This window comes from Coccinella septempunctata, chromosome 8 (genome assembly GCF_907165205.1).
Source record: "Coccinella septempunctata chromosome 8, icCocSept1.1, whole genome shotgun sequence".
NCBI lineage: Eukaryota > Metazoa > Arthropoda > Insecta > Coleoptera > Coccinellidae > Coccinella > Coccinella septempunctata.
In genome coordinates this window covers 2,851,598-2,923,686 of record NC_058196.1, presented here as the reverse complement: position 1 = coordinate 2,923,686, position 72,089 = coordinate 2,851,598, and the positions used below count along the sequence as shown (strand labels likewise).

General features: G+C 35.9%; 4 protein-coding genes and 3 long non-coding RNA genes across 9 annotated transcripts; 3 read left to right on the top strand and 4 right to left on the bottom strand.

Annotated features, from left to right (window-relative positions):
• Nucleotides 1–10,357: 10,357 nt before the first annotated feature.
• LOC123319003 lies at nt 10,358–11,191 on the bottom strand. The gene is made up of 2 exons (XR_006538437.1): nt 10,480–11,191; nt 10,358–10,423 (listed from the first exon to the last, which is right to left on the bottom strand). It is a non-coding gene; the product is annotated as an uncharacterized LOC123319003 (long non-coding RNA).
• Nucleotides 11,192–12,879: 1,688 nt separating this feature from the next.
• On the top strand, nt 12,880–13,055 carry LOC123319420. The gene is made up of 2 exons (XR_006538477.1): nt 12,880–12,933; nt 12,990–13,055. It is a non-coding gene; the product is annotated as an uncharacterized LOC123319420 (long non-coding RNA).
• A 167-nt stretch (nt 13,056–13,222) lies between these two features.
• LOC123319275 lies at nt 13,223–14,650 on the top strand. Its single transcript, XM_044906147.1, has one exon. It carries the CDS (start codon nt 13,223–13,225, stop codon nt 14,648–14,650), a length of 1,428 nt encoding a protein of 475 aa, XP_044762082.1.
• A 1,764-nt stretch (nt 14,651–16,414) lies between these two features.
• Nucleotides 16,415–17,428, bottom strand: LOC123319273. Its single transcript, XM_044906144.1, has one exon. It carries the CDS (start codon nt 17,426–17,428, stop codon nt 16,415–16,417), a length of 1,014 nt encoding a protein of 337 aa, XP_044762079.1.
• Nucleotides 17,429–17,496: 68 nt separating this feature from the next.
• On the bottom strand, nt 17,497–20,810 carry LOC123318979. Its single transcript, XM_044905763.1, has 5 exons — nt 20,694–20,810; nt 20,418–20,600; nt 20,215–20,360; nt 19,787–19,886; nt 17,497–17,724 (listed from the first exon to the last, which is right to left on the bottom strand). The coding sequence occupies exons 2-5, from the start codon at nt 20,492–20,494 to the stop codon at nt 17,553–17,555; spliced, it is 495 nt and encodes a 164-aa protein (XP_044761698.1). The 5' UTR covers nt 20,495–20,600; nt 20,694–20,810; the 3' UTR covers nt 17,497–17,552.
• An 11,528-nt stretch (nt 20,811–32,338) lies between these two features.
• LOC123319136 lies at nt 32,339–38,799 on the bottom strand. 3 transcript variants are annotated; one of them, XM_044905987.1, is made up of 8 exons: nt 38,214–38,799; nt 38,040–38,162; nt 37,774–37,945; nt 36,659–36,907; nt 34,983–35,263; nt 32,810–32,994; nt 32,711–32,746; nt 32,339–32,626 (listed from the first exon to the last, which is right to left on the bottom strand). In XM_044905987.1, the coding sequence occupies exons 5-8, from the start codon at nt 35,036–35,038 to the stop codon at nt 32,478–32,480; spliced, it is 426 nt and encodes a 141-aa protein (XP_044761922.1). In that variant the 5' UTR covers nt 35,039–35,263; nt 36,659–36,907; nt 37,774–37,945; nt 38,040–38,162; nt 38,214–38,799; the 3' UTR covers nt 32,339–32,477. The 3 variants fall into 3 exon arrangements, 2 of the variants coding, with proteins under 2 accessions (XP_044761922.1, XP_044761924.1); XM_044905989.1 differs by lacking the exon at nt 32,711–32,746; XR_006538452.1 differs by lacking the exons at nt 32,339–32,626; nt 32,711–32,746; nt 32,810–32,994 and having other exon boundaries at nt 34,271–35,279; nt 38,214–38,590.
• Nucleotides 38,800–65,571: 26,772 nt separating this feature from the next.
• LOC123319403 lies at nt 65,572–67,141 on the top strand. The gene is made up of 3 exons (XR_006538469.1): nt 65,572–65,973; nt 66,204–66,337; nt 66,675–67,141. It is a non-coding gene; the product is annotated as an uncharacterized LOC123319403 (long non-coding RNA).
• Nucleotides 67,142–72,089: the final 4,948 nt, after the last annotated feature.

Genomic DNA, 72,089 nt, shown 5'->3' with positions numbered 1-72,089 from the left:
TTTCGGTGGCTCAGTATCTGCATTTGGTCTAGCTTCAAGATTGCGGAAGAATTGCTTTTGATTTCTGTAAAAGAGTTGGTTGTTCTTGAATCTTAATACTCTTTCATTGTACCTTCTCAGTCTGCTTCCCAGGGCCTTAATCTTTTGTTTGAGTTTATCCATTAGGCTCTTTAGTTGATCTTTCAAACCCTTGCTATTGACCTTTATATGATATTCAGATGCGGTCTTTTTCATTGATTTTCTGAGTTTTTTTGAAGGGGCTGCCTCACCAAGGTAGCTGTGTAGAACTCCAATCTTTTTCCTCAATTTAGTTATTTTTTCCTCCAGTCGTCTTGTCCACGGTGGTCTCTGAGGTGTTCTCACAGCTTTCCCATAAGTTATTTTATGACCTTGACGTTCACACACCGTAACTGCTCCAGCATATACGTAGTCCATCAGGTCATGAAGGGATGGTCTGCTGCTGCCTATGTGACCTACTATCACCCGATCTATTGACCGCACTTCTTTAAGCAGCTCTGAGGATCCTTTCAGTCTCGGTATATTAGGTCTCTTATCCGGGGCGACACCTCCATACAATATGAGGTTTCTTTTGAATCTTTCGTTGTTCTCGAGATCTACCGGGTTCTCAGGTCGCCAAAGGCTTACACGACGTTTGGTGCCCTCATCCATCGTAAGGTCAGAGTCCTCAACCCACTCAGTTGCGCCCGTTGGTATAAAACTTCTCTCTATCCTATAAAGTTCCTCGCTAGTAAATTTTTGACCGTCCAATATCCATCTCACTCTATTGCACAAGAGATTTGCATATGACTGTCTGCCAGGTGAAACGTCATTCCAAAATTCGGTTAGAAGTTGGCGGTATCTTCTCCTCGTTCTTATTTCCATGTCCTTAGCTATATAGTGAACGCGCATAAGTAAAATATTGTCCTCCTCTGTCCAACGCGTTCGCCTATCCTGTCGAGGGTTCAAAGTGGGACGCTGTGATACCACATCCAAACTCAATTCCCCTTCCTCAGATATCGGCCTTACGGTACCATCTCGAAGGTCTATGCCGCTTGCCCCATAGGATCCTCCACCAGACTGAACCTCTGGACGGTTCCGAAGGAGACCAGCCTGAAGTCTCCCACCGCCCTGATTTTGGCTTCTTGTTACAGGAGCGATTGAAAAAACAGTCCCACAGGCTGCTAACCTAGTGGTCTGGATAACTCGGGTACGCGGGGTCGTCACTCCCCGAAGGCACACGCCCCCCTGCGTATATATATATATATATATATATATATATATATATCGATCAGTATTCTCCCGCTGATAATTTCGGTGAACGGACTGGTGGAGGCGCACTTGATTGAGAACACGGAGAGGTTATGTTTGGATCGATCGGTAATTTCAAGGGCACAGAAGCAGGTCGTTCTGGGGACGATACGAATAGTGAGAAAGGTCTTGCAAGGAATGTAGCATGTTTGTTTGTCTTGGCAAATTTGCCCGACAAGTAAAATGTATCCCCATGGAGGTGAAAAAAAAAAAAAAAAAAAAAAAAAAAAAAAAAAAAAAAAAAAAAAAATATATATATATATATATATATATATATATATATATATATATATATATATATATATATATATATATATATATATATATATATATATGAACCTGTAGTTCGTTGTTACCTCCGTTAAGTTCATTGGGCGACCTGACCTCCGGGTGAAGGAGTTTTTTAATTGGAATAATTTTTGCTTATATATGAAGAGGGGAAGGTAAATAACAGGGGTACCTAAAGAGGGGAAAAGATTTTTATCGAAAAATTATTCTTCAAACCAATCAGACCTTACTACCTCTGCATATATTTCATATTAGTAGTGCGCTCTCACCTCCCGCAACGTTGCCAGATTTTAGGAGGACAGATAGTAAGGCAGGTTGAATTCTACTCATATATAGAATACAGCTGCTTTTCCGATTCATTCACACATATTGAAACCTGTAAATAGTTCGAGAACGATACTAATATTGATAAACTTCATACGCTAATAATTGATTGATAAGGATTCGGAGTAAATGAATTTGGACAGAAATTATTATCTTTTCTTCATGAATATCAACAGTTTTGAATAATTATGCTATGTCTACGATACTTCGTCCGATAGGGGAGTTTAATACCGTATAGGTCCTAAAATGAATGATACATGACAATGAAATTTTTCGTTACATATAAGATTAATTCCAAAGAAAATTTTACCGAATTTGTTCTGGTATGAAATAGTTATCTAAATTTTGGGCATTATATTCACGTTATGAGGAACTCCATTGAAATGTTTTTCCCGAATGAATCAACAAAGATATACGTTTTACTTTCAGCTTCTATACTTCATTCACTTTCATTTTAGCGCAGGATTGGCCATGGAAATTGAATACCTTTCACTCTGTATGGTACAAAAATGTTGGGTTAAGACGCTTGTCAAAACATTTTTGAGTTTTAAATCAGTGCTACGTAGTCCGTTCTACGTGAGACTCTCAGTAATCACGTATTTCATCACAATATCAAATCACTTCGGAAAATATTGCGTCGAAAATATGTAACGAACATAATTGACATTTATACAAACTGATTGAAGACATACCAAATCTTTTTATTTACATGGAAAATAAAAGTAATCAGTAGCTTGAGGAGAGTTACTGTTGTTTATTTTCTTTGGCTGAAGGCTGAAGATGTTGCATCAGTTGTAGAATTCAAAAAAATCAACACGAAGATGAAATGCATTTGATGCAGTGTTAGCATTGATTTGAATACTCATAGGTGGTAGGGAATGGGTATCTCTTGAAGAAATGAACGGATAATTACGAGAATGTTGAATTCCTCAACAAAAATCATCTTGCGTGAATGGTAGTCAAAATAATTAAAAGAAGTTTGAAGCAACAGGAGCTTCACCTTCAAACAAAACAACTGCCTAGTATTCATGTCTGTTTATTTTCAATTTATTGATATAATAATAATAATTATACAGGGTGTGGCGTAATGAATGGATAATATGGAGCCTGCGGGTAGAGTACTCTATGGCGGTTCGAATAAATATATTTTACGTTTGGCAAAAGTGCCTTGGTTTTCGAGATATTGGGGATTTTCGATGAATCACCCCAAATAATAATAATAACTGGATATTGACATTTTTCATCATAGCGGTTCGAAAGAAACTCCTTGGTTTAATGGCATTTCTTAATTGCTCGATGAGTCTTTTGAAATTTTTCAGTACACAGGGTGTTTCACAAGTAAATGGACAAACGAAAACCGTGAATAGAGGGCATTGAGCTTAGTTCAAAAACACCTCATATGTGTGTCTTAGGCATTCCGTTTCCGATATAGAGAGGAGTTTATTCAAATTTCCCCAATTTTTGTTCGGCTATAACTCCAAATATTTTAGTTGGATTCGGCTAAAAATTCATTATCCGCTTAAACTTCTAAGTTTCAATAAAACAGAACATTAAAAGTTGACGAACACAGGACCGGACTCATTGAGGATATATTCAAATTTAAACTCATGCAAAACACTCTGTTTGTAGTTTTTCTCGTCATAATTTTGAATTTTTCAGGTATCTTCATTGATTTTCTCAAAATCAATGAAACTTTGGTATGCCTTTTCAGATTATTTCTAATGAATAATTGTTTGATCGTGAAATGTCTGGAAAAAACAGCGCTGCATATTGACTTTCACTTCACATTAATTAATGGGATGAATATGATCGCCAATCAACTGAGGAAATCTAAAAATGGAATTGGAAATGTTCAACTGAATTTTTTCGTTCTCAATATATGTCTTGCATTTGTTTTTGATATTTATAGCATATCTGGTTATTCAGATAAGTCATTAACAGTGATAATAAGCTTTATTATTGATAATGAACAAAAATAGAAATAAAAAACTACGCTATCATGATCATGAAAATAATAATTATAATTCGATATCTTCCGAATGAATCGCTTTTTATGGACAACGTGGAACTGAAGTAATTTTCCGAACTGATTTTCACCTCATTTGGTCTTTTAGTGAAGGTAATGATTGGCACTCACTGATTCCGTTATAGTCATTATTGGATCTATGGAAATCTATGGATTGTTCTGGTCTTATTACAATTTGTTATTGGAACATTGATGATATTCATGCACCAGCAAAAGTATTTATCAGTATTTCAGGTCATTTTATTAGAAGGGTAGGACCCCAATATTGGACTGCTAGATCTCCAGATCTGACACCCCGCGATTTCTTTCTTTGTTTTTATTCACACAACTAGTTGTCCATAGAAAAATAGATTCATTCTGAATATCAAGTTTTAAATTTTAGTTTCAAGATAGCGTAGTTTTTCCATCCATATTTGGATATTATCAATTTTGAAACATTTTATCCTCGTGAAAGAGTATTTTGAAGACCGAATATGGTATAATTGTTGAACACATTCAACAGAATATTCTTTGAAAAAAATCAATTAAGGATTTCTAAATACATTTTCATGAAGTGCTCTATTCCTTAGAGGCGTCTGACCAAAACAATTATTTCTAGAACATGATCAACAGGTGGGGCAACCCAAAAATCAATTCATTTTGAGACAATAATAATGCAGATAACAAAAAAGTTGAAATTATGATTAAAAAACTACATACATGGTGTTTTTATGAGTTTGAAGTTAAGTAAAGCCTCACTGAGCCCGGTCCAGATTTTTGTCGAATTTTAATGCTCTGTTTCGATGAAATTAACGACTCAAGGCTAAATATAAATTTTCAGTCGACTTGATCAGAATTTCAGGAGTTATAGCCAAACGGAAATTCGAGAAATTTCAAAAAACCCCGAAAAAACCTATATATAGGGTACCCCAAAACTATTGAATCAAACGTCACACCACGATAGAGAGTAGATCAAATACTATCGAATGACACCAACATTAGTTGAGCGAAAATGTACCGTTTCTAAAAAAACCTAACCTAAAGTTGCCGATTTTCGAACTATTTTTTCAGTCACAAGGACAAGGCCAATTTGTTATTAGGGATAGCGTTTTTCTCCCATATTATCACCCCTGTTTATTCTGAGTATTAAAAATCATGTAGAAAAAACAATTGTTTTGATTTACATTTACTTAGGTTATGGTTATCGATTAACTACTTAAAATAATTTCAATTAGGGGAGATGAAACAATAATATTACTTCAATATAATTTAAAATCGATATCCATTTCCACAAACTGGCCCTGTTATAAGGAAAAATAGTTCGAAAATCGGCAACTTTATGTATTTTAATAAAATTCTGATTATTTTGGAAATGGTACATTTTCGTCGAACTAATGTTGGTGTCATTCGATAATATTTGGTTTACTCTATCGTGGTGTGACGTTTGATTCACTAGTTTTGGAACACCCTGTATATGGTATGATTCTGAACTCAGCTCAATGCCCTCTATTCACGGTTTTCATTTGTCTGTTTACTCGTGAAACACCCTGTATACTTCTTGTACTCTGAAAATTTTAAAACAAATGCCCTCACCGTCATATGAAAATTCAAATTCTTCTTGTTGTAAGAACCGTTCATCCTTTCACCCAACGCCGACCCTAGTTACATGGCCCGTTGAAAACGAAATCGGCATCTGTTTACTGCAAAACACGTGTTAACGCTGATATGAAGGGTTCAAAATTTTCTACCTGATTCGGGCTCTTTAGGAACGAATTGCTCAAGATGCCGAGTTCGAATAACATTTCGTTTTGCGTGTTATATTGGATAAAATTGAATTTATTCCATGGATGATTCGAGAATTATTGATGTTCAGAATGCTCCAGAATGATGAAAATTTTCAGATTTCATTGAAATTCTTGCGAAAATTATCTCGTGTATTTTCAAGTTTAGATTTTAATTCATTCAGAACTTTGAAGTTCGGCAAATAATGATGTAAATGATATAGATAACAGTCAATCACATTTCCTTCAGCGCAGTTGTTGTTTTGAAGAAAAAGCAGTAGATTCTCGCAAAATCCGAAACTCTACATGAGTAGGCCCAGTTGTTCAGTTCGGGATTAAAGTTTATCCTAAATTGATTTTGACATTTCAGTTCAGTTCTGTCAGGTTAGTCTAGGATCATCTTAAATCTCGGCCTTATCCTGAACTGAACAACCGGGCCTTATAGTAATAGCAACGTAGCATTAATTAACTCGGTATTTTATTGGAATAATATTAAATTTTTATAGCGGAGAATAGTGGTTTTCAGCCTCGGTATTCACGAAATTCATTTTATTATGTTTTTTTTTCATGTGAATCGGCCCGAAATCTTGGATCCCCCGACCTGATAGTTTCGTATACTTCTATGACAATAGCATAATAACTCAAATTTCAACATTTTTGAACAACAGAAATTTTTGAATTTAAGGGAGAGACACATTAAAAAAAATCGATAGGAAGTTACCGCCTAAACTGCGAGCTTGCCGAAGTTGAAACTGGTACCAATCTACTCAGTGCTTCATAATATGTATAGTTTTATGACTCAGTGTTTTTCAGAACCTGTAAAAAAAAATTAAAAACTGTAGACTCGTCATCGCCTTCCAAGGCTGCATCTTGGAAGAGCTGTCTATTTGGGAAAAAATTTATAGGAACTAGCCCCGCTTATTCTCATTAAGGAATCATCTCCCTTAGTCCTTCGCATTTGTTTACAGATATCCTGTATACCGGGTGTCCCAGAGCTTTTAGGCCAGCAAATATCTCAGTTACCTGCGGAAAAAAAAAATTGAAAAAAATACTTGTCGTAGGAGACCATACGCTCTTTCATGCAGCATAGCAAAATCCACCCCCTGACAAACAACCCCCGAGAAACCACCCCTAACTTTTTGCCCAAATAAAAGGGATGGCCTCAGACAGCCACCTTCATTTGTCAGTCAGTGTCAATTATTGAGTATTACTTTCTAACTCCAATTATCCAAATTTTGAATGAGACGACGAAAAATATTAAATGAAACTGAATTTTTCAATCTTGTCAAATCGAATATTCCTTGTTCCTTTTCACCGAAAAAAAGAAAAACAAAAGAATGCTTGCTTCAGAAGAACGTGATGTAAAGATCGAACAAACCACCATCTGAGAGCAATTATCGTTATCGATAGGGACTCGAGATAGGAATGTCTAGGGTTTGTAAAAATTACCAGATTTTGAAATAGAATCGCGTGGTCGTAAAAACAAAAACGGCTAGGGTTCAATTATGATGCTTCCTACAGTTACTGCATGGGTGTACTTAAAAATGTAAATTGCATTTTTATTGTGTAGATTAGATAACATAAAAATCTGTAGAGAAGATGTCGGAGGGCAGGGACATCATCATCCAAATGGGAGATTATAGATTCTCATTTACAGGGTGTTTTTAAAGTTTGAGTGGAGTGGAAATTAAAACAACTCTATCTCCTGAACGGAATCGCCTATTCATCCGAAATTTGGAATGGAGATAGTTTCCATGAGGTTCCAGAAAACTGCAATCAATATCATTCTATTTGCAGGACAGTAAATTTGGACAGTCGTTGTCGTTAAAATTTCGCGAAATCACCCAATGAATTTCATGATTTCTCGATATCTGCGTAAACTGTAAATTTTATTTATTCAATTTCTTGATAGTGACAATAAGTTTTTTCTCGTGTTGATATTTAACATTCTATTCTTCTCATACCGAAGTGAATTTTGAATCTTTACGAATTTAATCAATTAAATATACATTATTGAATGTTTATTCCAATTTTCATTTGATCCAATACAAAAAAAAATCAAAGGTGCGGTGCGTTCTATAAAATAACATCAAATAAAATCATCTCTGCAACCAAAGATGTAGGAACAATTAATTCTTTAATGCAATTCATTAAGATATAAAATTCACTTCATCATAGGATGAAAACGATCACTTTATATTTTATTTTTACCAATTAAATTACTTAAAAATAAATAATTGTTGAAGAACCATCCTCGAGTTACTCTTCAGAAAACTGATCTAAGTAGTCGATCAAATGAAAACTAAAATTAACATTCAATAGTGATTCAATTGATTAAATCCATAAAAATTCAAAATTCACTTCGTTATGAGATCAATAGGATGTTGAATATCGACACGATAGAAAAAATTATTGTCGCTATCAAGACGAAAAATCAGTTTCTGGAACCTCATAGAAGCTATCTTCATATCAAATTTCGGATGAATATCTCCGTTCAGGAGATAGAGTGGTTTCAATTTCCATTTAAATTTGAAAAACACCCTGTAAATCAGAATCTAGAACTCTTAGATACTACATGTGGGGGTTCTTCGTAATCCTCGAGGTGTTCTCTATCTCACATTAAAATGTTTTTCATCTTATCTGGGACACCGTATATATGTAAAAAAAAAGTATATTTTTTGTCTTTGGAGCGGGCGGAGCGGCACATAAGGCACGCCTTAGGATCGGCCTGTACTTCTGAATATTCTTTTCCAAAAAGTATTCTCCTTTCTCTGAACAGCTCATTTTTTTATATGCAATGTAACATTTCTGATTATTCGTTATTCTAATAGGAAGTATTATCTATATAAATAATTTTCATAGAAAGAATCAATACTATTATGGTTTTATTTCAGGTAGGTAATGAATTATTTCGCCAAATTCAGAATTATAGAGATATATTGAATTGATGTGACTGATACTGGATGAAGATCCATAATTGAACTCAAAATAGATAATACGATTTTACAAAATTAGTTTTGAACCACGACACAATAACATCTTCAGGTGGGTGAAGGTAAGCTCAGTTTACCCAGTAGTGGAATTAATAGTATTCCAAATCTTGCTTATGACCATGAAGGTCTTTCGACTAGGTTCGGCCTTCCAAGTGAAGATTCTTCTGTTCTTCAGTTGCTTGAGGAACCCTCATGTTGAGGAATCATCTCCCATAGATATATCAGTGGTTATTCATTAAAAAATAGGAAAAAGAAATTCAAAAATTTCTCACACTTCATTGAAAATTCGTCAATATTTCCTATCAGTGGTTATCAAACCGGCCGAAACAAGGCAACATTTGGCCCGATAAAATCATGCAGAAACCAGAGACGGAATAACTTGAAATATCTCCAATTGTACAAATTCGTGATTCGTGTTGGCGTAGATTCAGGGTTTTTAGCCCGATATGTATTTTAACAAGTGTTTGAAACAATGAATAATTTTTCTCCTGTTGTGTTATCTTGCAGGTAGTTGTACATTCTTAACAAAAAACTATCTGGTATCATCCATTTAAGCCGTTTCCCTACATAGAGCATTACGCTCTTGTGAGTGATACACTTTTTGTAGTGCTATCGATGTTGATATAAAAGAATATCGAAAGTTCGAGCTGAAAGAAAGTTCTTCATAGTATATATAGATATATTTTACCTCTAGGTGTACCTAGAAAAGCTCCTTCCTGTTATTCTATGTTCTAAGAACATTACTGATTTATTCGTTATTCTAATGAGTGGTATTATCTATATAGATCATTTTCATAGAAAGAATCACTATTATGTACAAGATTCAAATCGATTTGTTTTCAAGTAAGTAATTAAATCGCCAAATTCAGAATTATGGTGTTAGCTTGAGATGAAAGAAGTTCAACGGATGCATAGATACACACGATGAAATGTATACAGTCATAATCCCATTCGAGAGAGCTAAGATTGGTTTTCTTTCTCGTGATTCTTTCCCCTACAAAAGAATGCGATAAAAATTGTTGAGATATGCCGCCTGGATTGCAATTATGGAGGAGATAGCGCGCTGCGCCTCTCCTTACTTAATTCCTCCGTATACTGATATTCCGCCTGTCTACATCTGCTTGTACGGTACAACGTTGCCATTTTCGGAGGTGCTAACCAGCAAAGAGTCCCGCAGAGCAATTCTTCTATATACAGCTCGGCACACTAGCGCCAGTGATATACACTCGAACTAAAAGATTGTTCAGTACATAAACGGGGTGCGTTGTGACCTCAAAACGATTTTTTGATATGTTGATCCCTGAAGCCTCCTGAATCTAACAAGCTAAAAAACAAGGCAAAACGTTGTCACCTCCGATTTCGGAGGTGACATCGATATATATGAGGTGAGAGCGTTAAACGAGTTACTATTTTGGAGGTGGTATTAACACTTTATAACTATATATATATATATATATATATATATATATATATATATATATATATATATATATATATATATATATATATATATATATATATATATATATATATATATATATATATATATATATATATATATATATATATATATATATATATATATATATATATATATATATATATATATATATATATATATATAGATTGGGGGTTATTTGGGATTGCAGTCAAAAACGAATGGATCACTCTTTATTCTTTATACTCGAGCTTTCGGAATGTGTTCATTCCTTCCTCAGGAGCAGCTACAATTAAAAAACACAATAGATTAAATCGTACAATTAAAATAATTTTTTCTTACAATGTGAGGTTTTCTCGTTATGGTTATTCGATTCGATTCTTTTACTATGGTAATCAGGAGTCCTGTGCCAAATCATAAACTTTACTAATGATAACTTTTGTAAAATGATGGTCCAGATAAACATACATAAATGATGGTACAGATAAACAGAAAAAATCCTTTCATGCATTAGTTAACTTTGATTCTTGGTTATGTCGAAAAATTGCTGACATGCCATGTTGACGTTCATTACTTGTAGTCATAGAATCACAAATTACATTCTTCTTTTTTTTTTTTTATTATTTTTATATTATATTTCTTACAATTTATACTTCCAACATTATTAGAGTTAAAACAATATTCATCTAAAGGGAATCGTGATCACAAGTTTTCAAGTCATTTAGTTATTCATTAGTTTTTGGGTCATTTATTAGTTATCACGTTATTTACTATTCATTCAGTTATTTTTTTTTTTTTTTTCTGTTTTTTCTAGGTCTTTTATTCTTTCTTGTTCCACTCTTACACTTCAACAACTCACTAGCCTTTGTAAACTATCAACTGCTACACTGTCACTGTGAACACCCGGTGCGCTTCTTCTTCTTTTCTTCTTATCCCATTCAATTAATAGCGAATAGATGTTGCTTAAATTTTGTATGTCTTTTCTTGCGTTCATACAATGATCTTCTTGTGAAATACGAACCATTTCTAGGAATAACCTCCTGTTAAAATCTTTTTCTCTGTCTAATATTGCGACCTCTTCAAAATTGGGATGGTGATCCTCCTCTATAGTATGTATGGCCAAGGCACAAGTCTTTTTTTTGTTGTTAATATCACTGCGATGACTAGATAGACGTTGTTTTAAGGTGGTCGAAGTTTGACCAACATATACTTCCTCACAATCATTGCAGGAAATTTTGTATACCACTCCATTTTGTTGTAGAGTAGGTGTGGGGTCTTTTAGTTTGGTAAAGATGGATTTAAGTGGTTTCACATTCCTTGTTGCGATTCTAAACTTGTCCTGAGGTATCAGTTTCCTGAGTAGAGGTGTTAATTCCTCAATGTGTGGTAGGGTGATATATTTCTTATTAGGTTCTTCCTCATTTCTTGTCTGTACTGGGTTTTCTAGAGAGTTGGGTGTGCTGTAAATTATCTTGCTTAGGAGTTTATAAGGGTAATCATTCTCTCTCAATATTTCCACTAGTTTTTTCAAGTTTTTGTCTCTAAATCTGGGGTGACATATTTTCGTTATTCTTGTTTTCAAATTCTTTATTATGTTGATTTTCATGCTCATTGGATGATATGATTTGTGGTGTATGTATCTGTCGGACGATATCATCTTTCTGTACCAATCTGTCATCAGTGTGCTTCCTTCATTTGTTTCTTCTCTTATTACTTTCATATCTAAGAACGGTATGGATCTGTCGCTTTCCTCCTCTACGGTGAACTGTAGTGTTTTACTGGTGTCAAATGAATTTAATACTTGTAAGGACTGTTGAACCAGTTCTTTTGGAATGGCTGTTATGATGTCATCCCTATATTTTTTGCAGAAAAATTTTTGGAGTGGTATACAAAATTTCCTGCAATGATTGTGAGGAAGTATATGTTGGTCAAACTTCGACCACCTTAAAACAACGTCTATCTAGTCATCGCAGTGATATTAACAACAAAAAAAAGACTTGTGCCTTGGCCATACATACTATAGAGGAGGATCACCATCCCAATTTTGAAGAGGTCGCAATATTAGACAGAGAAAAAGATTTTAACAGGAGGTTATTCCTAGAAATGGTTCGTATTTCACAAGAAGATCATTGTATGAACGCAAGAAAAGACATACAAAATTTAAGCAACATCTATTCGCTATTAATTGAATGGGATAAGAAGAAAAGAAGAAGAAGCGCACCGGGTGTTCACAGTGACAGTGTAGCAGTTGATAGTTTACAAAGGCTAGTGAGTTGTTGAAGTGTAAGAGTGGAACAAGAAAGAATAAAAGACCTAGAAAAAACAGAAAAAAAAAAAAAAAAAAAAAAATAACTGAATGAATAGTAAATAACGTGATAACTAATAAATGACCCAAAAACTAATGAATAACTAAATGACTTGAAAACTTGTGATCACGATTCCCTTTAGATGAATATTGTTTTAACTCTAATAATGTTGGAAGTATAAATTGTAAGAAATATAATATAAAAATAATAAAAAAAAAAAAAAAAAGAAGAATGTAATTTGTGATTCTATGACTACAAGTAATGAACGTCAACATGGCATGTCAGCAATTTTTCGACATAACCAAGAATCAAAGTTAACTAATGCATGAAAGGATTTTTTCTGTTTATCTGTACCATCATTTATGTATGTTTATCTGGACCATCATTTTACAAAAGTTATCATTAGTAAAGTTTATGATTTGGCACAGGACTCCTTATTACCATAGTAAAAGAATCGAATCGAATAACCATAACGAGAAAACCTCACATTGTAAGAAAAAATTATTTTAATTGTACGATTTAATCTATTGTGTTTTTTAATTGTAGCTGCTCCTGAGGAAGGAATGAACACATTCCGAAAGCTCGAGTATAAAGAATAAAGAGTGATCCATTCGTTTTTGACTGCAATCCCAAATAACCCCCAATCTGAATATAAGCAAACAGTCGATACCTTTTACCTATATATATATATATATATATATATATATATATATATAACCCATCAACTATTTATTGATGATCTCAAGTTATATGCGTCCAATGAAGAACAACTTGAAAAAATGTTAGAGATCGTGGCAACATTTAGTGAGACCATAAAAATGGAGATGGGGCTGGACAAGTGCGCAAGGCTAACAGTCAAGAGGGGAAAAATAATTGAGAATAACTCCAATATCTTGAATCCAAATGCCATTCAGAACCTCGGCCGGGATGAAACCTATAAGTATCTAGGTATACAGCAAGCTCTAGAAATTAAAAACGCTGAAATGAAGGAAGCCTTTAGTAAGAAACTTTTTTATCGGGTGAACCAAGTGCTCAAGTCCAAATTAAATTCAAAATCTTTGTTTCTAGCCTTGAACACATGGGCATTGCCCATAATGACGTACACCTTCGGGATACTTACATGGTCGGCTACAGAACTGCAGGCATTGGACACGAAGATCCGCACCATTTTGACGAAATACGGAGTACATCACCCTCACTCATCCGTGGCAAGACTCTATCTCCAAAGACATCTAGGGGGAAGAGGAATGCTTAACCTAGAAACAACACATGACAAATCCGTATTAAAACTAAGGGAATACTTCATGAAGCAGAACTCACCTTTTGTCAGGACCCTTCGTTCAGTCGATGTAGGATGCTCCCCATTGCGGCTATCGGATTCCGACTTCACACAACCGATTCGCACTCAGCAAAACCTGCAGGAGGAATGGAAAGCTAAGGTATTGCATGGTAGATACCCTAATAATTTAGAAAACAACAATGTGAATAAAAAAGAATCCTTAACTTACCTTAAGGCGGGCTACCTGTTTCCTGAAACCGAAGGCCGGCTGCTTGCAATACAGGATCAGGTGGTTCCTACCAGGTCTTACCTCAAAAACATAGCGGGACAACAACTTACCTCTGATCTATGTAGAAAATGCAAGCAGGGACCTGAACACATCCAACATGTTACGTCTGGTTGCTCAATCCTTGCACCGAGAGAATACACGGATAGACACAACCAAATGGCAAAAGTTTACCATCAGGCCATGGCACTGAAATTAAAATTAATTAAAACAAAGAGAAAAAATCATCTATACTTACCTGAGAATGTCCTCGAGAACGAAGAATTTAAACTGTATTGGGACACCACGATGGTGACAGACAGACCAGTTGCAAATAACCGACCGGATATCGTCTTACTAAATAAAAGAGAAAAAAGCTGTGTGATCATCGATATAACGGTTCCTTCAGACGACAATATTTCAAGGGCCTACACTGAAAAACTGACAAAATACTTCGATCTGTCGTTCGAACTAAAGGAGATGTATAGGCTCAAGAAAATATCTATTATCCCACTGGTGATGTCGGTCAACGGACTCGTAGAGGAACATCTTGTTGATAATACAAAGCTGTTGGAACTTGACAGCTATGTTGTCTCGAGTGCCCAGAAGGAGGTCATACTGGGCACTACACGTATCGTAAGACGCTTCCTTCATAGCTCTTGATTCCACTTTGGCTCCCAGAGCCCGGTGGTATTTCGTAATTCCCTGAAAGGTGATTGACAAAAAAAAAATATATATATATATATATATATATATATATATATATATATATATATATATATATATATATATATATATATATATATATATATATATATATATATATATATATATATATATATATATATATAGTTATAAAGTGTTAATATCACCTCCAAAATAGTGACTCGTTTAACGCTCTCACCTCATATATATCGCTGTCACCTCCGAAATCGGAGGTGACAACGTTTTGCCTTGTTTTTTAGCTTGTTAGATTCAGGAGGCTTCAGGGACCAACATATCAAAAAATCGTTTTGAGTTCACAACGCACCCCGTTTATGTACTGAACAATCTTTTAGTTCGAGTGTATATCACTGGCGCTAGTGTGCTGAGCTGTATATCGAAGAATTGCTGTGGGGGACTCTTTGCTCGTTAGCACCTCCGAAAATGGCAACGTTGTATTTTCAAAGCAGATGTAGACAGGCGGAATATAAGTATACGGATGAATTAACTGTAGAGAGGCGCAGCGCGCTATCTCCTCCATAATTCCAATCCAGGCGGCATATCTCAACGATTTTTTATCGCATTTATCTGTAGGGGAAAGAAACACGTGAAAGAAAACCAATCTTGGCTCTCTCGAATGGAATTATGACTGTTTATATTTCATCGTGTGTATCTATGCAACCGTTGAAGTTCTTTCATCTCAAGCTAAATATTCAGATGTAAATGGTGATGAATATTCAAGGACAATGAGCCATTCCGAAAATTTTCATTTCAGAATCAAGAGAAAAAATGCTACAAATTTTAAAATATCACAGAAATGAACAACGTCGGCTAAACCGAATGTTGGACATTGTTGTGTTATTTCAAATGGAACGCTCTATATATTTTTCTTAAATCGGATTGCTCAATGATTTTGAGGAATCCTTTGCTCAGAAACATCTGTTTTATTATCGATTATGTTTAATTAGATTTTAACATGGACGCCACGAGGCAGAAGGAAAAGAGGTCGACCAAGGAAGAGCTGGAGAGAGGGGATCGAAAAGGAAATGGAGGAAAGAGAGCTCCCCGAAAACCTATGGTTGAATAGAGAGGAATGGCGGTTAGGAGTCGGAAAGCGTCGGAGAACGCTCTAAAACCGATATATATATATATATATATATATATATATATATATATATATATATATATATATATATATATATATATATATATATATATATATGTATGTATATATATATATATATATATATATATATATATATATATATATATATATTTCAGGTGCAATTTTTATAGCACGAGAAATTTTACCTATTGTATATATATATATATATAAATAAATTAGTTTTATCGGGTATGTGGTCTAATTCCAAGTAAAACAGCCAATAAGTTCTGTATTTATCTTTACTTCTCAATATTTCGTTGACAGTTGTCAACTTCTTCAGGAGAAACTGCAAAATAATGAAACGTGAAAAACAAGACAAAAACACAAAACGGCATTACTTACAAGATGTACCAAAACATTAATCAATAATATCGACTGCAATTAACATTAATAATGACAAATTTCTCAGAAATCAGCTTAAAAAACATGAAAAATCCCCAGTCATTATACATTACATAGCTAACGGTGGAACGATACTACGCTGTAGGCACAATACGCCATCTCATGAGAAGACAACAAAATGAAGACACAGAACCATCTATGTTTTAATTTTTAAATTACTATAAAATATTCAAGAGGTCACTATAAATCGCACTCATACGGTCCGTGTCCGATTTAAAGTTCACTGCATTTTGCTGCTTGCCAATCTGTAACATTTCGAGGAATAACCTATTTCTGTAATTCGAATCTGTCTCCATCACTCTGATATCATCAAACCCGAAAGCAAAACTGTGCCCAGTTTCTTGGCAGTGTCTAACTAAAGCACACGAGTTCTTTCCAATACGGCAATCACTTCTATGTTGAGTGATTCTTTGTTTCAACCATTGTTGCGTTTGGCCCACGTAACAACCATCACAATGTTGACATGAGATCTTATATACTGCATTAGTGCATAATTCTATTGGTGTCCTTTCCTTGGTCCTCGAGAACAGGTCACCTACCTTCGTTAAATTATATTTGGCGAGTTTGATGTTTTCAAATTTGTTCAAAACTCCTATAAGGTTGGGTGTCAAATCTTTAACGAATGGAATCCTCATGAATTTAAAACTGTTTGTTTGTTCAGTTGTTGTTGTCAACCTTGATTCCCTATTGTGTATCAATCTGTTGAGGGTATTTTTAGGGTAACCGTTATTCTGAAAAATCTCAAACAACCTACGAAGGTTCTTTTTCAGCAATGATTCATCTGAGATATAGCATACTCTATTTTTTAATTCTTTAATCATGTTTATTTTTTGATTATAAGGGTGCTGGGAGTGAAAATTTATGAATCTGCCCGATGCAGTGGGCTTCTGGTACCAATCCAGAAGAATCCTATTATTTTCACTCCTAATTACTCGAGTATCTAAGAAGGGTAGGCTGTTATCCCTTTCAACTTCCATAGTGAATTTCAAATTTGCGTTAAATCCGTTGAATGTATCCAAAATGAATGCTGTTTTATCCGCTGGGATTGCACAAAACAGATCGTCAACAAACTTGTAAAAGAAGGGTATGTGGAACCAAATTGTTGGTAAAACCATGTCTAATAGATAGTCTAAGATGATGGTTGCCAAAATGGCGCTCAACGGTGACCCCATTGGTGTGCCGAATATTTGCTCATATTTGCGTATATATATATATATATATATATATATACGCAGGGGGGCCTTCGGCCTTCGGGGGGTGACGACCCCGCGTACCTGAGTCGCTGAACCCCCTAGGTTAGCAACCTGGGGGTGATGTTAATTGGATGCTCCTGTTACCAGAAGTCAAACACAGGGCGGCAGGGGGCTGCGGACTGGCCCCCTTCGGAGCCGTCCAGAGGAACAGTCTGTAGGAGGTACCTGCGGGGCGAGCGGCGCAGACCTTCGAGAAGGCACCGTAAGGCCGAGACCTGAAACAACGGGAATTAGTTTGGACGAGGATTTGCCACGTCCCACTTCGAACCCAACACAGGACGGGCGAACGCGATGGTCGGAAGAAGAGAACATTATACTCATGCGCGTTCACTATATTGCTAAGGATATGGAGATGAGAACAACTAAGAGATACCGCCAACTTCTTACCGAAATATGGAACGATGTGTACCCTAGCAGACAGTCTTATGCAAACCTTTTGTCGAACAGAGTGAGGTGGATACTTGAAAATCAAAAATTCACAACTGAAGAACTGTATTGTATAGAAAGAAGCTATAATCCAACAGGGGCAACAGAGTGGGTTGACGACCCAGAGCTGATAATAGACGAGAGAACCACACGTCGTGTGAGCCTCTGGCGACCTCAAAACCCAACCGATCTGGAAACCAACACAGCATTTAAAAAAAATCTTATGCTGTATGGGGGAATAGCACCGGAAAAAAGGCCGAATATACCAAGAATGAAAGGATCCAAGGAGATGCTTATGAAAGTAGAATCGGTAGACCGAGTATTAGCCGGCCATATAGGCTGCAATCAACCATCTCTGCATGAGTTGGTGGACTTCGTTTACGTTGGAGCAGTGACAGTCTGTGAAAGCCTGGGTCGTAAGATAACCTATGGGAAGGCAATGAGAACACCCCAAAGACCACCCTGGACAAGACGCCTGGAGGAAAAGATTAAGAAACTGAGGAAAAAGATAGGAATATTTTACAGCTACCTAAATACCACAGACCCATCCAAAAGGCTAAGAAAATCGATCAAAAAAGCTGCAGCCGAATACCGCATCAAGACCAAGGACAAAAACTTCGTGGAACAAATAACGGTATTGATGGACAAACTCAAACAGAAGATAAAAGCTTTGGGAAATAGACTCAGACGATACAATGAAAGAGTGTCGCGATACCAGAACAACCAGCTGTTCTACAAAAATCAGAGGCAATTCTACCGCAACCTTGAAGCTGGACCGAATGCACACTCAGAACCACCAAAACCCGATGAGATGCACGGCTACTGGAATAACATCTGGGCTGACGATGAGCCTTACAGTGAGGGGTTTGTAACAGAAAGTATCAGATCCAACACGCCGGAGTATAGTATGCAGCCAATCCGAGTCTCTGAACAAGATCTTAGCTATGTACTGAAAAAAATGAGTAATTGGTCGGCCCCAGGAGTGGACAAAATCCACAATTATTGGTGGAAGCATTTCTCTAGCTTGAAACCTGCTCTGAGATCTGCTCTGCAAGAGGCATTGGATGACCCAACCAAGATCCCTGAGTTTTTCACCCTGGGTGCTACTAATATGCTACCAAAAGAGAACTATGCCCAGGACCCCAAAAAATATAGACCAATTACCTGCTTACCTACTATATATAAGATATTAACAGGCACCATAACCCGTCATCTGTGGAAACACGTTAATGCAAACAACATACTTGCAAAAGAGCAAAATGGATGTCGTAGGAATGCAATGGGCTGTAAAGAGCTCCTGGTAATTGATAGCGTTATCACCAAGCAAGCCAGTAGAAAGTTACGCAATTTATCCATGGCATGGATAGACTATAAAAAGGCCTTCGACTCCGTGCCTCATTCCTGGCTGCTTGAGGTCTTGAAACTATATGGTGTACCCGAACAGGTAGTGAATTTGCTTGAACATCTCATGCAAACCTGGCGCACAAATCTAATTGTAAAAACAACGAGTGGGGAGTACAAAACGGCTGAAATTAAAATCAAAAGAGGCATCTTTCAGGGGGATACTCTGAGTCCCTTGTGGTTTTGTCTGGCATTGAACCCGCTCAGTCAAATGCTCAACAACAACAAATATGGGTACATACTGGACAAAGTGCGGAATGTCAGAATCAGCCACAGTTTATATATGGACGATTTGAAACTGTACGCCCGCAACGCGGAAGAGCTCAAGAAGCTGCTCACCATCGTCAAATCCTTCAGTCGAGCAATACGTATGGAAATGGGAGTGGAAAAATGCGCGGTGATTCATGTCAAACGTGGAAAGATCATAGAAGGTGACAGTAATATACTTACCGGCGAGGAGGAGCTGCCCCATCTAGGTCCGCAAGAATCGTATAAATATCTTGGCATACAGCAAGCGCTCGAAATAAGGTCCAAGGACGTGAAGAGCTCCCTGAAAGAAAAATTATTGAAAAGACTGCGGCTTGTATTGAAGGCGAAACTTAACTCTGGGGCGCTGTTCAGTGCAATAAACTCGTGGGTACTACCTAGCGTGGTGTACTCGTTTGGTGTAATAGGATGGTCCCGAACTGAAATCGATGAACTCAGCACAAAAATAAGAACAACGTTAACAAAATTTGGCGTCCACCACCCGCACGCCTCCGTTAACAGATTATACATCCCACGAAAAGAAGGTGGCAGAGGTATGCAACACCTAGCTATAGCCTATGACCGAGTAGTGAGCAGCCTCAGAGAATATTTCTTGAATAACAACAACTCACCTTTCAAAAAGACAATATGCGAAGCGGATGAAAACATTACACCATTGCATTTGTCATCTGCAACCACGCCACTGCTGGGTGTTACTGTGGAGAAACTCCGAGAGGAATGGTACTCTAAGCCATTGCATGGCAGGTACCCAAAAAACCTGAAAAGTAAATCAGTGAATGAAAAGGAATCGACAACTTACCTTACATCTGGGTACCTGTTTCCCGAGACTGAAGGCCGAATTCTAGCAGTGCAGGACCAGGTTGTTGGCACTAGAGCTTTCCTAAAGCGCATCGCGGGGCAGAACTTACCGACCGATCAATGCAGGAGATGCAACCAGGCTACTGAACATATCCAACATATTACCTCCTCTTGCCCCATATTGGCTCCAAGAGAATACCTGGAACGTCACAACGCAGTTTGTAAGATATACCACCAGGCAATCGGAAGATCCATTGGATTAATAAAGGATATAGTTCAAAATCATACTTACCTGCCAAGTGAGGTTCTGGAGAACGATAGATACAAGCTGTACTGGGACACATCAATAATAACCGATAGGCCGGTACAGCACAACAGACCCGATATCGTCCTGTTGGATCGTGAAAAGAGTGAGGTCAAGATCATCGATGTAACAATCCCCGCGGATGATAATATGGAGAGAGCGTACACCGATAAACTTACCAAGTATCATGACCTTGCATTTGAGATGAAGGAGATATATAGGCTAAAAACAACATCTGTCATCCCCCTAATTCTGTCTGTGAATGGGTTGGTCGAATCACATCTACCGGAAAACACCCTAAGGCTAGGACTCGAAGAGAAACTCGTCAGCCTAGCTCAAAAGGAAGTCATCCTGGGAACGGCCAGAACAGTGAGGAAGTTCCTGACAAGCCTGTGAGAGTATCTTGGCATCTGTGCCCGGCACTCTCACTTACCAACCCGTGTAGGCGGTGAAAAAAAAAAAAAAAAAAAAAAAAAAAAAAAAAAAAAAAAAAATATATATATATATATATATATATATATATATATATGTTTAATTATTGGATTTTCCCGAAAATTTGAATAGCTTGTACCATCTCTCTGGTTTAAAATACTGGAACTAACAATCTGCACTCAACTAGTAGAATACCTTGTAAAAGAAAAGATCCTTTTACCCACACAACATGGTTATGTAAGAGGTAGATCAACTCAGACAGCAGTGTTTGAGTTCATTTCAGGAATCCTTAATGCCTTGGAGGATTCTAATATAACAGTGGGTCTAATGCTGGTTCTATCAAAGGCATTCGATACTCTGTCCCACGACCTTATTCTCCATAAACTTTCTGCATATGGCATAAACAAGCTAGACTGGTTTCAATCATATTTAGCAAACCGCAGGCAGAGAGTGGTGATCTCTCAGAACGGAAAAACAACAGTTTCGGAAGAAGAACTCACAGAGTTCCGCAGGGTAGCATATTGGGCCCTATCATTTTCATCATTTTTCTAAATGACCTAAGTACCATATTCGATGAAACCATGGTTAGGACAGTGAATTATGCAGATGACACAAACTTCACTGTATTGGCCAAGCACGATTTAGAGTTGAGTTTACCATTTCACGCTCAACTCTAACTCTAAATCGTGCTAGCCAGTGGTTTGAAGCAAACGGTTTGTGCATGAATTCTGAAAAAACAAGTGCCATCCTATTCAGGACAGCTCATTCCGGTCCCCAAGTGCCTACCAGCATTTCACTGTCTAACTCCACATTAGAACTGACTAAATCTTGTCGCTTCCTAGGCCTCACTATTGAGGTAACCCTTGATTGGGGAGAGCACATTTTCAACCTTTGCAATCAACTGGGTACCATCTGCTACACTTTGGGAGTCCTCAATAAATATCTGGACATAACCTCACTAAGAACAATATACCAGGCAGTGTTTAGGTATGGCATAATGTTCTATGGTAGTTCATACAACCTACATAGAGTGCTGAAAATGAAGAAGAGAGCCTTCAGAATGATCTGGAGGATGAGGAGGACGGAATCATGCAGGGGAGTCTTCAGAAGGAATGGTCTTTTGACTGCTCCTGCTGTACACATCCAAGAAAGCCTGATATTTACATTCAAGAACTAGCACTACTTCGAAGAGAAAACAGTAATTAATTACAATACGAGGACAACTGCACTAAAATATCCAAGACACAGATTAAGCCTCACTGAAAAGGGACCTGAATATAGATATATTCGTTATTACAATAAGATAGCTCACAAACTAAGAGGAGAATGGACTCTACAACAGTTCAAGAAATTCATCTTCAAACTCCTACTTGAAATCGAACCCTACAGTGTGGAAGACTTTATGGAACACAGACTATAAAGCAGAAAATGACCCTGTTTCACTTCAAGTGTTCAATGTCATGTGTACACTTTACCTGAAATAAAGCACATTATTTATTTATTTATTTATTTATTTATTTATTTATTTATTTATTTAAATTTTTTAGTGATGTATCATAAAGAAAATTACAAATTATATCGAAACAAGTAAGATTTCATGAAGAATTATCCAAAACAGATTTGCATTTTTTGAAGGCCTCGAGTCACAATATTTTGAAATTGCAACCATATTTTTGTCAAGACATGATGATCTACAAAATGAAGGTAATAATATAGATACATACTCGGATACATATGATTGATTGGTAATTCCCAAAAGCTATGATGAACAGCGGACACTATGATGGACGCATGATGAAAGGAGAAAGACAAAAGTTAATTTAAGTATTTTCGCATGAAGTTTTATTATTCAAAATAAATGATTATTCTTATAATTAACAAATCAGGTGCAATTAAAATTTTTGTTTTGGTCTTGGAAAATAACACATATTGATTAAACTTCTACTATCCAAAATGAATAGGTACATAGATAAAATGTATCTATACCGGGTGTCCCAGAGCTTTTAGGCCAACAGATATCTCAGTTACCTGCGGAAAAAAAAATTGAAAAAAATACTTGTCGTAGGAGACCATACGCTCTTTCATGCAGCATAGCAAAATCCACCCCCTGACAAACAACCCCTGAGAAACAACCCCTAACTTTTGTTTTTCAAATGGCACCCCCATGTTTGTTTGGCTTCAACTGACAGCTCTTTTTAATTCTCAATCAATGATATATCATAATATGTAGTTGTAAAGATAGTCACTCGATAAAATTGAATTCGTTAGTGGGTACTGTTAATTGGACTGATCGAATTAGTCCACATTGTAGAGACAAGAAAAAGTGGATGTTGAAAAAAAAAGAGTCAATAAAATGTTATAACTTTTTGTGCTTTGTTTTATTCCTACGGTATCGGTATCTTTAGTATAATGTTGCAGTAACAGTACAGCTGAGCGTATAAATTCGTATTTCATTTGTATTTTTATTTTCCATAATTCTGCATGCCATTCTAGCTACCATGATACATCATTGAATGAGAAATGAAAAAAACTGTAAGTTGAAGCACAACAAACATGGGGGTGCCATTTGAAAAACAAAAGTTAGGGGTGGTTTCTCGGGGGTTGTTTGTCAGGGGGTGGATTTTGCTATGCTGCATGAAAGAGCGTATGGTTTCCTACGACAAGTATTTTTTCAATTTTTTTTTTCCGCAGGTAACTGAGATATTTGCTGGCCTAAAAGCTCTGGGACACCCGGTATACAGGATATCTGTAAACAAATGCGAAGGACTAAGGGAGATGATTCCTTAATGAGAATAAGCGGGGCTAGTTCCTATAAATTTTTTTCCAAATAGACAGCTCTTCCAAGATACAGCCTTTGGAAGGCGATGACGAGTCTACAGTTTTTAATTTTTTTTTACAGGTTCTGAAAAACACTGAGTCATAAAACTATACATATTATGAAGCACTGAGTAGATTGGTACCAGTTTCAACTTCGGCAAGCTCGCAGTTTAGGCGGTAACTTGCTATCGATTTTTTTAATGTGTCTCTCCCTTAAATTCAAAAATTTCTGTGAAAATGTTGAAATTTGAGTTATTATGCTATTGTCATAGAAGTATACGAAACTATCAGGTCGGGGGATCCAAGGTTTCGGGCCGATTCACATGAAAAAAAAAACATAATAAAATGAATTTCGTGAATACCGATGCTGAAAACCACTATTCTCCGCTATAAAAATTCAATATTATTCCAATAATATACCGAGTTAATTAATGCTACGTTGCTATTACTATAAGGCCTGGTTGTTCAGTTCAGGATAAGGCCGAGATTTAAGATGATCCTAGATTAACCTGACAGAACTGAACTGAAATGTCAAAATCAATTTAGGATAAACTTTAATCCCGAACTGAACAACTGGGCCTATTCATGTAGAGTTTCGGATTTTGCGAGAATCTACTGCTTTTTCTTCAAAACAACAACTGCGCTGAAGGAAATGTGATTGACTGTTATCTATATCATTTACATCATTATTTGCCGAACTTCAAAGTTCTGAATGAATTAAAATCTAAACTTGAAAATATACGAGATAATTTTCGCAAGAATTTCAATGAAATCTGAAAATTTTCATCATTCTGGAGCATTCTGGACATCAATAATTCTCGAATCATCCATGCAATAAATTCAATTTTATCCAATATAACACGCAAAACGAAATGTTATTCGAACTCGGCATCTTGAGCAATTCGTTCCTAAAAAGCCCGAATCAGGTAGAAAATTTTGAACCCTTCATATCAGCGTTAACACGTGTTTTGCAGTAAACAGATGCCGATTTCGTTTTCAACGGGCCATGTAACTAGGGTCGGCGTTGGGTGAAAGGATGAACGGTTCTTACAACAAGAAGAATTTGAATTTTCATATGACGGTGAGGGCATTCGTTTTAAAATTTTCAGAGTACAAGAAGTATACAGGGTGTTTCACGAGTAAACAGACAAATGAAAACCGTGAATAGAGGTCATTGAGCTGAGTTCAGAATCATACCATATACAAGGTTTTCCAAAACTAGTGAATCAAACGTCACACCACGATAGAGTAAACCAAATATTATCGAATGACACCAACATTACTTCGACGAAAATGTACCGTTTCCAAAATAATCAGAATTTTATTAAAATACATAAAGTTGCCGATTTTCGAACTATTTTTCTCAATAACAGGGCCAGTTTGTGCAAAAGGAAATCGATATTAAATTATATTGAACTAAGATTATTGTTATATCTCCCCTAATTCAAATTATTTTAATTAGTTAATCGATAACCATAACCTGAGTAAAGGTAAATTAAAACAATTGTTTTTTCTACATGATTTTTAATACTCAGAATAAACAGGGGTGATAATATGGGAGAAAAACGCTATCCTTAATAACAAATTGGCCTTGTGACTGAAAAAATAGTTCGAAAATCGGCAACTTTAGGTTAGGTTTTTTTAGAAACGGTACATTTTCGCTCAACTAATGTTGGTGTCATTCGATAGTATTTGATCTACTCTATCGTGGTGTGACGTTTGATTCAATAGTTTTGGGGCACCCTATATATAGGTTTCTTCGGGGTTTTTTGAAATTTCTCGAATTTCCGTTTGGCTATAACTCCTGAAATTCTGATCAAGTCGACTGAAAATTTATATTTAGCCTTGAGTTGTTAATTTCATTGAAACAGAGCATTAAAATTCGACAAAAATCTGGACCGGGCTCAGTGAGGCTTTACTTAACTTCAAACTCATAAAAACACCATGTATGTAGTTTTTTAATCATAATTTCAACTTTTTTGTTATCTGCATTATTATTGTCTCAAAATGAATTGATTTTTGGGTTGCCCCACCTGTTGATCATGTTCTAGAAATAATTGTTTTGGTCAGACGCCTCTAAGGAATAGAGCATCTCATGAAAATGTATTTAGAAATTCTTAATTGATTTTTTTTTCAAAGAATATTCTGTTGAATGTGTTCAACAATTATACCATATTTGGTCTTCAAAATACTCTTTCACAAGGATAAAATGTTTCAAAATTGATAATATCCAAATATGGATGGAAAAACTACGCTATCTTGAAACTAAAATTTAAAACTTGATATTCAGAATGAATCTATTTTTCTATGGACAACTAGTTGTGTGAATAAAAACAAAGAAAGAAATCGCGGGGTGTCAGATCTGGAGATCTAGCAGTCCAATGTTGGGGTCCTACCCTTCTAATAAAATGACCTGAAATACTGATAAATACTTTTTCTGGTGCATGAATATCATCAATGTTTCAATAACAAATTGAAATAAGACCAGAACAATCCATAGATTTCCATAGATCCAATAATGACTATAACGGAATCAGTGAAGAATTCGAAAGTGCATTTATCACACTTATTCGAAGTGCCAATCATTACCTTCACTAAAAGACCAAATGAGGTGAAAATCAGTTCTGAAAATTACTTCAGTTCCACGTTGTCCATAAAAAGCGATTCATTCGGAAGATATCGAATTATAATTATTATTTTCATGATCATGATAGCGTAGTTTTTTCTATTTTTGTTCATTATCAATAATAAAGCTTATTATCACTGTTAATGACTTATCTGAATAACCAGAAATGCTATAAATATCAAAAACAAATGCAAGACATATATTGAGAACGAGAAAATTCAGTTGAACATTTCCAATTCCATTTTTAGATTTCCTCAGTTGATTGGCGATCATATTCATCCCATTAATTAATGTGAAGTAAAAGTCAATATGCAGCGCTGTTTTTTCCAGACATTTCACGATCAAACAATTATTCATTAGAAATAATCTGAAAAGGCATAACAAAGTTTCATTGATTTTGAGAAAATCAATGAAGATACCTGAAAAATTCAAAATTATGACGAGAAAAACTACAAACAGAGTGTTTTGCATGAGTTTAAATTTGAATATATCCTCAATGAGTCCGGTCCTGTGTTCGTCAACTTTTAATGTTCCGTTTTATTGAAACTTAGAATTTTAAGCGGATAATGAATTTTTAGCCGAATCCAACTGAAATATTTGGAGTTATAGCCGAACAAAAATTAGGGAAATTTGAATAAACTCCTCTCTATATCGGAAACGGAATGCCTAAGACACACATATGAGGTGTTTTTGAACTAAGCTCAATGACCTCTATTCACGGTTTTCGTTTGTCCGTTTACTTGTGAAACACCCTGTGTACTGAAAAATTTCAAAAGACTCCTCGAGCAATTAAGAAATGCCATTAAATCAAGGAGTTTCTTTTGAACCGCTATGATGAAAAATGTCAATATCCAGTTATTATTATTATTTGGGGTGATTCATCGAAAATCCCCAATATCTCGAAAACCAAGGCACTTTTGCCAAACGTAAAATATATTTATTTGAACCGCCATAGAGTACTCTACCCGCAGGCTCCATATTATCCATTCATTACGCCACACCCTGTATAATTATTATTATTATATCAATGTATTGAAAATAAACAGACATGAATACTAGGCAGTTGTTTTGTTTGAAGGTGAAGCTCCTGTTTCTTCAAACTTCTTTTAATTATTTTGACTACCATTCACGCAAGATGATTTTTGTTGAGGAATTCAACATTCTCGTAATTATCCGTTCATTTCTTCAAGAGATACCCATTCCCTACCACCTATGAGTATTCAATTCAATGCTAACACTGCATCAAATGCATTTCATCTTCGGGTTGATTTTTTTGAATTCTACAACTGATGTAACGTCTTCAGCCTTCAGCCAAAGAAAATAAACAACAGTAACTCTCCTCAAGCTACTGATTACTTCTATTTTCCATGTTAATAAAATAGATTTGGTATGTCTTCAATCAGTTTGTATAAATGTCAATTATGTTCGTTACATATTTTCGACGCAATATTTTCCGAAGTGATTTGACATTGTGATGAAATACGTAATTACTGAGAGTCTCACGTAGAACGGACTACATAGCACTGATTTAAAACTCAAAAATGTTTTGACAAGCGTCTTAACCCAACATTTTCGTACCATACAGAGTGAAAGGTATTCAATTTTCATGGCCAATCCTGTGCTAAAATGAAAGTGAATGAAGTATAGAAGCTGTAACGCGCGTTTCTCGGAGAATCCTTAATCTCGAGCGCCAGCTATTCTTTTCAATAGGAAGAATAGCAAACCTACCAGAGTAGCTGCTAGCCAGAGACAGAGCTCGGTGTTGTCTAGGGTAGTAGCGACAACGAAGAAGTCAAAATCGAACTATGTAAAAGTTTATTCACAACTTCGGAAACCAACCGCATGTACAAGGGAGATACGTGTGATATAAAATATGAGCGATTCCACCAGTGAAAACACATTCGGGAAATCTTATCCGGTCACGAGCACTTTATGAAATTTGTACCGGGTGTAGTGAAAAATCAACGGTTCAACAAAAATGCGCCAACCAGAACTGACGAATGCTAAGGACTTGTTATACGGTATCGGTGTGTAGTTGTATTTCTCCGGGAATGAAACACAATAAGGGCGGATCTGTTCGAGACTTTTATTCGCTGCCCCAAGGGTTAACACGCCATGACTGACAGCGAAGAAAATGTCTATTTTTAGCGTAACTACGGGATTTCACTGACTACTTGCGGTATCTCTTATTCTCTGCCCCAAGGGTTAACACGCCATGACTGACAGAAAAGAAGAGATTTCGGATTTAACACTTATGACGCGGACAGGGGGGTTGACGGAACTTTCCCTTCAGTACCCCAAGGGTTAACACGCCATGACTGATAGCGAAGGGAAAAGTCAGACTCGCGAAACAGGGTAAAGAACGATAAAATACAACAGGAAACGATACAGTACAGCAGTGTCAAAGTTAAAGCAGTAACGGCGTAGGTCTAACAAAGAAACTGGACGGTACAGACGGGGACCTACCTCCTTTGTTTCAAGCACTGTAACGATACTTGATTGTTTTTCAATAAAAATCAAGCCTCGTTTTAAATATCCGTTTCCCTGAATTTTCCAGTTGAAACAATGCAACACCGTCTGATGGAGATTTCAGTTTCAATATAGTTATTCCGTTTCATTGTGGAAATATTTTTCAGAATCCTGATTAATAAATTCAAATTCCGTATAATTGAAATTTCCATCCTTAATCCGCCGTAAGAATCCAAAATAAAGAAAAAGTGTCTTTCTGCATTCGGCGTTGTTTTTCCGTCCACAAAAACACACCGAATTCAGTATAAAACATCGTGGATTGCAGATAACGACAGTTTCTTTTACCGATAAAGAGATAACCGCCACCGAGAATATTTCTTCTGGGGAGAATATTCGAGAATTCCGAATTTTGAGTGCAATTTTGATCACGTGACCGTCCACATGTTGGAGAGTTAATAAATAGGACCGCACCACCAGACGAGAATTAATTCATTTTTATTCATTCGGTAGTCATTCGTTATTAATTCATGATTATTCATTCGGTAGTCATTCTGCGATTCTGTTTTCAGTCTTGATTCGGTAGTGATTCTTTTCTTGATTTCTTCGTGATTCTTTAATTCATTTCCGCTTTAATTAAGTCTGTCTTCGTATTGTATTAAAGTTTTCCTTTGCTTTTCTTTTTTTTTGCTAAGTGGTGGTGTGACCGTACCGGAACAAACTGTAAGTCTCTTCTTGATACCGCATACTCCGTGATTCAAAGTTGCATTCTTTTATTTGTTAAATTGTGTTGATCCTTGTTGTTAATCCTCCTGTTTAACGCAGGCTTCTGTCGCCTGGTTCTCTGGTGAACCAAGACCAGTCGACGGAAATCTCGAAGTTTTTCTACTGGTAAGGCTTGGCGTGTGACACCCAAGGTTGCCACAGAAAGACCGCAGTAACTTATACCGTACTACCCCTGTTGTGTTCCGTGTAGATTTCCCGTTTACCGCAGACTTCTCTCGCCTGGCTATCTGGTGACAGAAACCAATCGGCAGAAGTCTCGAAGTTTTTCTACTGGTAATGCTTGGCGTGTACACCCAAGGTTGCCACGGAGAGACCACGATAAACTACCCCGTTATCCTGTAAATTGTTGCATTGTGTTTCACCTGTATCAACCCCGTCCCGTTAATTGAATAGTTTCAAATTCTGATTGGCCTGTACACTGAAAATCACTGGAAGTGCTCGGGATCAAACCCATTGCTAAATTAACCGATTACAGAGACTTGGATCTTTCTGAGACACCCGGTTACTGTAAATTTTGTGTAAACCCCGTACATCCGTTATTGTCTCAGAAGGAATCAAAGTGACTGCTATTAATTGTTTGCTTTCTTTAATACCTGATAGTTTGACTGAATATAGTTGATTTGAATATTCTTTAGTTCATTGATTTCACTTTCTGATCACCGTGACAAGTTATTACATTTCTGTTTTCCTTATTTTTGAACTTGGTCATCAGCTGAATATATTTCTTGACTTGAAAATAACTGTATAGTTCACTGTAATTTAGATTGTTGTAATAAATTCGGTTTTAAAGTACTTGTTATCGCTACCACCTTAGATAAACCCAACTCTGTCTCCGACTAGTAGGTACCTGGGTGGGTTTGCTATTTCTCCCTTGATTGAAAGAATAGCTGGCGCTCGAGATTAATCCTTTTCCCGACCAAACCCGTTACAAAATTGGCGCCCGAGCAGGGACTCTTAAAACCGGGTTCAGTTTTGGAATAACTTCTTTTTTTTTATCTAACCGAGGAGAATAGTTTTGAACGGTGAACCATAAAAACCAATTTATTCAGCTGTTGACTTGCAAGAAATATTTTATTCGGCTTATATTTCTGAAATATAATTTATTTAGATCAGTTCAGTGACCGATTTGCTGATTGCGTTGAGTTAACCTATCTTGAGTTATAATAGAACATCACTGGTAACCTATAAACAGAACCGAACAGTTAACCAGCTATTTCTGATAACCGCACAATATTGAATTGACTTATGATTTTCACACGCTTATGATTTTCACTTGAATAATAAAACTGACTGTGTTTTCTTTTCCCTTTCCCCCTTTGATTTATTTGCTGGTTGACAAGTGTTCATTATAACTCTGATAGTTTATTGTGATTATAACCGCATTGGACTTGTTGTTTCTCTGATTACTTTATTTTATTTGAAACCGTTGATACACTGTTGGTGAATTATTCCCTTTGAATTAGGTGAGCTTGAACCGAAAAAAACTTCAGAAAGGTAAAACTGTAAGTGAACTTGAACCGAAATAATTTTCTTGGCTGTTAAAACCGATAGTGGACTTGGTCTGAAATATTTTGTTGACAGGTAACCTATTTCTTCGAACAAGTGTTAGGTTAACAGTGAGCTGTCAAGTGACCGATAAATAGTGAGTGATAGAATAATAGGTGCTTCCTCGATTGGACATTGATTATTGATCCGGGTTTCAGTGAATTTTGTTGAGTTAATTATTCATTCGGGCCTCAGTGAATTTTATTGAGTTAATTATCCATCCCGACTTTAGTATTCATCCGGACTTCAGTGAATTTTATTGAGTTAAGTATTCATCCGGGTCTCAGTGAATTTTATTGAATTAATTATCCATCCGGACTTCAGTAAATTTTTGAATTGATTATTCATCCGGGCTTCAGTGAATTTTATCGAGTTAATTGTTCATCCAGGCCTTGGTGAATTTTGTTGAATTAATTATCCATCCGGACTTTAGTATATTTTTTTTTGAATTGATTATTCATCCGAGCTTCAGTGAATTTTATTGAGTTAGTTGTTCATCCGGGCTTTAGTGACAGTGATATTTAATCGGACTTAGTGATTCTGAAACATTATAACCAGTGTTGAATTATTCCGTGTGTTAGCTTTGAACTTAGACTTTACATTATTTCATACCGGACATTGAACTTATTGAGAGTGTGTTACTGGATCGTGAGTCGGGTGGCAAGATAGTTGAACTATATGTCATTGAACATGGATGTGAACAGGCTGCTCAGTGATGAATTGACTTATGAACTAGAACTGAGAGGACAGTCAATACCAAGCACTGTGATGACAAAGCGGAGTCTACTACGACAAGTGTTACAGTCAGACATACCGCTACAGCCTTGCACATCAATGAACCCCACACTGGATATCGACATTTGCCAAAATAAACTCACCGATCTAGTGGAAGCACTTCAGAATTTCAATCACGCTAATGCGACTAACGAATTTTCGCGAATATTCACAAGATTAACACACATTCAGGGAAGACTGAACTTTATTGTCACTTCCGATGAAGCACAGTTACAACTGATCGAACAACTGAAGGCGACTACAACTAAGGCCTTGGAGACGCTGGAGCAACTGAGTAGTAGCAACACCCGTGGACAGCCATCCAGTCAGCAGGAACGGTCCCTCTTGGATGTGGAGGTTCCCAGTTCACCTGGGATGTCCCTGATCCAACCGGAAAGAGCTGAAACATCCCTGATTGATCTTGGAGATGGGGTCAATCTTCTGACAGCTGCTGATGTCTCACATACTGGTACACCTGTAAGGAATAAAACATTAGAACATGTCATGAACGAGACAAGGCGGACATGTACAGCATTACTGCGGCAGATACCGGCATTACCTGTCACCCAGTCACAGGACTGTGGGACAGCATCACCTGAAGATCGGACACCGAGAAGATGGATTAATTCTACCCGCAGAGTGTCTTTTCCACACTTACCTACATCTTGTGTGAGCTCTGGCAGGACCATGACCAGAGAGAGAGTACCATTAGAGCCGGAACCTCGACCGTCACCGGTGCCAACCATTCCTGTCCACAAATGGAATATTTCATTTGGTGGCACAGGTAGTGTGAGCGGCTTCATCGAGGAGGTGGAGAGATTGGCCGAGTCTCGTAAGGTATCCCTAGAACAAGTGTTCGAGTCAGTTTATGAACTACTGCGGAAGGATGCCAGGGATTGGTTCATCCCCAGGAGGGGTACATTCAGGAATTGGCAGGATTTCAAGGAGCAACTTAAGGAAGCATTTTTACCGGTGAACTATGAGGAGAACCTGTTGGAAGAAATAAAAAGGAGAACGCAGGGCCCTGATGAGAAGCTGCTGATGTACGTCACTCGAATGCAGAATTTGTTCCAGAAGTTAACATACAGTAGACCAACCGAATCGGAACAAATCCGAATCATCAGACAGAGGCTGTTACCGACCCTACAACAGGCCTTAGCATTCCAGGAGACTAACACCTACGATGAGCTCCTGCGAAAAGGAAAGGTTTTCGAGTTAGTACAGTGGCAGATGAGCCAGTACACCAGGCCACCCTCTAAACCAGGTCTTCTTGACGAGCCCCACCTGACGTATCGTCCGTCACAACAGAACCGACAACAGGCCAGTTTCTCCTTAGACACCGAAAACATATCAGGAAACTCAGAGCCACCAGTACCAGTAGGTCACAACAGACCACAAACACCGCCATCACCGTCTAGAAACACCCAGCCAAGACCGGATCGACCAACGGCACGAGTCGACAAGCAAAATACAGGTTCACCCAACCGAGCTTCATCACCTATACCAACACGACGATCAAACCAACAAGGAGACCGACAAGAAACACAGGGAAACCGGACTGATCCACCGACGAGGAAAGTATCTTTCCAAACACAGTGCTTCCGATGTGGTGAATACGGCCACATGCGACGGGAATGTCGAGGACGACCGAGGTTGTTCTGTTCTCGTTGCCAGAGGAAAAACATTCGCTCTCTCCGGGGACGCTGACTCCTATGGCATCGACTGTGTGTAACGACAACCGTCCGCTGGTGGAAGTAAAAGTAGCAGGGAAGCGCTACAATGCACTGATTGACACCGGAGCCACGAGGAGTTTCATCAGTCAGAAGGTGGCAGAACAATGTGAACGCAAAGGAATCACCGGAGAACCCGTTGAGGATGGTTTTGTGGTAGTTGCCAATGGTCAGTATACCGCGACGCCGAAACTTTATACTACCGCCATACACATAGCTGACTACTCTTTGACCGACATAAAGTTTTTGTTGGTGTCTGATTTACCGGTAGACCTCATACTAGGAATGGACGTACTGGGAGTGTACAATTTTTCCCTTAACCTTAGCACCGCCGAGTGCTATCTGGAAGGCCGACTAATCTCCAAACCAACACCTAAAGTGGGAAAACTGTGGAGGTACACGCCACTGGCGAACACTTGCTGGAACTGACCAAGGCACAGAAAAAGAAGTTGGATGCTTTTCTCGCCAGAGAAATGAAGGAGTTCGAGAAGTTGTCCGGCACCACGAAACTGATAGAACACAAAATCAAACTCAAACCTGGGACAGAACCGATTAAACAGCGATACCGGCCACAGAATCCGAAGATGCAGGAAATCTTCAACCAGGAAGTAGATCGAATGCTGGCTGAGGGAGTTATTGAGCCTTCTAAGTCGCCGTGGAGTTCACCTGTTGTGTTAGTCAAAAAGAAGGACGGTAAATACCGGTTTTGTATCGATTTTCGAGCAGTCAACGAAGTGTCCGTTAAAGATGCGTATCCGTTGCCGTATATTTCGGGAATCTTGGACAAATTACGCAGAGCCAAATACATTTCGACGATTGACTTGAAACAGGGATACTGGCAAATACCGTTAGAAAAGGATAGCCGGCCTATTACAGCATTCACGGTCCCGGGAAGAGGACTATTTCAGTTCACCGTCATGCCATTCGGCTTACACGCAAGCCCAGCCACGTTCCAGAGATTCCTGGATACCGTAATCGGTCCCGAAATGGAGCCCAAAGCGTTTGCCTATCTAGACGATATAGTCGTTCTAGGGGAAACCTTTGAAGAACACATGGAGAACTTAAGGGAAGTATTCAGACGACTAAGGGAAGCCAACTTACGTCTCAATCCCGACAAATGTGAGTTTGTCCGGAAGTCTCTGAAGTACCTGGGACATGTCGTCACTTCCGAAGGCATCTGTACGGATCCGGATAAAGTGGCATCCATAGTGTCATTTCCTGCTCCCAAGACCGTCCGAGAGTTACGCCGATTCCTGGGTGTTGCGAGCTGGTACCGTCGATTCATCGAGAATTTCTCCAATGTAGTTTCTCCGCTAACCCTGCTGCTCAAGAAGAAACAGCGGTGGAAATGGGGAGAAGACCAGCAGAAGGCTTTCGATATCCTGAAACACAAGTTGACTGAGTCACCGATATTGGCTTGTCCGGATTTCACCAAACCGTTTGTGGTACAAACAGACGCCAGTGATACAGGCCTAGGTGGAGCTCTAACACAAGTGATAGATGGAGAAGAAAGGGTAATTGCCTATGTTAGTCGCACATTAAACCCAGCCGAGAAAAACTATTCAGTATCCGAGAAAGAATGCCTCGCCATCGTATTTTCCATAGAGAAACTACGTCCGTACCTAGAGGGATTCCATTTCACGGTCATTTCCGATCATATGAGTTTAAAATGGTTAAATTCTATAAAATCACCGTCGGGAAGAATTGCTCGATGGTCCGTTTTTCTTCAACAGTTTGATTTTGAAGTACAGTACCGTAAGGGATCCCTGAATAAACTTGCTGACAGTCTGTCCCGGAATCCCTTACCGTCCGTAGATTCCGTATACCTGGCCGAAGTGGAAATTCACTGCCGATGGTACAACAGGAAACTACAGGAGGTTCAGAAGGACCCAGGAGATTTCCCAGATTATGCCATAATCGATGGGAAACTGTTCCGACATTTTTGGGATGCATCAGACTTCACGGAAATTGGAACTGGACAACCCTGGAAATTATGCGTACCCACCGAACAGCGTTCCGACGTACTGAAGGAGAATCATGATTCGGAACTAGCCGGACATATGGGGATCGCCAAGACAAGTTCCAGGATTGCCCGGAATTACTACTGGCCTGGTATGTTCCGAGACATTGCGAAATATGTTAGAAACTGCACTTCGTGCCAACGTTACAAAGTTTCGCAACAGAAAACTGCTGGGAAGATGCAACCACACAGGATGGCAGATGCACCATTCAGGGAAGTATCTACAGATATCGTCGGACCGTTACCCCGAAGTAAAAAAGGTAATTCTTACATTGTGGTCATGCAAGATCGCTTCACGAAGTGGATCGAGTGCCGCCCGTTGCGAAAAGCTACAGCCAAAACCGTTTATTCTGCGTTATACGAACAAATCATTCTGAAATATGGATGTCCGTCCGTTGTTATCTCCGATAATGGAGTACAGTACGATAGTAAGTTATTTAAAAACAGCCTTCAGGAACTGAATATAGCTCACAGATTTACCCCACCGTACACGCCACAGTGTAATCCGGTAGAAAGAGCGAATCGAACACTAAAAACTATGATTGCCCAATTTTGCGAAACCGATCAGAGAAACTGGGATGAAAAGTTAGGGGAATTAGTTTTTGCTATTAACACCGCTAAACAAGAGTCTACTGGGTTTACTCCGGCTTTTCTGAATTTTGGTAGGGAGCTAAGTGTCCCTAGGGCGATTTATTCGACAAACCCCCAAAATGAGGAAAACAGTAACCCAACCGAAGTAAATAGAGACATGACTCACCGTACAGAACAAATCCGGCACCTACAGGAAGCACATGAGTTTGTGCAAGCTCGCTTGTACAGGGCTTTTGAACAGCAGGCTCATCATTACAACCTACGCCGTAGAGAAGTTCGCTTCCATGTAGGTGACAAAGTTCTCCGTCGCACAAATCCGTTATCATCCGCTGTCGACAGTTTCGCAGCTAAACTGGCTGCAAAATTCGCCGGACCGTATACCGTTATTAAGGTAGTCTCTCCTGTAGTGTATGATCTGAAAGATGAACAGGGTAAGAGGGTTGCCAACATCCGTGTTGAAGATTTGAAACCGTTTCACTCAGGGTAGAGATATTTTTACTGTTCACCCGTTAATCAAACATGATCCCCAGTCATGTGAAATTTCGTTTTATTACCGTTCCGTTAACCATCACACCGGTGATTTGACAAACCCTTTGTCAATATCCTGACAGCAACCGTCACCGTATAAGATTTCATATCCTATTCAGTTCACCGAACAAATCAGTATCTAGCATGTCATCTAACTAGAAACAATACTTTCTTTCTACATTTTGTTCAGTGGATTGAATGGATTCATGATACCGTTCAAGCTTGGCAATTACAATTGGAAAACATTATCAAATGGTCAAATTCATCTAGATATAGCCAATCCGTTCAGCAGCACCGACATGTCAAAACGATGTCATCTGTCTGTGTTTCTGAAAGGTACATCCTGTAGACAGAGCAAAGCACAGCTTGAAATCCGTTACATTAATTATTCTGTGAATTCACAAGGTTCCGAGACAAACCGTTGCTTTAAATATTGTATTCAGAATATTTAAGATGAATAACGTTTAACAAATACTAACCGTACTACCTTAAAAACTGGATAGATAGTCTGAATTGTATCTAGTTCTCTACTACTGTTCTCCTGTGTAACTTTTTCTATGAAATTGTAACACCGATACTGGTGAAAGTGCATATCCGTGATCTGTTCAATTAATTCAACCCAAGAAAACTGGAAAAAGCTCTGTATACTGTCAATGTTCTACTGTTAAAACATTACCTATGTGGCAATTAAGTCTGTTCTAGGATACCAATTACTCCAATAGGGTTTGAATGAAAGTTCAGCTGTTAACCTACCTAGCGGGGACTGTCGGATCAGAGAGCCTCCACCATTCCTCCGTCAGGGATTACGTCCCAACTCCGAACAATATTCTGGCACACAGTGAATGTCCACATCCACCTCCAGTGTTGTGAGAGGGTCCAATTCGCCTCCAACGGCGAGTGATTTCAAGCTTGGGTACATTTCCACCTACAACGAGAACACAAGTTAGTGAATGGTGCTTCCCACTTGAAGTACTAATCGAAAGAACTTTGGTTTGATGAAGGGGATATTCGAAACTCACCTGCTTGACCCATCTTCGTAGTCAATTGATGCACCGAACCAACATCCAAGAAGGAAACAGTGCCAACAAGTGGTCAACGTCAAAGATGCCTCATCAGCCCATTTCATCGTGAATGATAGTTCCCTAAAACCCAACCGTTAATATGAAATGGAACAATCGACATGGAGTACTCACCGTTTTATGTTGCCATCGATTTCATTTCCCAATTCTGGAGTAATTTCATTCCACTAAAAGCACGTTGTTTCTGACAGATACCACCGAACCAACGACAGTCATAGAGTGCCACGGAATAGGTTATGTCAAACGTCTACCGACAATCGGATCAAAGATCACACGCACTTCGGTCCATAGCTAGGGACGACACCGATCACGGAGCGTAACGCAGAGCGCAGAGTATGGATCATGGATCATGGATCGGAGAGAACCGCTACATGGAAGGAGCGCCTACCGGACGATTACTGAACTACGCCTGTGAGCAGATCCGGATATCACTTCTATTGTACTGTTTAGATTAGGATGAGAACTCTGTAAGGGTGAGATAGCGAGCACTTAACCGACTTGAATTTCCGATCAATTTTTGTTTTTTTTTTTTTGATGGGCCAGTTACCCCTTATTAAATTGAACTTGTGTCTTCAACGCAACTTCAATTTTTCCCAGGGGAGGGGGATGTAACGATACTTGATTGTTTTTCAATAAAAATCAAGCCTCGTTTTAAATATCCGTTTCCCTGAATTTTCCAGTTGAAACAATGCAACACCGTCTGATGGAGATTTCAGTTTCAATATAGTTATTCCGTTTCATTGTGGAAATATTTTTCAGAATCCTGATTAATAAATTCAAATTCCGTATAATTGAAATTTCCATCCTTAATCCGCCGTAAGAATCCAAAATAAAGAAAAAGTGTCTTTCTGCATTCGGCGTTGTTTTTCCGTCCACAAAAACACACCGAATTCAGTATAAAACATCGTGGATTGCAGATAACGACAGTTTCTTTTACCGATAAAGAGATAACCGCCACCGAGAATATTTCTTCTGGGGAGAATATTCGAGAATTCCGAATTTTGAGTGCAATTTTGATCACGTGACCGTCCACATGTTGGAGAGTTAATAAATAGGACCGCACCACCAGACGAGAATTAATTCATTTTTATTCATTCGGTAGTCATTCGTTATTAATTCATGATTATTCATTCGGTAGTCATTCTGCGATTCTGTTTTCAGTCTTGATTCGGTAGTGATTCTTTTCTTGATTTCTTCGTGATTCTTTAATTCATTTCCGCTTTAATTAAGTCTGTCTTCGTATTGTATTAAAGTTTTCCTTTGCTTTTCTTTTTTTTTGCTAAGTGGTGGTGTGACCGTACCGGAACAAACTGTAAGTCTCTTCTTGATACCGCATACTCCGTGATTCAAAGTTGCATTCTTTTATTTGTTAAATTGTGTTGATCCTTGTTGTTAATCCTCCTGTTTAACGCAGGCTTCTGTCGCCTGGTTCTCTGGTGAACCAAGACCAGTCGACGGAAATCTCGAAGTTTTTCTACTGGTAAGGCTTGGCGTGTGACACCCAAGGTTGCCACAGAAAGACCGCAGTAACTTATACCGTACTACCCCTGTTGTGTTCCGTGTAGATTTCCCGTTTACCGCAGACTTCTCTCGCCTGGCTATCTGGTGACAGAAACCAATCGGCAGAAGTCTCGAAGTTTTTCTACTGGTAATGCTTGGCGTGTACACCCAAGGTTGCCACGGAGAGACCACGATAAACTACCCCGTTATCCTGTAAATTGTTGCATTGTGTTTCACCTGTATCAACCCCGTCCCGTTAATTGAATAGTTTCAAATTCTGATTGGCCTGTACACTGAAAATCACTGGAAGTGCTCGGGATCAAACCCATTGCTAAATTAACCGATTACAGAGACTTGGATCTTTCTGAGACACCCGGTTACTGTAAATTTTGTGTAAACCCCGTACATCCGTTATTGTCTCAGAAGGAATCAAAGTGACTGCTATTAATTGTTTGCTTTCTTTAATACCTGATAGTTTGACTGAATATAGTTGATTTGAATATTCTTTAGTTCATTGATTTCACTTTCTGATCACCGTGACAAGTTATTACATTTCTGTTTTCCTTATTTTTGAACTTGGTCATCAGCTGAATATATTTCTTGACTTGAAAATAACTGTATAGTTCACTGTAATTTAGATTGTTGTAATAAATTCGGTTTTAAAGTACTTGTTATCGCTACCACCTTAGATAAACCCAACTCTGTCTCCGACTAGTAGGTACCTGGGTGGGTTTGCTATTTCTCCCTTGATTGAAAGAATAGCTGGCGCTCGAGATTAATCCTTTTCCCGACCAAACCCGTTACAGCACTCGAAACTCAAAGGATTTAAAAAGAAAAAAAACCAAAAAATTAATTCTAAGCACTGATGCAAATAACACAAAATGATTATTCTCAACGGCGAAAGTACTACGGAAAATCAACTGAATTTATACTAGAAGTTAGAAACCACGTTAGAAAGCGAAATAATACTCAAGCGAAAGGAATTCAAAAGTCAGCCGACGAACTGAAGTAACAGTCGAAAAGTCGAAAAATGCAACTCGAAGAACTGAAGTCAAAAGTCACCGTCGCGGGGGAAAATTTGCCTTTATAGGCATATCCCCTCCCACGGTAAAAATCTGAAAATTCCAGAATGTGGCAAGACTGAAAAACGTCGTCAGCTCCGGTTTATCGCATATCAACAGATGAAAAACGTTGAAATCTTCAGCGGCATGTAAGAAAAACAACGTAAAATACAGATAAGCGGTTTTTTACATTTACTCCGCCTGTCGGAATGAACGTACGGAATATTCGAGAATTAAAATATTTTCAAAGACGGAAATTTAAAACGAAAAAATTCACTAAGATGAACTCCAATTTTCCTCAGAAAACTGGGGTTCATTACAAAGCTGAAAGTAAAACGTATATCTTTGTTGATTCATTCGGGAAAAACATTTCAATGGCGTTCCTCATGTCGTGAATATAATGCCCAAAATATAGATAACTATTTCATACCAGAACAAATTCGGTAAAATTGTCTTTGGAATTAATCTCATATGTAACGAAAAATTTCATTGTCATGTATCATTCATTTTAGGACCTATACGGTATTAAACTCCCCTATCGGACGAAGTATCGTAGACATAGCATACTTATTCAAAACTGTGGATATTCATGAAGAAAAGATAATAATTTCTGTCCAAATTCATTTACTCCGAATCCTTATCAATCAATTATTAGCGTATGAAGTATATTAATATCAGTATCGTTCTCGAACTATTTACAGGTTTCAGTATATGTGAATGAATCGGAAGAGCAGCTGTATTCTGTATATGAGTAGAATTCAAGCTGCCCTACTTTCTGTCCTCCTGAAATCTGGCAACGTTGCGGGAGGTGAGAGCGCACTACTAATAAGAAATATATGCGGAGGTAGTAAGGTCTGATTCGTTTAAAGAAACATTTTTCAATGAAAATCTTTTCCCCTCTTCAGGTACCCCTGTTATTTACCTTCCCCTCTACATATATAAGCAAAAATTATTCCAATTAAAAAACTCCTTCACCCGGAGGTCAGGTCGCCCAATGAACTTAACGGAGGTAACAACGAACTACGGGTTCATATATATATATATATATATATATATATATATATATATATATATATATATATATATATATGTATATATATATATATATATATAGTTATAAAGTGTTAATACCACCTCCAAAATAGTAACTCGTTTAACGCTCTCACCTCATATATATCGATGTCACCTCCGAAATCGGAGGTGACAACGTTTTGCCTTGTTTTTTAGCTTGTTAGATTCAGGAGGCTTCAGGGACCAACATATCAAAAAATCGTTTTGAGGTCACAACGCACCCCCTTTATGTACTGAACAATCTTTTAGTTCGAGTGTATATCACTGGCGCTAGTGTGCTGAGCTGTATATCGGAGAATTACTCTGAAAGACTCTTTGCTCGTTTGCACCTCCGAAAATGGCAACGTTGTACTGTGCAAGCAGATGTAGACAGGCGGAATATCAGTATACGGAGGAATTAAGTAATGAGAGGCGCAGCGCGTTTTTTCCTCCATTATTGCAAGCCAGGCGGCATATCTCAACGATTTTTATCGCATTCCTTTGTAGGGGAAAGAATCACGTGAAAGAGAACCAATCTTGGCTCTCTCGAATGGGATTATGACTGTTTATATTTCATCGTGCGTATATCTATGCATCCGTTGAACTTCTTTCATCTCAAGCTTACACTATAATTCTGAATTTGGCGAACTATTTCATTACCTATCTGAAAACGAATCGATTTGAGTCTTGTCCATAATGATATTTCTTCTCTCTATGGAAATGATCCATATAGATTATACTACCTATTAGTATAACGAATAATCAGTATTGTATCATTGCATATAATAAAATAACCTGTTCAGAGAGAAACATTTTTTGGATAAGAAAATTCAGATGTTAATGGTGATGAATATTCAAGGACAATGAGCCAATCCGAAAATTTTCATTTCAGAATCAGGAGAAAAAAATGCTACAAATTTCACAATATCACAGAAATGAACAACGTCGGATAAACCGAATGTTGGACATTGTGTTATTTCAAATGGAACGCTCTTTATATTTTTCTTGAATCAGATTTCTCAATGATTTTGAGGAATCCTTTGCTCAGAAACATCTCTTTTATTATCGATTATGTTTAAATATTGGATTTTCCCGAAAATTTGAAGAGCTTGTACCATCTCTCTGGTTTAAATATTTCAGTGATGTATCATAAAGAAAATTACCAATTATATCGAAACAAGTAAGATTTTATGAAGAATTCGCCAAAACAGATTTGCATTTTTCGATAGATCATACAGGGTGTAAGGGAAAAAATAAACAATATTGAAGTCTTTGGAAGGCCTCGAGTCAACATATTTTGAAATTGCAACCATACTTTTGTCAAGATATAATGAATCTTCAAAATGAAGTTAATAATATAGATACATACTCGGATACATATGATTGAGATACAGATGATTGATTAACTTCTACTATCTAAAATAAAAAGGTACATAGATAAAATATAGCTATATACAGGATATCTGTAAACAAATGCGAAGGAATAAGGGAGATGATTCCTTAATGAAAATAAGCGGGGGTATTTCCTGTAAATTTTCCAAATCGACAGACCTTCCAAGATACAGCCTTTGGAAGGCGATGACGAGTTTACAGTTTTTAATTTTTTTCACAGGTTCTAAAAAACACTGAGTCATAAAACTATACATATTATGAAGCACTGAGTAGATTGTTACCAGTTTCAACTTCGGCAAGCTCGTAGTTTAGGCGGTAAATTGCTATCGATTTTTTCAATGTGTCTCTCCCTTAAATTCAAAAATTTCTGTGAAAATGTTGAAATTTGAGTTATTATGCTATTGTCATAGAAGTATACGAAACTAGCAGGTCGGGGGATCCAAGATTTCGGGCCGATTCACCTTAAAAAAACATAATAAAATGAATTGTTCTTAGGTTATCGTCCATTTAGTTAGATGAAATGAAAGAATATTGGGATTCTTGGACTAATTTTATTTATTGTTCCTCAATACAACGCCGACGTTTCGAAACGACTTGTCCAAGAATCCCAATATTCTTTCATTTCATAATAAAATGAATTTCGTGAATACCTACCGAGGATGAAAACTACTATTCTCCGCTATAAAAAATTAGTATTATTCCAATAATATACCGACTTAATGAATGCTACGTTGCTATTACTATAAGGCCCGGTTGTTCAGTTCAGGATGAGGCAGAGATTTAAGATGATCCTAGATAATCTGACAGAACTGAACTGAAATGTCAAAATCAATCTAGGATAAACTTTAATCCCGAACTGAACAACTGCTATACATGTAGAGTTTCGGATTTTGCGAGAATCTACTGCTTTTTCTTCAAAACAACAACTGCGCTGAAGGAAATGTGATTGACTGTTATCTATATCATTTACATCATTATTTGCCGAACTTCAAAGTTCTGAATGAATTAAAATCTAAACTTGAAAATATACGAGATAATTTTCGCAAGAATTTCAATGAAATCTGAAAATTTTCATCATTCTGGAGCATTCTGGACATCAATAATTCTCGAATCATCCATGCAATAAATTCAATTTTATCCAATATAACACGCAAAACGAAATGTTATTCGAACTCGGCATCTTGAGCAATTCGTTCCTAAAAAGCTCGAATCAGGTAGAAAAGTTTGAACCCTTCGTATCAGCATTAACACGTGTTTTGCAGTAAACAGATGCCGATTTCGTTTTCAACGGGCCATGTAACTAGGGTCGGCGTTGGGTGAAAGGATGAACGGTTCTTACAACAAGAAGAATTTGAATTTTCATATGACGGTGAGGGCATTCGTTTTAAAATTTTCAGAGTACAAGGAGTATACAGGGTGTTTCACGAGTAAACAGACAAATGAAAACCGTGAATAGAGGGCATTGAGCTGAGTTCAGAATCATACCATATACAAGGTGTTCCAAAACTAGTGAATCAAACGTCACACCACGATAGAGTAAACCAAATATTATCGAATGACACCAACATTAGTTCGACGAAAATGTACCGTTTCCAAAATGATCAGAATTTTATTAAAATACATAAGGTTGCCGATTTTCGAACTATTTTTCTTAATAACAGGGCCAGTTTGTGAAAAAGGATATCGATTTTAAATTATATTGAAGTAATATTATTGTTTCATCTCCCCTAATTGAAATTATTTTAAGTAGTTAATCGATAACCATAACCTAAGTAAATGTAAAGTAAAACAATTGTTTTTTCTACATGATTTTTAATACTCAGAATAAACAGGGGTGATAATATGGGAGAAAAACGCTATCCTTAATAACAAATTGGCCTTGTGACTGAAAAAATAGTTCGAAAATCGCAAAATCGGCAACTTTAGGTTAGGTTTTTTTAGAAACGGTACATTTTCGCTCAACTAATGTTGGTGTCATTCGATAGTATTTGATCTACTCTATCGTGGTGTGACGTTTGATTCAATAGTTTTGGGGCACCCTATATATAGGTTTCTTCGGGGTTTTTTGAAATTTCTCGAATTTCCGTTTGGCTATAACTCCTGAAATTCTGATCAAGTCGACTGAAAACTTATAATTAGCTTTGAGTTGTTAATTTCATTGAAACAGAGCATTAAAATTCGACAAAAATCTGGACCGGGCTTTTTGAGGCTTTACTTAACTTCAAACTCATAAAAACACCGTGTATGTAGTTTTTTAATCATAATTTCAACTTTTTTGTTATCTGCATTATTATTGTCTCAAAATGAATTGATTTTTGGGTTGCCCCACCTGTTGATCATGTTCTAGAAATAATTGTTTTGGTCAGACGCCTCTAAGGAATAGAGCACTTCATGAAAATGTATTTAGAAATCCTTAATTGATTTTTTTTTCGAAGAATATTCTGTTGAATGTGTTCAACAATTATACCATATTCGGTCTTCAAAATACTCTTTCACAAGGATAAAATGTTTCAAAATTGATGATACCCAAATATGGATCGAAAAACTACGCTATGTTGAAACTAAAAATTAAAACTTGATCTTCAGAATGAATCTATTTTTCTATGGACAACTAGTTGTGTGAATAAAAACAAAGAAAGAAATCGCGGGGTGTCAGATCTGGAGATCTAGCAGTCCAATATTGTGGTCCTACCCTTCTAATAAAATGACCTGAAATACTGATAAATACTTTTGCTGGTGCATGAATATCATCAATGTTTCAATAACAAATTGTAATAAAACCAGAACAATCCATAGATTTCCATAGATCCAATAATGACTATAACGGAATCAGTAAAGAATTCGAAAGTGCATTTATCACACTTATTCGAAGTGCCAATCATTACCTTCACTAAAAGACCAAATGAGGTGAAAATCAGTTCGGAAAATTACTTCAGTTCCACGTTGTCCATAAAAAGCGATTCATTCGGAAGATATCGAATTATAATTATTATTTTCATGATCATGATAGGGTAGTTTTTTTTATTTTTGTTTATTATCAATAATAAAGCTTATTATCACTGTTAATCACTTATCTGAATAACCAGATATGCTATAAATATCAAAAACAAATGCAAGACATATATGGAGAACGAAAAAATTCAGTTGAACATTTCCAATTCCATTTTTAGATTTCCTCAGTTGATTGGCGATCATATTCATCCCATTAATTAATGTGAAGTAAAAGTCAATATGCAGCGCTGTTTTTTCCAGACATTTCACGATCAAACAATTATTCATTAGAAATAATCTGAAAAGGCATCCCAAAGTTTCATTGATTTTGAGAAAATCAATGAAGATACCTGAAAAATTCAAAATTATGACGAGAAAAACTACAAACAGAGTGTTTTGCATGAGTTTAAATTTGAATATATCCTCAATGAGTCCGGTCCTGTGTTCGTCAACTTTTAATGTTCTGTTTTATTGAAACTTAGAAGTTTAAGCAGATAATGAATTTTTAGCCGAATCCAACTAAAATATTTGGAGTTATGGCCGAACAAAAATTAGGGAAATTTGAATAAACTCCTCTCTATATCGGAAACGGAATGTCTAAGACACACATATGAGGTGGTTTTGAACTGAGCTCAATGCCCTCTATTCACGGTTTTCGTTTGTCCGTTTACTTGTGAAACAACCTGTGTACTGAAAAATCGCAAAAGACACCTCGAGCAATTAAGAAATGCCATTCAATCGAGGAGTTTCTTTTGATCGGCTATGATGGAAAATGTCAATATCCAGATATAATTATCATTTGGGGTGATTCATCGAAAATCCCCAATATCTCGAAAACCAAGGCACTTTTGCCAAACGTAAAATATATTTATTTGAACCCCCATAGAGTACTCTACCCGCAGGCTCCATATTATCCATTCATTACGCCACACCCTGTATAATTATAATTATTATATCAATGTACTGAAAATAAACAGACATGAATACTAGGCAGTTGTTTTGTTTGAAGGTGAAGCTCCTGTTGCTTCAAACTTCTTTCAATTATTTTGACTACCATTCACGCAAGATGATTTTTGTTGAGGAATTCAACATTCTCGTAATTATCCGTTCATTTCTTCAAGAGATACCCATTCCCTACCACCTATGAGTATTCAATTCAATGCTAACACTGCATCAAATGCATTCCATCCTCGGGTTGATTTTTTTGAATTCTATAACTGATGTAACGTCTTCAGCCTTCAGCCAAAGAAAATAAACAACAGTAACTCTCCTCAAGCTACTGATTACTTCTATTTTCCATGTAAATAAATAGATTTGGTATGTCTTCAATCAGTTTGTATAAATGTCAATTATGTTCGTTACATATTTTCGACGCAATATTTTCCGAAGTGATTTGACATTGTGATGAAATACGTAATTACTGAGAGTCTCACGTAGAACGGACTACGTAGCATTTATTTAAAACTCAAAAATGTTTTGACAAGCGTCTTAACCCAACATTTTCGTACCATACAGAGTGAAAGGTATTCAATTTCCATGGCCAATCCTGTGCTAAAATGAAAGTGAATGAAGTATAGAAGCTGAAAGTAAAACGTATATCTTTGTTGATTCATTCGGGAAAAACATTTCAATGGAGTTCCTCATGTCGTGAATGTAATGCCCAAAATTTAGATAACTATTTCATACCAGAACAAATTCGGTAAAATTGTCTTTGGAATTAATCTCATATGTAACGAAAAATTTCATTGTCATGTATCATTCATTTTAGGACCTATACGGTATTAAACCCCCTATCGGACGAAGTATCGTAGACATAGCATACTTATTCAAAACTGTTGATATTCATGAAGAAAAGATAATAATTTCTGTCCAAATTCATTTACTCCGAATCCTTATCAATCAATTATTAGCGTATGAAGTTTATTAATATCAGTATCGTTCTCGAACTATTTACAGGTTTCAGTATGTGTGAATGAATCGGAAGAGCAGCTGTATTCTGTATATGAGTAGAATTCAAGCTGCCCTACTTTCTGTCCTCCTGAAATCTGGCAACGTCGCGGGAGGTGAGAGCGTACTACTAATAAGAAATATATGCGGAGGTAGTAAGGTCTGATTCGTTTAAAGAAAAATTTTTCAATGAAAATCTTTTCCCCTCTTTAGGTACCCCTGTTATTTACCTTCCCCTCTACATATATAAGCAGAAATTATTCCAATTAAAAAACTCCTTCACCCGGAGGTCAGGTCGCCCAATGAACTTAACGGAGGTAACAACGAACTACGGGTTCATATATATATATATATATATATATATATATATATATATATATATATATATATATATATATATATATATATATATATATATATATATATATATATATATATGAACCCGTAGTTCGTTGTTACCTCCGTTAAGTTCATTGGGCGACCTGACCTCCGGGTGAAGGAGTTTTTTAATTGGAATAATTTTTGCTTATATATGTAGAGGGGAAGGTAAATAACAGGGGTACCTAAAGAGGGGAAAAGATTTTCATTGAAAAATTTTTCTTTAAACGAATCAGACCTTACTACCTCCGCATATATTTCTTATCAGTAGTGCGCTCTCACCTCCCGCAACGTTGCCAGATTTCAGGAGGACAGAAAGTAGGGCAGCTTGAATTCTACTCATATACAGAATACAGCTGCTCTTCCGATTCATTCACACATACTGAAACCTGTAAATAGTTCGAGAACGATACTGATATTAATAAACTTCATACGCTAATAATTGATTGATAAGGATTCGGAGTAAATGAATTTGGACAGAAATTATTATCTTTTCTTCATGAATATCAACAGTTTTGAATAAGTATGCTATGTCTACGATACTTCGTCCGATAGGGGAGTTTAATACCGTATAGGTCCTAAAATGAATGATACATGACAATGAAATTTTTCGTTACATATAAGATTAATTCCAAAGACAATTTTACCGAATTTGTTCTGGTATGAAATAGTTATCTAAATTTTGGGCATTATATTCACGACATGAGGAACTCCATTGAAATGTTTTTCCCGAATGAATCAACAAAGATATACGTTTTACTTTCAGCTTCTCTACTTCATTCACTTTCATTTTAGCACAGGATTGGCCATGGAAATTGAATACCTTTCACTCTGTATGGTACGAAAATGTTGGGTTAAGACGCTTGTCAAAACATTTTTGAGTTTTAAATCAGTGCTACGTAGTCCGTTCTACGTGAGACTCTCAGTAATTACGTACTTCATCACAATGTCAAATCACTTCGGAAAATATTGCATCGAAAATATGTAACGAACATAATTGACATTTATACAAACTGATTGAAGACATACCAAATCTATTTATTTACATGGAAAATAGAAGTAATCAGTAGCTTGAGGAGAGTTACTGTTGTTTATTTTCTTTGGCTGAAGACGTTACATCAGTTGTAGAATTCAAAAAAATCAACCCGAAGATGAAATGCATTTGATGCAGTGTTAGCATTGAATTGAATACTCATAGGTGGTAGGGAATGGGTATCTCTTGAAGAAATGAACGGATAATTACGAGAATGTTGAATTCCTCAAAAAAAATCATCTTGCGTCAAAATAATTAAAAGAAGTTTGAAGCAACAGGAGCTTCACCTTCAAACAAAACAACTGCCTATTATTCGTGTCTGTTTATTTTCAATACATTGATATAATAATAATAATTATACAGGGTGTGGCGTAATGAGTGGATAATATGGAGCCTGCGGGTAGAGTACTCTATGGCGGTTCAAATAAATATATTTTACGTTCGGCAAAAGTGCCTTGGTTTTCGAGATATTGGGGATTTTCGATGAATCACCCCAAATAATAATAATAACTGGATATTGACATTTTTCATCATAGCGGTTCAAAAGAAACTCCTTGATTTAATGGCATTTCTTAATTGCTCGAGGAGTCTTTTGAAATTTTTCAGTACACAGGGTGTTTCACAAGTAAACGGACAAACGAAAACCGTGAATAGAGGGCATTGAGCTTAGTTCATAAACACCTCATATGTGTGTCTTAGGCATTCCGTTTCCGATATAGAGAGGAGTTTATTCAAATTTCCCTAATTTTTGTTCGGCTATAACTCCAAATATTTTAGTTGGATTCGGCTAAAAATTCATTATCCGCTTAAACTTCTAAGTTTCAATAAAACAGAACATTAAAAGTTGACGAACACAGGACCGAACTCATTGAGGATATATTCAAATTTAAACTCATGCAAAACACTCTGTTTGTAGTTTTTCTCGTCATAATTTTGAATTTTTCAGGTATCTCCATTGATTTTCTCAAAATCAATGAAACTTTGGTATGCCTTTTCAGATTATTTTTAATGAATAATTGTTTGATCGTGAAATGTCTGGAAAAAACAGCGCTGCATATTGACTTTTACTTCACATTAATTAATGGGATGAATATGATCGCCAATCAACTGAGGAAATCTAAAAATGGAATTGGTAATGTTCGACTGAATTTTTTCGTTCTCAATATATGTCTTGCATTTGTTTTTGATATTTATAGCATATCTGGTCATTCAGATAAGTCATCAACAGTGATAATAAGCTTTGTTATTGATAATGAACAAAAATAGAAATAAAAAACTACGCTATCATGATCATGAAAATAATAATTATAATTCGATGTCTTATGAATGAATCGCTTTTTATGGACAACGTGGAACTGAAGTAATTTTCCGAACTGGTTTTCACCTCATTTGGTCTTTTAGTGAAGGTAATGATTGGCACTTCGGATAAGTATGATAAATGCACTTTCGAATTCTTCACTGATTCCGTTATAGTCATTATTGGATCTATGGAAATCTATGGATTGTTCTGGTCTTATTACAATTTGTTATTGAAACATTGATGATATTCATGCACCAGCAAAAGTATTTATCAGTTTTTCAGGTCATTTTATTAGAAGGGTAGGACCCCAATATTGAACTGCTAGATCTCCAGATCTGACACCCCGCGATTTCTTTCTTTGTTTTTATTCACACAACTAGTTGTCCATAGAAAAAAAGATTCATTCTGAATATCAAGTTTTAAATTTTAGTTTCAAGATAGCGTAGTTTTTCCACCCATATTTGGATATTATTAATTTTGAAACATTTTATCCTTGTGAAAGAGTATTTTGAAGACCGAATATGGTATAATTGTTGAACACATTCAACAGAATATTCTTTGAAAAAAAATCAATTATGGATTTCTAAATACATTTTCATGAAGTGCTCTATTCCTTAGAGGCGTCTGACCAAAACAATTATTTCTAGAACATGATCAACAGGTGGGGCAACCCAAAAATCAATTCATTTTGAGACAATAATAATGCAGATAAAAAAGTTGAAATTATGATTAAAAAACTACATACATGGTGTTTTTATGAGTTTGAAGTTAAGTAAAGCCTCACTGAGCCCGGTCCAGATTTTTGTCGAATTTTAATGCTCTGTTTCAATGAAATCAACAACTCAAGGCTAAATATAAATTTTCAGTCGACTTGATCAGAATTTCAGGAGTTATAGCCAAACGGAAATTCGAGAAATTTCAAAAAACCTCGAAGAAACCTATATATAGGGTGCCCCAAAACTATTGAATCAAACGTCACACCACGATAGACTAGATCAAATACCGAATGACACCAACATTAGTTGAGCGAAAATGTACCGTTTCTAAAAAAACCCAACCTAAAGTTGCCGATTTTCGAACTATTTTTTCAGTCACAAGGCCAATTTGTTATTGAGGATAGCGTTTTTCTCCCATATCATCACCCCTGTTTATTCTGAGTATTAAAAATCATGTAGAAAAAACAATTGTTTTAATTTACATTTACTTAGGTTATGGTTATCGATTAACTACTTAAAATAATTTCAATTAGGGGAGATGAAACAATAATATTACTTCAATATAATTTAAAATCGATATCCTTTTTCACAAACTGGCCCTGTTATTAAGAAAAATAGTTCGAAAATCGGCAACTTTATGTATTTTAATAAAATTCTGATTATTTTGGAAACGGTACATTTTCGTCGAACTAATGTTGGTGTCATTAGATAATATTTGGTTTACTCTATCGTGGTGTAACGTTTGATTCACTAGTTTTGGAACACCCTGTATATGGTATGATTCTGAACTCAGCTCAATGCCCTCTTTTCACGGTTTTCATTTGTCTGTTTACTCGTGAAACACCCTGTATACTTCTTGTACTCTGAAAATTTTAAAACAAATGCCCTCACCATCATATGAAAATTCAAATTCTTCTTGTTGTAAGAACCGTTCATCCTTTCACCCAACGCCGACCCTAGTTACATGGCCCGTTGAAAACGAAATCGGCATCTGTTTACTGCAAAACACGTGTTAACGCTGATATGAAGGGTTCAAAATTTTCTACCTGATTCGGGCTTTTTAGGAACGAATTGCTCAAGATGCCGAGTTCGAATAACATTTCGTTTTGCGTGTTATATTGGATAAAATTGAATTTATTCCATGGATGATTCGAGAATTATTGATGTCCAGAATGCTCCAGAATGATGAAAATTTTCGATTTCATTGAAATTCTTGCGAAAATTATCTCGTATATGTTCAAGTTTAGATTTTAATTCATTCAGAACTTTGAAGTTCGGCAAATAATGATGTAAATGATATAGATAACAGTCAATCACATTTCCTTCAGCGCAGTTGTTGTTTTGAAGAAAAAGCAGTAGATTCTCGCAAAATCCGAAACTCTACATGAATAGGCCCAGTTGTTCAGTTCGGGATTAAAGTTTATCCTGAATTGATTTTGACACTTCAGTTCAGTTCTGTCAGGTTAATCTAGGATCATCTTAAATCTCGGCCTTATCCTGAACTGAACAACCGGGCCTTATAGTAATAGCAACGTAGCATTAATTAACTCGGTATATTATTGGAATAATATTAAATTTTCATAGCGGAGAATAGTGGTTTTCAGCCTCGGTATTCACGAAATTCATTTTATTATGTTTTTTTTTTTCATGTGAATCGGCCCGAAATCTTGGATCCCCCGACCTGATAGTTTCGTATACTTCTATGACAATAGCATAATAACTCAAATTTCAACATTTTCACAGAAATTTTTGAATTTAAGGGAGAGACACATTAAAAAAATCGATAGCAAGTTACCGCCTAAACTGCGAGCTTGCCGAAGTTGAAACTGGTACCAATCTACTCAGTGCTTCATAATATGTATAGTTTTATGACTCAGTGTTTTTCAGAACCTGTAAAAAAAAATTAAAAACTGTAGACTCGTCATCGCCTTCCAAGGCTGCATCTTGGAAGAGCTGTCTATTTGGAAAAAAATTTATAGGAACTAGCCCCGCTTATTTTCATTAAGGAATCATCTCCCTTAGTCCTTCGCATTTGTTTACAGATATCCTGTATATAGATACATTTTATCTATGTACCTATTCATTTTGGATAGTAGAAGTTTAATCAATATGTGTTATTTTCGAAGACCAAAACAAAAATTTTAATTGCACCTGATTTGTTAATTATAAGAATCATCATTTATTTTGAATAATAAAACTTCATGCGAAAATACTTAAATTAAATTTTGTCTTTCTCCTTTCATCATGCGTCCATCATAGTGTCCGCTGTTCATTATAGCTTTTGGGAATTACCAATCAATCATATGTATCCGAGTATGTATCTACATTATTACCTTCATTTTGTAGATTCATCATGTCTTGACAAAAATATGGTTGCAATTTCAAAATATGTTGACTCGAGGCCTTCAAAAGACTTCAATTTTGTTTATTTTTTCCCTTACATCCTGTATGATCTATCGAAAAATGCAAATCTGTTTTGGATAATTCTTCATGAATTCTTACTTGTTTCGATATAATTTGTAATTTTCTTTATGATACATCACTAAAAAATTTAAATAAATAAATAAATAAATAAATAATGTGCTTTATATCAGGTAAAGTGTACACATGACATTAAACACTTGAAGTGAAACAGGGTCATTTTCTGCTTTATAGTCTGTGTTCCATAAAGTCTTCCACACTGTAGGGTTCGATTTCAAGTAGGAGTTTGAAGATGAATTTCTTGAACTGTTGTAGAGTCCATTCTCCTCTTAGTTTGTGAGCTATCTTATTGTAATAACGAATATATCTATATTCAGGTCCCTTTTCAGTGAAGCTTAATCTGTGTCTTGGATATTTTAGTGCAGTTGTCCTCGTATTGTAATTACTTACTGTTTTCTCTTCGAAGTAGTGCTAGTTCTTGAATGTAAATATCAGGCTTTCTTGGATGTGTACAGCAGGAGCAGTCAAAAGACCATTCCTTCTGAAGACTCCCCTGCATGATTCCGTCCTCCTCATCCTCCAGATCATTCTGAAGGCTCTCTTCTTCATTTTCAGCACTCTATGTAGGTTGTATGAACTACCATAGAACATGATGCCATGCCTAAACACTGCCTGGTATATTGTTCTTAGTGAGGTTATGTCCAGATATTTATTGAGGACTCCCAAAGTGTAGCAGATGGTACCCAGTTGATTGCAAAGGTTGGAAATGTGCTCTCCCCAATCAAGGGTTACCTCAATAGTGAGGCCTAGGAAGCGACAAGATTTAGTCAGTTCTAATGTGGAGTTAGACAGTGAAATGCTGGTAGGCACTTGGGGACCGGAATGAGCTGTCCTGAATAGGATGGCACTTGTTTTTTCAGAATTCATGCACAAACCGTTTGCTTCAAACCACTGGCTAGCACGATTTAGAGTTACAGTTGAGTGTAAAATGGTAAACTCAACTCTAAATCGTGCTTGGCCAATACAGTGAAGTTTGTGTCATCTGCATAATTCACTGTCCTAACCATGGTTTCATAGAATATGGTACTTAGGTCATTTAGAAAAATGATAAAAATGATAGGGCCCAATATGCTACCCTGCGGAACTCTGTGAGTTCTTCTTCCGAAACTGTTGTTTTTCCGTTCTGAGAGATCACCACTCTCTGCCTGCGGTTTGCTAAATATGATTGAAACCAGTCAAGCTTGTTTATGCCATATGCAGAAAGTTTATGGAGAATAAGGTCGTGGGACAGAGTATCGAATGCCTTTGATAGATCCAGCATTAGACCCACTGTTATATTAGAATCCTCCAAGGCATTAAGGATTCCTGAAATGAACTCAAACACTGCTGTCTGAGTTGATCTACCTCTTACATAACCATGTTGTGTGGGTAAAAGGATCTTTTCTTTTAGAAGGTATTCTACTAGTTGAGTGCAGATTGTTAGTTCCAGTATTTAAACTTCATTCACTTTCATTTTAGCACTGGATTGGCCATGAAAATTGGATACCTTTCACTCTGTATGATACGAAAATGTTGGGTTAAGACGCTTGTCAAAACATTCTTGAGTTTTAAATCAGTGCTACGTAGTCCGTTCTACGTGAGACTCTCAGTAATTACGTATTTCATGACAATGTTAAATTACTTCGGAAAATATCAAGTCGAAAATATGTAACGAACATAATTGACGTTTATACAAACTAATTGAAGACATACCAAATCTATTTATTTATATGGAAAATACAAGTGATCAGTAGCTTGAGGAGAGTTACTGTTGTTTATCTTCTTTGGCTGGAGGTTGAAGACGTTACATCAGTTGTAGAATTCAAAAAAATTAACCCGAAGATGAAATGCATTTGATGCAGTGTTAGCATTGAGTTGAATAATCAAAGGTGGTAGGGAATGGGTATCTCTTGAAGAAATGAACGGATAATTACAAGAATGTTGAATTCTTCAACAAAAATCATCTTGCGTGAATAGTAGTCAAAATAATTAAAAGCAGTTTGAAGCAAGAGGAGCTTCACCTCACAAAACAACTGGCTCGTATTCATGTCTGTTTATTTTCAATACATTGATATAATGATAATAATTATACAGGGTGTGGCGTAATGAATGGATAATATGGATCCTGCGGGTAGAGGACTCTATGGCGCTTCAGATAAATATATTTTACGTTTGGTAAAAGTGCCTTGGTTTTCGAGATATAATTATATAAATAATAATAATAACTGGATATTGATATTTTTCATCATAGCGCATCAAAAAAAAATCCTTGATTTAATGGCATTTCTTAATTGCTCGAGGAGTCTTTTGCGATTTTTCAGTACACAGGGTGTTTCACAAGTAAACGGACAAACGAAAACCGTGAATAGAGGGCATTGAGCTGAGTTCAAAAACACCTCATATGTGTGTCTTGGGCATTCCGTTTCCGATATAAGGTAAGCGCACATACGACGGCATCGGACGGACGGTACGGATCGGAATAAATTACTTTCAATGGAACTGAATGGAGCAACGCACATATGTGCGGACGGCAGGCATCGCATCGTATCGCATCCGACGGAATTGAGGAAAGAGAATTAAATTTCGACCGATGCGTGCTGTGCCGGCCGATCCCGACATATGTGCGATACCAATCGGAGATTGCCGCGGCATCTGCGTCATTTTCCAAGTCTCTACATGCAGCGACTTGTACTGGTAGTCATACGAAATTCGAATTTACGACAGAAGCATGAGTTTTCAGGCGCGTACAAAATTATAATGAATTGTACAATTTAAGTGACAGAAATTATAGCAACCATTTTTTTTTCGTCCTTCATCAAGACCGGAAATAAATGAACATATTCTCCAAAATCCTTCCTTTTTTACATATGTCATGTATCCACATTCGTGTACGCTTCCTTCGCTTTTGAAACTCTTCCTCCTCCAGAACAAACGCTAGTTCCTCACCGCTTGAAGACATATTCGCAACTAATCTATTCCTCCGGCGATTCCGATGTTATATGTGCGATACCTTCATAAAAATTCCGCCGCTTCCGTGCCGTCCCTTCCATGCCGTCCGTCCGATGCCGATGTATGTGCGCTTACCTTTACAGAGGAGTTTATTCAAATTTCCCGAATTTTCGTTCAGCTATAACTCCAAATAATTTAGTTGTATTCGGCTAAAAACTCATTATCCGCTTAAGCTTGTAAGTTTCAATAAAACAGAACATTAAAAGTTGACGAACACAGCACCGGACTCATTGAGGCTATATTCAAACTTAAACTCATGCAAAACATTCTGTTTGTAGTTTTTTTCGTCATAATTTTCAATTTTTCAGGTATCTGCATTTATTTTCTCAAAATCAATGAAAGTTTGGTATGCTTTATCAGTGGATAATTTTTAATGAATAATTGTTTGGTGGTGAAATGCCTCTAGAAAAAACCAGCGCAGCATATTGACTTTTACTTCATAATAATTATTGGTATGAATATGATCGCCAATCAGAAGTGGAAATCTAAAAATGGAATTGGAAATGTTCAACTGAATTTTTTCGTTTTTGATATTTTAGCATATCTGGTTATTCAGATAAATCATTCACAGTGATAATAAGCTTTATTATTGATAATGAACAAAAATAGCAATAAAAAACTACGCTATCATGAAAATAATAATTATAACTTGATATCTTCCGAATGAATCGCTTTTTATGGACAACGTGGACCTGAAGTAATTTTCCGAATTGATTTTCACCTCATTTGGTCTTTTAGTGAAGGTAATGATTGGCACTTCGAATAAGTATGATAAATGCACTTTCGAGTTCTTCACTTATTCCGTTATATTCATTATTGGATTTATGGAAATCTATGGATTGGTCTGGTCTTATTACAATTTGTTATTGAAACATTGATGATATTCATGCACTAGCAAAAGTATTTATCAGTATTTCAGGTCATTTCATTAGAAGGGTAGGACCCCAACATTGGACTGCTAGATCTCCAGATCTGACACCCCGCGATTTCTTTCTTTGTTTTAATTCACACAACTAGTTGTCCAAAGAAAAATAGATTAATTCTGAAGATCAAGTTTTAATATTTAGTTTGAAGATAGCGTAGTTTTTCCATCCATATTTGTGCATTATCAATTTTGAAACATTTTATCATTGTGAATGACTATTTTGAAGACCGAATATGGTATAATTGTTGAACACATTCATTTCATTTCTTTGAAAAAAAAATCAATTAAGAATTTCTATTTTTCATGAAGTGCTCTATTCCTTGAAGGCGTCTGACCAAAACAATTACTTCTAAAACATGATCAACAGGTGGCGCAACCCAAAAATCAATTCATTTTGAGACAATAATAATGCAGATAACAAAAAAGTTTAAATTATGATTAAAAAACTACATACACGTTGTTTTTATGATTTTGAAGTTAAGTAAAGCCTCACTGAGCCCGGTCCTGATTTTTTTCGAATTTAAATGCTCTGTTTCAATGAAATTAACAACTCAAGGCTAAATATAAATTTTCAGTCGACTTGATAGAGAATTTCAGGACTTATAGCCGAATGGAAATTCGAGAAATTTCAAAAAACACTGAAGAAACCTATATATAGGGTGCCCCAAAACTATTGAAACAAACGTCACACCACGATAGAGTAGATCAAATACTATCGAATGACACCAACATTAGTTGAGCGAAAATGTACGGTTTCTGAGAAAACCTAACCTAAAGTTGCCGATTTTCGAACTATTTTTTCAATCACAAGGCAAATTTGTGATTGAGGATAGCGTTTTTCTTCCATATTATCACCCCTGTTTAATCTGAGTATTGAAAATCATGTAGAAAAAACAATTGTTTCAATTAACATCAACTTAGGTCGAGACTTAGGTTATGGTTATCGATTAACTACTTAAAATAATTTCAATTAGGGGAGATAAAACAATAATCTTAGTTCAATATAATTTACAATCGATATCCTTCTTCACAAACTGGCCCTGTTATTAAGAAAAATAGTTCGAAAATCGGGAACTTTAGGTGTTTTAATAAAATTCTGATTATTTTGGAAACGGTACGTTTTCGTTGAACTAATGTTGGTGTCATTCGATAATATTTGGTTTACTCTATCGTGGTGTGACGTTTGATTCACTAGTTTTGGGACACCCTGTATATGGGGTGATTTTGAACTCCGCGCAATGCCCTCAATTCACGGTTTTCATTTGTCTGTTTACTCGTGAAACACCCTGTATACTCCTTGTACTCTGAAAATTTTGAAACAAATGCCTCACCCTCATATGAAAATTCAAATTCTTCTTGTTGTGAGAAACGTTCATCCAGAGACTCTGGTTCATCCCCCCGACCCTGGTTACATTGCCCGTTGAAAATGAAATCGGCATCTGTTTACTGCAAAACACGTGTTAATGCTGATACGAAGGGTTCAAACTTCTCTACCTGATTCGAGCTTTTTAGGAACGAATTGCTCAAGATGAGTTCGAGTAACATTTCGTTTTGCGTGTTATATTGGATAAAATTGAATTTATGCCATGGACGATTCGAGAATTATTGATGTCCAGAATGCTCTAGAATGATGAAAATTTTCAGATTTCATTGAAACTCTTGCGAAAACTGTCTCGTATATTGTCAAGTTTAGATTTTAATTCATTCAGAACTTTGAAGTTCGACAAATAATGATGTAAATAATTCAATATTATATTTGCCTCAAGACTCGAAACTTTTCGAGAAACGATTTATTTAATTATTTGATGACGAATAAATCAATTATGTGTGTTGATATTATATTTTCATTCATTGAAGAATATTTAGAATAATGAAGTTCAACAAATGATACGAACAATATACTTATTCAATTAACCTCATGATCCGAAACATTTCAGAATTTATTTCGTGTTTAGATAATCCGCTGCATATCGTTGTTCACAATACGACTGTCAATTTAGGACCAATTATAGAACGATTTAATTAATAGATCAATAGCTTTCGAAAATGTTGGTCAGTCTATGACTGACAACTCATTTTGTCAAATGACGGATTTCAGTATCAGACTGCTATATTAGTATGATGAGAGTTCAAAAAAATTTGTATGGACTACAGAATTCAGATGGTTGATATTCCGTGTCGCTAACAGTCAATCACATTTCCTTCAGCGTAGTTGTTGTTTTGAAGAAAAAGTAGTAGATTCTCGCAAAATCCGAAACTCTACATGTATAGCAGTTGTTCAGTTCGGGATTAAAGTTTGTCCTAGATTGATTTTGACATTTCAGTTCAGTTCTGTCAGATCAATCTTGGATCATCTTAAATCTCGGCCTAATCCTGAAGTGATCAACCGGGCCTTATAGTAATAGCAACGTAGCATTCATTAAGTCGGTATATTATTGGAATAATACTAATTTTTTATAGTGGAGAATAGTGGATTCTCCTCGGTAGTTATTCACGAAATTCATTTTATTATGTTTTTTTAAGGTGAATCGGCCCGAAATCTTGGATCCCCCCGACCTGCTAGTTTCGTATACTTCTATGACAATAGCATAAAAACTCAAATTTCAACATTTTCACAGAAATTTTTGAATTTAAGGGAGAGACACATTGAAAAAATCGATAGCAATTTACCGCCTAAACTACGAGCTTGCCGAAGTTGAAACTGGTAACAATCTACTCAGTGCTTCTGTAAAAAAAATTAAAACCTGTAAACTCGTCATCGCCTTCCAAAGGCTGTATTTTGGAAGGGCTGTCGATTTGGAAAAAAATTTATAGGAACTACCCCCGCTTATTTTCATTAAGGAATCATCTACCTTCGTTCTTCGCATTTGTTCACAGATATCCTGTATATAGATATATTTTATCTATGTACCTACTTATTTTGGATAGTAGAAGTTTAGTTTCGAAGACCAAAACAAAAATGTCAATTGCACCTGATTTGTTGATTATAAGAATCATTTATTTTGAATAATAAAACAGCATGCGAAAATACTTAAATTAACTTTTGTCTTTCTCCTTTCATCATGCCTCCATCATAGTGTCCGCTGTTCATCATAGCTTTTGGGAATTTACCAACCAATCATCTGTATATCAATCATATGTATCCGAGTATGTATTTATATTATTAACTTCATTTTGTAGATTCATCATGTCTTGACAAAAACATGGTTGCAATTTCAAAATATGTTGACTCGAGGCCTTCTGAAGACTTCAATTTTGTTTAATTTTTCCCTTACATCCTTTATGATCTATCGAAAAATGAAATCTGTTTTGAATAATTCTTCATAAAATCTCACTTGTTTCGATATAATTGGTAATTTTCTTTATGATACATCACTAAAAAATTCAAACCAGAGAGATGGTACAAGTTCTTTAAATTTTCGGGAAAATCTAATATTTAAACATAATCTATAATAAAATAGATGCTTCTGAGCAAAGGATTCCTCAAAATCATTGAGCAATCCGATTCAAAGAAAATATACAGAGCGTTCGATCTGGAATAACACATCAATGACCAACATTGGGTTCAGCCGACGTTCATTTCAATTTATCGCATTTTTTCTCTCGATTCTGAAATAATTTGAATTAATCTGAAAATGTTCGGAATCGCTTATTCTCATTGAATATTCATCACTATCTATTACGGCAGTGTCGATCCTAGCAGGTATGCAGCGCTTGTCCGGCACGCGGTCGCCCAAATAAAAGGGATGGCCTCAGACAGCCACCTTCATTTGTCAGTCAGTATCTCCTGAACGGAATCGCCTATTCATCCGAAATTTGGAATGGAGATAGTTTCCATGAGGTTCCAGAAAACTGCAATCAATATCATTCTATTTGCAGGACAGTAAATTTGGACAGTCGTTGTCGTTAAAATTTCGCGAAATCACCCAATGTATTTCATGATTTCTCGATATCTGCGTAAACTGTAAAATTTATTTATTCAATTTCTTGATAGTGACAATAAGTTTTTTCTCGTGTTGATATTTAACATTCTATTCTTCTCATACCGAAGTGAATTTTGAATCTTTACGAATTTAATCAATTAAATATACATTATTGAATGTTTATTCCAATTTTCATTTGATCCAATACAAAAAAAAATCAAAGGTGCGGTGCGTTCTATAAAATAACATCAAATAAAATCATCTCTGCAACCAAAGATGTAGGAACAATTAATTCTTTAATGCAATTCATTAAGATATAAAATTCACTTCATCATGGGATGAAAACGATCACTTTATATTTTATTTTTACCAATTAAATTACTTAAAAATAAATAATTGTTGAAGAACCATCCTCGAGTTACTCTTCAGAAAACTGATCTAAGTAGTCGATCAAATGAAAACTAAAATTAACATTCAATAGTGATTCAATTGATTAAATCCATAAAAATTCAAAATTCACTTCGTTATGAGATCAATAGGATGTTGAATATCGACACGATAGAAAAAATTATTGTCGCTATCAAGACGAAAAATCAGTTTCTGGAACCTCATAGAAGCTATCTTCATATCAAATTTCGGATGAATATCTCCGTTCAGGAGATAGAGTGGTTTCAATTTCCATTTAAATTTGAAAAACACCCTGTAAATCAGAATCTAGAACTCTTAGATACTACATGTGGGGGTTCTTCGTAATCCTCGAGGTGTTCTCTATCTCACATTAAAATGTTTTTCATCTTATCTGGGACACCGTATATATGTAAAAAAAAGTATATTTTTTGTCTTTGGAGCGGGCGGAGCGGCACATAAGGAATTCGGCACGCCTAAGGATCGGCCTGTACTTCTGAATATTCTTTTCCAAAAAGTATTCTCCTTTCTCTGAACAGCTCATTTTTTTATATGCAATGTAACATTTCTGATTATTCGTTATTCTAATAGGAAGTATTATCTATATAAATAATTTTCATAGAAAGAATCAATATTATTATGGTTTTATTTCAGGTAGGTAATGAATTATTTCGCCAAATTCAGAATTAAAGAGATATATTGAATTGATGTGACTGATACTGGATGAAGATCCACAATTGAACTCAAAATAGATAATACGATTTTACAAAATTAGTTTTGAACCACGACACAATAACATCTTCAGGTGGGTGAAGGTAAGCTCAGTTTACCCAGTAGTGGAATTAATAGTATTCCAAATCTTGCTTATGACCATGAAGGTCTTTCGACTAGGTTCGGCCTTCCAAGTGAAGATTCTTCTGTTCTTCAGTTGTTTGAGGAACCCTCATGTTGGGGAATCATCTCCCATAGATATATCAGTGGTTATTCATTAGAAAATAGGAAAAAGAAATTCAAAAATTTCTCACACTTCATTGAAAATTCGTCAATATTTCCTATCAGTGGTTATCAAACCGGCCGAAACAAGGCAACATTTGGCCCGATAAAATCATGCAGAAACCAGAGACGGAATAGCTTGAAATATCTCCAATTGTACAAATTCGTGATTCGTGTTGGCGTAGATTCAGGGTTTTTAGCCCGATATGTATTTTAACAAGTGTTTGAAACAATGAATAATTTTTCTCCTGTTGTGTTATCTTGCAGGTAGTTGTACATTCTTAACAAAAAACTATCTGGTATCATCCATTTAAGCCGTTTCCCTACATAGAGCATTACGCTCTTGTGAGTGATACACTTTTTGTAGTGCTATCGATGTTGATATAAATGAATATCGAAAGTTCGAGCTGAAAGAAAGTTCTTCATAGTATATATAGATATATTTTATCTCTAGGTGTACCTAGAAAAGCTCCTTCCTGTTATTCTATGTTCTAAGAACATTACTGATTTATTCGTTATTCTAATGAGTGGTATTATCTATATAGATCATTTTCATAGAAAGAATCACTATTATGTACTAGATTCAAATCGATTTGTTTTCAAGTAAGTAATTAAATCGCCAAATTCAGAATTATGGTGTTAGCTTGAGATGAAAGAAGTTCAACGGATGCATAGATACACACGATGAAATGTATACAGTCATAATCCCATTCGAGAGAGCTAAGATTGGTTTTCTTTCACGTGATTCTTTCCCCTACAAAAGAATGCGATAAAAATTGTTGAGATATGCCGCCTGGATTGCAATTATGGAGGAGAGAGCGCGCTGCGCCTCTATTTACTTAATTCCTCCGTATACTGATATTCCGCCTGTCTACATCTGCTTGTACGGTACAACGTTGCCATTTTCGGAGGTGCTAACCAGCAAAGAGTCCCGCAGAGCAATTCTTCTATATACAGCTCGGCACACTAGCGCCAGTGATATACACTCGAACTAAAAGATTGTTCAGTACATAAACGGGGTGCGTTGTGACCTCAAAACGATTTTTTGATATGTTGATCCCTGAAGCCTCCTGAATCTAACAAGCTAAAAAACAAGGCAAAACGATGTCACCTCCGAAATCGGAGGTGACATCGATATATATGAGGTGAGAGCGTTAAACGAGTTACTATTTTGGAGGTGGTATTAACACTTTATAACTATATATATATATATATATATATATATATATATATATATATATATATATATATATATATATATATATATATATATATATATATATATATATATATATATATATATATATATATATATATATATATATATATATATATATATATATATATATATATATATATATATATATATATATATATATATATATATATATATATATATATATATATATATATATATATATATATATGAACCCGTAGTGCGTTGTTACCTCCGTTAAGTTCATTGGGCGACCTGACCTCCGGGTGAAGGAGTTATATAATTGGAATAATTTTTGTTTATATATGTAGAGGGGAAGGTAAATAGCAGGGGTACCTAAAGAGGGGAAAAGATTTTTATCGAAAAATTTTTCTTCAAACGAATCAGACCTTACAACCTCCGCATATATTTCTTATTAGTAGTGCGCTCTCACCTCCCGCAACGTTGTCAGATTTTAGGAGGACAGAAAGTAAGACAGCTCGAATTCTACTCATATATAGAATACAGCTGCTCTTCCGATTCATTCACACATATTGAAACCTGTAAATAGTTCGAGAACGATACTAGATAATATTAATAAACTTCATACGCTGATAATTGATTGATAAGGTTCGTGATCTCGGTGTAAATGAATTTGGACAGTTTTGAATAAATATGCTTATGTCTACGATACTTCGTCCGATAGGGGAGTTTAATACCATATAGGTCCCAAAATGAATGATGCATGAAAATGAAATTTTTCGTGACATATAGGATTAATTCAAAAGACAATTTTACCGAATTTGTTCTGGTATGAAATAGTAGTCTAATTTTTGGGCACTATATTCACGACATTAGGAACTCCATATAAATGTTTTTCCTGAATGAATCAATAAAGATATAGGTTTTACTTTCAGCTTCTATACTTCATTCACTTTCATTTTAGCACTGGATTGGCCATGGAAATTGGATACCTTTCACTCTGTATGGTACGAACATAGATTAAATAGATGGAACATAAGCTATTTTCCAGACTGTTCATTTTTCCAATAATTCCCACTCCATGCAACCACCAATGAAATGAATTTTCGCTTGCATTCCCCTTCTGATCGCTTCAAAATTTCTAAGACGGCGTGTGTATATGTAATTGTCAAAATATTATTTCAATCATTCACGTCGTAATATTTTGGAAAATATGCAACGATGTGCCGTAAAAAAGTGTGTTTGAAATAAAAGTGCATTTATACATGGAAGAGGAAAGCGATTCACCCATTCCGGTAAGTTTTTGATATTTTATTCTTGTTTGAGTACACGACTTTATGAAATCAGGGGAGGGATTTAGGGGACGCCAGGGTCGAATTCTGTTTGAATTTGAATACGATCTAATGATTTGTGCTTACATTGAAATGTTGAGTTTGTACATTAAAATAATTGATTTAAATTTTAGTTTTCCAAGAAATAAAACCAGACGACCAGACCAGACTGCGGGTCTTGAAAACAATTTACACTTCTCTTATAATTTACACTCCAGACTTCAGTATAATGAGAGAAATCGACTTTTACTGTTAATTTGAAAAAGATGCCATCCCGAGTGAGGTAAGATAGGTACATTACCACTTTTTTAACTCGCTTTCTTGTCTGAATATCACTTTGTTTGGAATTTTTCAAGTGATTTCTGACAACTTCTAGTTTTGAGGTGAACTTGAAATTTGGTAGATTCTCTTTCTCCTATAATAAATCAAGCTTTTTTATACAAACATCCTTCCTGGTTTCAAGATGAACAGTAGAACGAGATTTTAATTGCTTTAACAATACTTTAGTTATAGCCAATACTGTGCCTGTCATCAGTACTGGAGTTTTTGAAGAAAATGGAAGGAAAATGGGAACAAAATCATCAAAGATGAATGCCAGTTCAGTATTTGCAGAAATGAAAGTGTCTTGTAGTTCAAGAATAAAACAAGTAAGATACATACCCACCCAGGGTGGTACAAAAAATTCTGTAAACTACTATGGTTAATAGAACTCATCTTAGGAATGAAAATCCATAAAAATGAGTAAAGGTCATGTTTTGAGGCACACGGCGTTGAACATTTTTTGATAATCAAAAAAGTTTTCTTCATTTGTAAAATGTATTTCAATGGCAATGTAAAAATTATGCTACTAGTGTAATTATGAACACAATATTATGACCATTCAAATGGAGCTCGGATATTCCCATTATTTTTATGAGTTATTGAATGAAAATGTCTGTTATCAGGATATTTCGAAGTGAAATTTCAGTAGAAAAATTTTTGCAGGAATAAACACGCGGAGAACAGAAATTGAAAAACAGCTAATTGAAGTCGAAACCGATTTGAGACGACGAGTGTGTCGTCAGTACTTCAAGAAATAATTTGCTACCCTACAAGCCGTTGTCTATTCATTGGGAGGAAAAATTGAAGATGAAAGCTTGAAATGCCGAGGCAAATACCTTATGAAAAATTTCTTTGAAGACAGCTGCATGCATAAAAAACATAAATATGGCAATGACCTCAAACAATTTGCTTTAAAGTAACATTATTATTTAGTTAAGGTTTACAGTTTCGTTAAAATTGCTCCTAATTATGATACACTTCAACACCCAAAAGCACTTTTGTGGTGGTATGAAAATTTGAAGGGGGAAGCAGTTTGTTGAATTATTTGAGTTGCTGAAAATGAAAGTTTAAAACACTGCTTATTAGTTGATATGCAATATAACTTAATTGAATTTGTAACTGCTCATAAAAGAAAAAAATGATGCTTTATGACGAATTTAGGGATTCTTTCATGGGTAACTCTATGCAATTATGATTTTTTTTTTGATTTCACAATCATTGGTAGATGTTTATAGTTTAACATTACTTTTTCATTCCGCCTATTCTGTTCAAAAGACTTGAGAATTTCTTCAATGAACAAACTCTTTCAGATTCTCATTATACAAATTCCATCAAATTCAGCTGCTTCCACTTCTATTGATTTGAGAATTAACCATTGTGAAGGGAATTAATTTGAAGAAAGTAATTTTTAGTTTTTAGTATATACTAATATAATGAATAAAATTTCAAATAATTTGTATGTAGGCTAGGGTCATATTGACCATTAGTATATGGTTATATTGTATTCAAAATAAATTATTTTTCACACAAGGTGTTTTGGTATTACTAGTTCTATATCCCTTTGAATAGTTGTCATAAAAAAAATACTCCAAATCTTTGCGTTAAAACATACTTATTTTCCATTCGATATAAAATTATTGCCGACTATCTGAAATATTCAGTGCAAGTAGTTCTGAATCAGCCCCTGTCCAGTTCCCCCACCCGAAGAATCCAAATTCATATTTATGGCAGTATTTTGTGAATGCGTTTTTGTCGAAATGCTCTATCTCCTGTTTTATTAATCTATGGGTACGAAAATGTTGGGTTAAGACGCTTGTCGAAACATTCTTGAGTTTTAAATCAGTGCTACGTAGTCCGTTCTACGTGAGTCTCTCAGTAATTACGTATTTCATCACAATGTCAAATCACTTCGGAAAATATTGAGTCGAAAATATGTAACGAACATAATTGACGTTTATACAAACTGATTGAAGACATACCAAATCTATTTATTTATATGGAAAATACAAGTGATCAGTAGCTTGAGGAGAGTTACTGTTGTTTATCTTCTTTGGCTGGAGGTTGAAGACGTTACATCAGTTGTAGAATTCAAAAAAATCAACCCGAAGATGAAATGCATTTGATGCAGTGTTAGCATTGAATTGAATAATCAAAGGTGGTAGGGAATGGGTATCTCTTGAAGAAATGAACGGATAATTACAAGAATGTTGAATTCTTCAACAAAAATTATCTTGCGTGATTAGTAGTCAAAATAATTAAAAGAAGTTTGAAGCAAGAGGGGCTTCACCTCACAAAACAACTGGCTTGTATTCATGTCTGTTTATTTTCAATACATTGACATAATGATAATAATTATACAGGGTGTAGCGTAATGAATGGATAATATGGATCCTGCGGGTAGAGGACTCTATGGCGGTTCAGATAAATATATTTTACGTTTGGTAAAAGAGCCTTGGTTTTCGAGATATTATTATATAAATAATAATAATATCTGGATATTGACATTTTCCATCATAGCGGATCAAAAGAAACTCCTCGATTTAATGGCATTTCTTAATTGCTCGAGGTGTCTTTTGCGATTTTTCAGTACACAGGGTGTTTCACAAGTAAACGGACAAACGAAAACCGTGAATAGAGGGCATTGAGCTGAGTTCAAAAACACCTCATATGTGTGTCTTGTCTTGTGCATTCCGTTTCCGATATACAGAGGAGTTTATTCAAATTTCCCGAATTTTCGTTCAGCTATAACTCCAAATAATTCAGTTGTATTCGGCTAAAAACTCATTATCCGCTTAAGCTTGTAAGTTTCAATAAAACGGAACATTAAAAGTTGACGAACACAGGACCGGACTCATTGAGGCTATATTCAAACTTAAACTCATGCAAAACACTCTGTTTGTAGTTTTTTTCGTCATAATTTTGAATTTTTCAGGTATCTGCATAGATTTTCCCAAAATCAATGAAATTTTGGTATGCTTTATCAGTGGATAATTTTTAATGAATAATTATTTGGTGGTGAAATGCCTCTAGAAAAAACAGCGCTGCATATTGACTTTAACTTCACAATAATTAATGGTATGAATATGATCGCCAATCAGATGTGGAAATCTAAAAATGGAATTGGAAATGTTCAACTGAATTTTTTCGTTTTTGATATTTTAGCATATCTGGTTATTCAGATAAATCATTCACAGTGATAATAAGCTTTATTATTGATAATGAACAAAAATAGCAATAAAAAACTACGCTATCATGAAAATAATAATTATAACTTGATATCTTCCGAATGAATCGCTTTTTATGGACAACGTGGACCTGAAGTAATTTTCCGAATTGATTTTCACCTCATTTGGTCTTTTAGTGAAGGTAATGATTGGCACTTCGAATAAGTATGATAAATGCACTTTCGAATTCTTCACTTATTCCGTTATATTCATTATTGGATCTATGGAAATCTATGGATTGGTCTGGTCTTATTTGTTATTGAAACATTGATGATATTCATGCACCAGCAAAAGTATTTATCAGTATTTCAGGTCATTTCATTTGAAGGGTAGGACCCCAACATTGGACTGCTAGATCTCCAGATCTGACACCCCGCGATTTCTTTCTTTGTTTTCATTCACACAACTAGTTGTCCATAGAAAAATAGATTAATTCTGAAGATCAAGTTTTAATATTTAGTTTCAAGATAGCGTAGTTCTTCCATCCATATTTGTGCATTATCAATTTTGAAACATTTCATCATTGTGTATGACTATTTTGAAGACCGAATATGGTATAATTGTTGAACACATTCATTTCATTTCTTTGAAAAAAATCAATTAAGAATTTCTATTTTTCATGAAGTGCTCTATTCCTTAGAGGCGTCTGACCAAAACAATTTTTTCTAGAACATGATCAACAGGTAGGGCAACCCAAAAATCAATTCATTTTGAAACAATAATAATGCAGATAACAAAAAAGTTTTAATTATTATTAAAAAACTACATACACGGTGTTTTTATGAGTTTGAAGTTAAGTAAAGCCTCACTGAGCCCGGTCCTGATTTTTGTCGAATTTAAATGCTCTGTTTCAATGAAATTAACAACTCAAGGCTAAATATAAATTTTCAGTCGACTTGATAGAGAATTTCAGGAGTTATAGCCGAACGGAAATTCGAGAAATTTCAAAAAACACTGAAGAAACCTATATATAGGGTGCCCCAAAACTATCGAAACAAACGTCACACCACGATAGAGTAGATCAAATACTATCGAATGACACCAACATTAGTTGAGCGAAAATGTACGGTTTCTGAGAAAACCTAACCTAAAGTTGCTGATTTGCGAACTATTTTTTCAACTACAAGGCAAATTTGTGATTAAGGAGATCGTTTTTCTCCCATATTATCACCCCTGTTTAATCTGAGTATTAAAAATCATGTAGAAAAAACAATTGTTTCAATTAACATCAACTTAGGTCGAGACTTAGGTTATGGTTATCGATTAACTACTTAAAATAATTTCAATTAGGGGAGATAAAACAATAATCTTAGTTCAATATAATTTAAAATTGATATCCTTCTTCACAAACTGGCCCTGTTATTAAGAAAAATAGTTCGAAAATCGGAAACTTTAGGTATTTTAATAAAATTCTGATTATTTTGGAAACGGTACGTTTTCGTTGAACTAATGTTAGTGGGATTCGATAATATTTGGTTTACTCTATCGTGGTGTGACGTTTGATTCACTAGTTTTGGGACACCCTGTATATGGGGTGATTTTGAACTCAGCGCAATGCCCTCTATTCACGGTTTTCATTTGTCTGTTTACTCGTGAAACACCCTGTATACTCCTTGTACTCTGAAAATTTTGAAACAAATGCCCTCACCCTCATATGAAAATTCAAATTCTTCTTGTTGTGAGAAACGTTCATCCAGAGACTCTGGTTCATCCCCCCGACCCTGGTTACATTGCCCGTTGAAAATGAAATCGGCATCTGTTTACTGCAAAACACGTGTTAATGCTGATACGAAGGGTTCAAACTTTTCTACCTGATTCGAGCTTTTTAGGAAAGAACTGCTCAAAATGAGTTCGAGTAACATTTCGTTTTGCGTGTTATATTGCATAAAATTGAATTTATGCCATGGATGATTCGAGAATTATTGATGTCCAGAATGCTCCAGAATGATAAAAATTTTCAGATTTCATTGAAAGTCTTGCGAAAACTGTCTCGTATATTGTCAAGTTTAGATTTTAATTCATTCAGAACTTTGAAGTTCGACAAATAATGATGTAAATAATTCAATATTATATTTGCCTCAGACTCGAAACTTTTCGAGAAACGATTTATTTAATGATTTGATGACGAATAAATCAAAACATTATGTGTGTAGATATTATATTTTCATTCATTGAAGAATATTTAGAATAATGAAGTTCAACAAATGATACGAACAAGATACTTATTCAATTAACCTTATGATCCGAAACATTTCAGAATTCATTTCGTGTTTAGATAATCCGCTGCATATTGTTTTTCACAATACGACTGTCAATTTAGGACCAATTATAGAACGATTTAATTAATAGATCAATAGTAAGATGTCTAAAACACTGGTGTGTGCACTTGTCACTTTTTGCAAGCATCAACATTTCAGAAAATCGGGGATATGGGATCAGTTTCGTGGCGGCGCCACCATGTCATTTGCTTCGTTTTATCCTTGTTCTATCAAAGGAAGTCCAAGATACTCTCTCGTTTTATTTTGTTTTGCGTTGATATCGAATATCGATCAACGAGTGCAAAATATGAACTGGCCCATTTTGACATATTTGTGATTTACAGTTCAATTTTCGTTGTAAAAACAAATTTGTCAACATTTCAACACTACCGAATAAGGGTTCAAAGGAGTATTTACTGTTCTTCTTCAAGATAATTTCCGTTTGACAACTTGAATTCGTGAGGGGGTAATTCAATATGATTTTAATAAAACACAATTGATTGGTCAAATATCCAATATATTCAGTTGATGGAAAGGTAATTTTCACTATATCTATTCAGGAAGAATATTTGAAGAAGAAACTCGAATAGATTAAT

Coding starts and splice junctions, on each gene's coding strand:
- LOC123319275 (XM_044906147.1), top strand. CDS start 13,223: ATGTTAGAGATCGTGGCAACATTTAGTGAGACCATAAAAATGGAGATG.
- LOC123319273 (XM_044906144.1), bottom strand. CDS start 17,428: ATGGGGTCACCGTTGAGCGCCATTTTGGCAACCATCATCTTAGACTAT.
- LOC123318979 (XM_044905763.1), bottom strand. CDS start 20,494: ATGCGCTTTAGGAAAGCTCTAGTGCCAACAACCTGGTCCTGCACTGCT. Junction 20,361..20,417: donor CCTTCAGTCTCGGGAAACAG/GTACCCAGATGT, acceptor TTTACTTTTCAG/GTTTTTTGGGTACCTGCCAT. Junction 19,887..20,214: donor GCATATTGTCTTTTTGAAAG/GTGAGTTGTTGT, acceptor TTTTTCTTTCAG/GGAGCTCTTCACGTCCTTGG.
- LOC123319136 (XM_044905987.1), bottom strand. CDS start 35,038: ATGTCCCAGGTACTTCAGAGACTTCCGGACAAACTCACATTTGTCGGG. Junction 32,995..34,982: donor ACATTTGTCGGGATTGAGAC/GTAAGTTGGCTT, acceptor CACTTGTTCTAG/GGATACCTTACGAGACTCGG. Junction 32,747..32,809: donor AGAGCTCACACAAGATGTAG/GTAAGTGTGGAA, acceptor TCCGATCTTCAG/GTGATGCTGTCCCACAGTCC.